This window comes from Mycetomoellerius zeteki, unplaced genomic scaffold (assembly GCF_001594055.1).
Source record: "Mycetomoellerius zeteki isolate Tzet28-1 unplaced genomic scaffold, Tzet1.0 scaffold471, whole genome shotgun sequence".
NCBI classification, from domain to species: Eukaryota; Metazoa; Arthropoda; class Insecta; order Hymenoptera; family Formicidae; genus Mycetomoellerius; species Mycetomoellerius zeteki.
The window spans coordinates 870,025-931,171 of NW_017257470.1; the positions used below are offsets into that span (position 1 = coordinate 870,025).

The 61,147-nt window shown below is 32.7% G+C and overlaps 3 protein-coding genes across 3 annotated transcripts in view; 2 read left to right on the plus strand and 1 right to left on the minus strand.

Moving 5' to 3' along the window:
* Positions 1-12,089, plus strand: part of 5-HT7 (5-hydroxytryptamine receptor 7) — a 21,430-nt gene extending 9,341 nt beyond the window's left edge. The window contains exons 2-5 of the mRNA XM_018455180.1: positions 135-427; positions 1,777-2,020; positions 9,386-9,598; positions 11,041-12,089. Of these exons, the coding sequence (XP_018310682.1) occupies positions 135-427; positions 1,777-2,020; positions 9,386-9,598; positions 11,041-11,850 (1,560 nt within the window). The 3' untranslated portion in view covers positions 11,851-12,089. The remainder of the gene's footprint in view (positions 1-134; positions 428-1,776; positions 2,021-9,385; positions 9,599-11,040) is intronic.
* Positions 12,090-25,602: 13,513 nt separating this feature from the next.
* LOC108727176 (photoreceptor-specific nuclear receptor) lies at positions 25,603-60,563 on the minus strand. Its single transcript, XM_018455167.1, is given in 10 exon segments — positions 25,603-26,566; positions 26,990-27,278; positions 27,678-27,889; positions 28,801-28,919; positions 35,365-35,479; positions 39,604-39,707; positions 50,649-50,921; positions 50,923-51,013; positions 59,686-59,839; positions 60,357-60,563. Coding segments are annotated over 9 exon segments (1,557 nt in total). The 5' UTR covers positions 59,801-59,839; positions 60,357-60,563; the 3' UTR covers positions 25,603-26,327.
* On the plus strand, positions 29,297-32,574 carry LOC108727175 (protein Cep78 homolog). The gene is made up of 3 exons (XM_018455166.1): positions 29,297-29,575; positions 29,686-30,016; positions 30,372-32,574. Exons 2-3 carry the CDS (start codon positions 29,811-29,813, stop codon positions 32,221-32,223), a joined length of 2,058 nt encoding a protein of 685 aa, XP_018310668.1. The 5' UTR covers positions 29,297-29,575; positions 29,686-29,810; the 3' UTR covers positions 32,224-32,574.
* Positions 60,564-61,147: the final 584 nt, after the last annotated feature.

Consider the following 61,147-nt stretch of genomic DNA (forward strand, 5'->3'; position numbering starts at 1 on the left):
AAGCAGTCAGAAAACTTATTATCAGAAAAGTAATCAATAAAGCAGACGACTTTAGGATCCCCTTAAGAACATCTACCATACGTTTACTATACGACAATGACATAGAAATTTTGTAAAAATGTATTTTTTCTTAGGCATTTTTTTTAACTGCGCTGCTCCTCTTCATCACTTTCCTGACGGTAGCAGGTAATGCTACCATCTTTTTCATCATCATATACTTCAAAAGATTTCGACGCTCCAACTACTTGGTGATCAGCTTGGCGGTGAGCGACTTGCTGGTCGGTTTAATAGTAATGCCACCAGCCATAATCTATCAAGTATCGGGTGATTGGTACTTTGGTTCTATCTCGTGTCACATTTGGCTCAGTGCCGACGTGCTCAACTGTACCGCCAGTATCTTCAATCTCTGCATGGTTTCCATAGACAGGTGAGTTAATCATCCAACGATCCTCCATCAATATTCGTGGAATTAGAAGAGAAATTGAACGGTCAGAAATCAAATTTTTACGAAAGTTGACGTCGTGCCGTCGGTTGATAACATTCCGTTGATTAACGTTCCCGTCGGATATGCACTTCAACATTGTAGAATATAATAGCGTTTTCGACTCAAGCGTTTACACCGATTTGGATTGGATAATGTTCTTCTATTGGTTGATGTTATCAATAGGAGAGCATGCAACGTCATTAATTCGTATAAAAAATGTGAGAAAGTTATAAAATTATATAGAAATTCTGAAAAATTATATGAACAATTCTGAGAAAAATTTTCACCAGGGTTTATAATAAAAAATGTATATACAGTATGTACATGTATGCGCGCGCGTATACATGTACGTATGTAATATGTATGTATGGCGGCTACTCCGCTATGGTTGGTATGGAGTACTCCATATACTGAATGATTCAATGTATGGAATTCCATACATTAAATTTCATATTTATGTGATATTTGGTCGAGATCGTTGTGGCAGACTTCTGCCCTGAACAGCCATATCGCACGTGACAAAAAGCAGAGCTCTTATTGGATATCGTTCATCGCGTACAAGAGACGTACACACATACAAAGCAACCAGAGTACACAAAATTTATTCGCGTTCTTTTAACGATTCCTACATCAATTTGTTCGAATGAAAGATCATTTTCTTATTTAAGACATTTAAAAAGTTATCTTCGATCGACAATGAAACAAAAACGTTTATATCATATTGCGACGTTGTACATTTATCGAGAAATGGTCGATAAGTTGAATATAGAGGAGCTCATTAATATTTTCATTAAGAAAAATAAAATCAGAGCAGCTACTTTTGCCCTGTAGAAAAAATATGTATGAGGAGATATATTTATCCCCCCTTTTACTCCCCCTCAACTTACTACCTATCCTCGGGAATTCCATACACTGAAAAATTTTACTTCGCCGCCCCTGTATGTATGTATAGTATTGTTTCGCCCATATTCTGACCATTCATGTGGCCGAATTAGAAAAAGAAGGGGCGTGAAGGAGAGTGAAAGTGAACGTTGGAACAGTCGCTCTGTCTCACAGGTACACGTACAAAGGTGAGACCTATGAGTCGAATACATCTTTTATCTGACTGATTTCTAGTATCGACATTTCTTAATGTCGCTCATCAATCTTCATAGAATTCAAGGATTATTATATCAATTTTTGTTAACTTTATTTCTATGTTAAATTAGTCGGCATATAAATACTGACTAATTATACATAAAGATATGCAAATATATATAGAGATTTTCTCACTTCTCTTTTTTTTGTTCAAGATTCTGGCTGATTATGAAACCGCTAAAATATGAAACGAAGAGGACGAAACTACGGATGTCGCTGTACATCATCCTCATTTGGTCACTAGCCATGTGTATTAGTCTGCCGCCTCTTTTAACCATGGGAAATGAATATGAAGAAGTACAAAATGGGCCCACTCTTTGCGCACTTTACCAGCATTTTGTCTACCAAATCTACGCGATTGTAGGAAGCTTCTATATTCCACTACTCGTCATTATTCCGGTAGTATATTAAATAAGTAAATTTAGACGACAAAATAGTTTAATGTAATTAATTCTATTTATATTATTTATACAAAGTATCCTAGAAAAAGTGTATGTCCTTTCATTGGCAGATTCTGTGGAACATTTTAAGACGAAAAGTCTTATACGAAAATGTCAAGGCTATAGTGCTTTTCAAATTATAAACGATTAAAGTTTGCCAATAGCGTCTGAAATTCGCGTGCTCAAACATAGTACATTGCGCGGTTGCGAAGATGCTCTTGTACATATATCGCTTTTTAAATATTGACAATAATTGATGCGTTTACTGCAAAAATGTCAACTGAAATTCGGTTTCCCATTTTAAAGCGTAAATAGTCATACAGATTAATATAACGCTTTAAAATAGGAATGCATTAATGATAATGTAGAGTCTACATTGATAATTCATGGAAAAAGATTGAATATACAAAATTGACAAAGTAGCAAATAATCAAAAATATCACAAATATTAATCCGATGTTAATGTATTTGTATATAATAAGTTGTTAACACATGTCTGTTTCGCAATTACGACGCAATATCAAAAAATAAGAGAAATAGTGTTAATTGAATAATATATAAAAAGAAATTGTGCTCTCGAAATGAGTACAGTAATAATTTAAATAACGGACGATTGAGAGCAATAATATCACAGTAATAAATGCGTGTTACAACTCACAACTTATTTCAAATTTCATTCTTAAGATAAAAATCGGACATTTCGGCTACATTCAAGCCATCATCAGCAAAGTCCAAACAATAACTTCTATTAATATGTACAAAGAGCAGTCGCAATAGCATCGGTTCCAGAGTGCAATAGAATGAGCCTTTTCAATTCCATGTTTAAAAGGTGTAACCGTCAATTAGTTATTCGACTAAATGAACGCCATTGCAAACTGTGATCGCATGTTGATTAATAAAATACGTATGTATCGCAACATTAATTTAAAGTTATAAATTACAGAATTCGCTGTATTGACCTGGACCCTTATTCTTGAAAAAAATCGTATACAAATAATTAGGTAAATACTATAGTATACGTAACGTGTATTATAGTATTTTTCTAGTTTTTCGTATACCATATTTCTTTTCAAGAATAGGGACCTTAATCGAGCAAGTTACAATAGAATGAATAAATTGTGTTGAAATGAACGTATACATTTCCAAAATTCATACAATTAGGTATACTATTTTTTTAGAAATAAAATATTTTTTATTTTTTAATATCGTATTTAGATAAAGAAGTACGTAGATAGCTAAATTTGCAAATTTTAAATGTTTTTCATATTCATACATGTTTTAATCCTAGCTCGCTATATCTATTTTTAGGGTTACTTCGACCAACTTCGATTAACTTTAATTGACGATTAGTTCGTTGGAATTAACCAATTATATTTGTCAATGACAAATGCGATTAGCCAATTCCAGTGTACTAACGGTCGATTAAAATTAATCAGAGTTGGTCAAAGTGGCCCTTAATTACCTTCCCACATCGAAGCCTGTGGAACTTTGTCACGCTATATCTTTGAATTGAAAGCATATTTTTTAGTTTAGCACATGCGGAATTGATACATCAAAAGTAAGACAGAGATATAAATAAGAATCAAATGAAATATTTCTTTTTCAAGTAATTATAACTAAATAAACAAATTTAAGTCAAGGAATTGAATCCTTTTAACCCGGGAACGAACCTGTGCGATCTTATGGGAAGTCAGGGACGAGATACGAAGCTAGATTTAAAAGAGATTATTCGAAATTTAAGATCTAATTTATTTTCAGAATTGAATTACAAAATATGATTGGTTACAAACATAAAACATATTTAAAGCTTTAAACTTTAATTAATATGGTAGATTTAAAATAGTAACTTTATTAATATTTTTTAAATTAAAGATGATAGACATTTTGTACTTAAAATTATAATCTTAAATGATAATATATGTATTTTACTTGATTTACTTAAGAAAATGATAAATGTGTTTTACTTAACTTAAAATTATAAAAATGACAAGCATATTTTATTTGGTTTAAAATTGAGAACTACGAATGTAATAAATATAACTCACTTAACTTAAAAATAAAAAAATGATAAATATGTCTTTCTTAAAAGTATAGCCTAATATATTAATTTAACGTGATAAAATGAAAATATTAAACATTTCACTTAAAAACTTACTTTTTGTATACTGAAGTTACAAATGTTTCTATTTTAATAAATTTTTCATTGGTCATTTGTAGACAAGTTCGCATGTATGTCAGCAGATTGAAATGAAGAAATTGCCTTTTCATGTTATAATTAATAATAGGCTATGTACAGACGGAGCGGAGGATGGATAAAGAATATAATATCTACGGCTCATTTATTTTCTTTTGAATCTTATTTCGGTGATTACAGCGAAAGAAGGAAGAAAGAAATTAAAGAAGAAATTAGCTAGGATTTTGTAATAATCAAGGGAATCGGGAAGAAGAGCAAAAAAAATCGACTTTAGAAATCACTAATCGAATTTCATCTAGATCATAATCAGAACATAGATTTTGATCACATAGGCTTTGTCGGGAAGGGGGGGTAGAAATTTGGGGAAACTGAAAGAATAATGCGTGAAAAGAGTTAAGATTGCCCTAGTGGTAATAATATTTAGAGTGAGGAGGAGGAAGCTCGTCGAGAAATTCTATCGAAGAAGAAGAGGACGCGGGAGAAGAGGGGCGAGGAGGTTCAGAAGTTGAAGATTGAGGGGTAGAGGGAGGTGAATCCGGGATTCTTTCCGTTAGGACTGATGAGGGTGAGTTTGGTTGATCTGGAGGTGAGAGAGGGGCATGAGGGAATAGGGGAAAAATTCGTTTAGGCTCGAAGGATGGTGGGACGCTGAGAAATAGAACTAACGGGGTCACAGAGAGAAGGGGAGAGAGGAGGAGAATAATAATTGGGTTAATAATCACTTAAATCTACGTTTGCTTGACTAGGTTTATTTTATTCGTCCTAAGCTCTCTCTCTCTTTATAGCTTACGCTTGGTTGCGGCGGTTCTTTATGTGTTTCTCGAATACCTTTGATTTACATTTGTACGGAGAACGAAATTTCGTAAATTAGTAAATAAATAAAATAAAAAAAAACGAATAAGCAAAAAGGGGAAATAACGCACTATCAATTTTCGCGGATCATGCAAATGCCACAGGTCTAAACGTCGATGTCGATCGGATAACTCCGAGTAGCAAGAATGATACGAATCAAATCGATCTTGATCGGGTAATTCGTAGTAGCTCTACGATAACGAAGGAACCGTAGCGCATGATGAAAATAATTCTAAGATTCTGGAGTGTACTTTTCGAATAAAAAAAAAAGTAAGGTTTAGACTTAACTGGTATAATTCAAGTATCTTGAAGGCGCACAGAACTCAAGAGCCGCAAGTTAATGAAAAACTTGACTGATTGAAAAAATCGTCTGGAGATAACTGACGAAACTGGACCGGTCACAGAATAAATGACGGATTGATAGAGTATCGATTGACTGAACGTCAACTCTGCGATTGCGAAGGATCCTCTTTATATTCGGAATCGGTTGTATGGGATGAAGGTATCGCATATAAGACGGTTCTATTTGAGATTAGGATTATAGGTACCAGGTGCGGATTAGGGTTTTGGTATCGCTTGTGTCCAACTGTTTAAGTAATTGACAAGATGTTTTCGTCATTACAATTTGTCGGGTGTAATAGATCCGGAGGAGGTGAGTCATCTATGACGATTAGTTAGCTTAAAGCATACTTCTCGACACTTCCTGTCAAAATAATAGAAGAGTAAAGAGAGCCTACGATCTGTGCCCTGTCGCTATCAATATTTCCTGTGGCATAAATGTTGGTCTACAGATGTTTTATAAACGGCTTTGGTAATGATGACGAATCTTCATAAAAAAAAGATCTGTGGAGTCTGGAACGTAATTTCGATTATTTTTTCCCTAATCTCTCCATCATTCCTTCTTCATACCTTCGCATTGAATTAGTTGATAAGAAAGCGCGCTTGACTACTTGTCTTACATTATTAAAAATATTATTAAATTGCATTCGTATCATTCTATTGCTAAATCGCATCATTAAAAAATCATAAAATAAATATCATAATTATTTAATAAAATATTTTTAACACGCGTGAAAAGAAGAAAAACGAGGGAGTTGGACAGAAAAAAACGCAACGGGAAGAAGAGAGAGCGCGAATAAGATGATGAGCAGGGAGGCCCACAACGGGAAAGAAAAAATAACATAGTAAGTAAGGGACCGCAACGGGAGGAAGAGAGAAAACTGCATACTATTACAAAAGGCGGGGGGAAAAAGAGGGCAATAATGGGTTGGAAAGAAAACGCAATGGGTGGGAGGGAGATAGCAAAACTTTTTCCGTAAACTCCTCACCTAACGACGCATTTCCTCTTTCCTTGCCCCTCAGACCCAATCCGGCTGTGACGCACTTTTTCCTTGACCTTACATATACACACACATACATACGCGCGTTCACACTGATATACATATACGCACACATAGTGGGTTAGAATTGGTGTAGCTTACCTACTTAAATACAATATATTATGTAATAATGCATTTTTACAACCTTTACATACGTGATGTCATAGTATAAATGATTTATAAACTTTTTAACCTTCTACTGCATAAATTAAGACTTAGTAAGGTAAATTTACTATAAAATTTAGATAAACTGATAACAGATGTCGGTTTTGATGCATTGAATCTCGCCTGATTCGCATGAGACACCGTGAGACTACTAGTTGAGTAGTTCTTGAATATCGAATTGACAAACAAGCGTGCGATTATACAGCTTAACGTAAGCGTATTAGGTTTACCACCCCGAAATCTTAAGTTCGAATGCCTGCGATGTGTTTTCGAAAATTATAAAATTGTAAAACGATTGCAATTGATAAAATATATATGAAACGTTGCTGTGACGTGACATATGTGAATTGTCGCTTAAAAAATATTAAATTTATTTTTTCTATTGAATATTTTCAGTATTATTTCGAAACATTTGCAATGCGTAGCACAGCATGGTTTGTTTGCATATTATCAGCTATCAGCATATGTAGTATTTATTATTTGACATATATTGCCGTCATGTTGCTGTATATGTGCTGTTAACTGCGAATAGCATGCAGACGATGACAAGTTGCCGGATTGCCATCGAATATAATCCAAGAATATAATGTGCCCCTAACTTAATTTTTATACAGAATAACAAAGAACTTTACTGTTAAAATAATCTCATTTAGGCCGTGTTTCGATATACAGTAATATTGAAAATCTACAGTATAATTTTTTTTGTGAATGTATACCGGAAACAATCGTCTTACATTTATCACTGAACCCTATTTTAGGGAATCTGTTTCAGAAAAATTATTTCAGGTAAAATCAACTGAAAATCATGAGTGAAAATTCTCATAATGCTGCAACTTTTATTTTATTCTGTCTGATTCTTACTTAGGAGAAATTTAACTTCTCCATCTATCGGCGGTGCCGCGATACTGCTCGCAATCATATAAGGCATTGTAATATTTGAACGATATTGCAGTGCGATGTACCACATAGTAATATTTGCGTGATATTGCAATTATGTAATATATCATATTATATCTCAGTAAAATTACTGTAATATGTAATATTTTACAATGTAATATCTCAATAATATTTCATAATATAATATTGCAAATTGTAATATTACTGCAATATTGTACTGTAATATTATTGCAATAGTTTTCCACAAATTTTAGGGATCTTTATTAAGACAAATTCAATATGATTTTATATCAAACCTAATATCAAATTTAATACCAAATTTGTAGCATTATTTTAAATAGTAATACTTATATGCTCTATAAATAGTATTCAGATTTTCAAGAAGGGATAATTACAGCTTACGTAACTTCGTATCCAAATAGTATAAAAGCTGCTACACATAGTAATTCTTAAAAAGAGCAGAACTTTGTTATAGAAGAACGCAAGCAATTTGAAATTTGAACATTTGCTTAAATAAGGGAGTTACAGTTTGTCTTTATATTGATGTCTCTACAGCACGAAATATTGCAACAATATTTTAATAGCGTTCAATATTACCAAAATTGTAGCAATATTGTTGTAATATTGAAATTTTAATATTTTGTAGGAAATATATTGCATTATATTGCTGCAATATTATAATTCAACACATAAGTACGCGGTGCCGCCACGAGATAGACACGCTTCTCATAAGAAGAAAACATCCAGGAGGTCTATAAGAAAGCGTATGCAAAACGAATTGGCGAGTCTTCTGGAGATTCCTAAGCTCTTTCGGGTGTAGGCTTTCTAAGCTCCTGAATGTTTTTTTATTATAACTTTATTGTGTGTATTTTGGAATGTCATTTTAGAAACAATAATATTTTAGTAATTAATAAAACTGAATTAATTATTGAAATATTGCATTACGTTGCAGCAATATATCTGCAATGTTACTTTCAAAATTGTAGCAATATTATAGAATATTCCAACAATATTTTATTGTTGCGGATATACACCGAAAAAATGTTACGGTTGCCACAACTGAAAATAATGATAATTTTCGCCCATCAATATATTTGTGATAACCATAAGATAAATATCTTTACAGCCATAACCGTTAAGATGATATGCCAATCTTACGGTTATCACAATCGTACTATAGTTCTTATAACCAAAACATGTATAGTTGATGAATGACTTTTGGTCGTGACAACCCGTACCCGTTTTCTCCGTGTAGAAATATTATTACAATATTGCAACAATATTTTATGAAATATTGCAATCTTTCAAAGTAATATTGCTGCAATATTGTAGTAATATTGATTGTCAATCTTAGTGTTTGAAATACAAAATACAAAATATTTTTATATGCTCCGATAAATACAAAATACGAAATACACAATTGTCTTACTGTTTTTCAAATAAAAGTATTTCAAATACGTGCACAGCCCTGCTTGTAACAAGCCTATCTGATGGCATATGCTAATATAAGCGACACTGTCCTCAGATATGGCGACTAATTCAATTTGTGATAACAAATATGTAAGATCAAATGGACATGTCTCGCAACTATATCGCTTAATGCTGTATTAATCGGCATTAATAGTTTAAAAAATAGTTACTCTTAGACGTTAATTGGAACGAAATTCTTTAACTTTCTAGAAAGAGACATGACCTTGCATCTCGCATGACTGCAATTCTAACTCTGACACACATTACAGTTTCCGCTACTAGTAGGGTGACTATAATTGTTACTCAGATAATAATTTCTCATCGAATGTATCATAAATGCGCGCATGTATTACTAATTATATTGCAGATAAACTACAAACTATTCAATGCCGCGCGCGATAAATCTGCCATGAATTATCAAGTGGGTCGATTTGACATGGAAATGGAGCCCGATGTTAATTCATCTTTCGATCACCATAGGATTATGTGTTCAACGAGTTGTCCACGACATTCCTACAAGAAGTGTGTAAAGCTGACCAGTCTGCAAAATACACATATAAAAAATACCATCGCATCTACAGTAAGTCATATATGTTATATATCTATTATAGATTTAGTTTTGATGTTGATTTTTATATATAAAAAATTGGAATAAATATTTATTTTACATACAATTAAAGATAAAAATCGAATTAACTTAGAAAATTATTTTTAATCATAAATGCAAATAATGTGATACATAATTTAAACATTTTTTTACATCATTTTTTTTAATAAAAAATTTTTTATTGTAAATTATAATATTCTAATTCTAATTTTTTCTTAGTTTATTAATGTTCAGTTAGACGCATTTTTTAAATAAATTTCAGCGACCCTATTTGTTATTTTAATGTCCTTAAAAATTTTAAGCAATATCATTTTTTATGTAAAATTTCTTGCTCTTTCAGAATCTGCTATTAGAATTTATAAAAAATAAAGTAAAAAGAAAAGGTAATTATTGAGAATAGGAGAGTGTTTTTAACGAATAACGAGCGATGGCTAAAACCTGTTGAACGTCACTCAGGGTCATGACCTTGACAACATATATCAAGGTCAAGGTCATCGGAGCTGACTTCCTTATTCTCAATAATTATAAAAAAAAATTATAATAAATTTTTCATTCTCAAATTTTTTAAATCTATATTTATGCATAGAAACGACATTAGGATAGTCTTGAAAGATCAAAATGTCACTTCCATGAATCCTAAACTTGAAAACAGAAACCCTAACTGTTATAATCAAACTTTGGGAGATACAAAACCTCCAAATGCCTCAGTTATTGCTTCAGGACCTTCGAGAGATCATCTTATACGAAAAAATAGTCAAGATGCATCATGGATATATACTGTATATATATATATATATATGTCACGGAAAAATCTGATATAATATCACGAAAAGAGTATCATATTTTTCAATATTTTGGAAAGTATTATTACGGTACAAAACGTTCTGAGAAAAAGACTTAATTTTATTTTGTAAAATTCGAAGAAGCATGGATTTCCAAAAAGGCAAGGAAACTCATAAAAATCAAGCACTCTGTTCGTGAATAGAATTAAATCAAGCATTTCAAAGGAATGAAACGCTCGTCACGTGTACGTCGTTCATTCCGGGTAATTCTGAGAACAGGTACAAAATTAAAATTATAAATATATCACTGATACATGTATGTACAAGTAGTTTTTTTACATGTAGTAAAAAAGATTTATTTCGATTTTTTGTACTTTCTCATATACAATATAAAGACTTTTTGAAAGTTCTAGAGCAAAAACTAAGACATTTGGAAACCCATGAAGAATTTTAATCAGTTTCAAATGAGGTACAAAATATTAAAATTTAAAGGAATCTGACCGAAACTCATTTTCCATAAGATTTGTGCGGGGTTCTTTGTTAAAATAATGCAATTTTTACTAAAATATATTTTCTTCTTTTTTTTCTATTTTATATGCAAATAACGTTATTTACTGAATTATTTTACTACAGAGCGAAGGTAGTCCAAGGCGTCACTTCAGCAGCGAACGCCGAGAGAGTCTTATGCGGAACATGTTACAAAAATCGATAAGAATACTGAGGACCGGTAACAGTCGGGCCTGCATTTGTAATAAACGTCAGCTAAGGAGAAGAAAAAGTGAACGAAAGGCGAGCACTACTTTGGGCATCATCGTTGGTGCCTTTATTGTTTGCTGGCTACCATTCTTTATGTTAGCACTAATTAGACCATTCTACAAACCTGATGCTATTCCGCACTCAGTATCATCTCTGTTCCTTTGGCTTGGTTATTGTAATAGTGCGTTGAATCCAATCATCTACGCGATTTTCAATAAGGAGATTCGCAAACCATTTATTTTAATAATGTGTTTACGCTGGCGTAACATCAATGAGTTAATGCGTGAGGAATATTACCAACGACAGTTTGGTGAACGAAGGACAAGGAATGATATTAACGGCGGTAATGACGGTACGGAGAATACCGAACGGGCGGATCTCGATGATAATAATCAAAACATCGGCCACAATAATCATGATATCGACAATAACAATCAGAACGTTAATAACAACCAGAACATTGACAATAATAATCAGGATGTCGACCATAACAATCCAGATATCAGCAATAATAATCAGGAAATCGATGGTAACAATCAAGACATCAACGATAATAACCAGGACATTGGTAATAACAAACAGGATGTCGATAATAAAAAACAAGAACCTGATGATAGCAAAGTTATAGTCAATAAAAATCAGATTATCATTGACATTGTTAAGGAGTCGGAGATATCCCGCTTCTGATCCAAGGCGTGTTCCTCTAATAACGAGGATTATGGTATTCAACGAAGATCATCATCGTACTGCATGGACATCTTTCAAGTTGTCGCTGAAGTTCATGCACCTTGTATAACAGAAACTCTTGTGTGATCGATCAAGATGGATACCAGACATGTTCCAAGAAGATTCAGTGGTGTTTGCTCCATATGATGTTTATACATTATCTAATTAATAATTTACTCTCTGTTTCTGCTGTTATTTCGTACCCCTTTTAGTACAGATATTTATATCATTATTTTTTTGTTAAAAATGGTTTATTTTTAATGTATTGTTCTACTTTTTATCGTCTTCTTAATTTTATTATGAATCTTGTTTCATCCTTTATTTTATTTTTTTTATATTGCTTTATTGCCAATAATTTGTTGTTGAGAATCCGAATTAATTAACTCAGTTAATTCCGCAGAAAGTAATTAAACAAATTATTTTCGAGGTTGATCAAGAATTTTTAAAATTATGTTATGAAACCATACGAGAACTAAAAGACTTACATAAATGTATTGTCAATCTGACCTGTGCAAGAACTATATGTTTAATCTTTTTTTAAAGATGTTATCCAAAAATAATTTTTTTATAACTCAAAATGTGATACATACAACTTTTTAATATTTAAAATTAATATATCAACTATGTGTTAATATACAGACTAATATTTTGTTTTTAAATCTATCTAATTTCTTATAAATACCTCTCTTTAAATTATTATTTTTAAGTCTTAAAAACATCTTTTGAAAATTACAATGTTGTAAATACATAAAATCTTTGATCAAGAGAGATTTCTTATCTTTATAGCACTTATTAAATATATTTTCAAAAGTATGTTTAAGACTTTAAAAATAATCTGTATAATTTTTTTATTCTTGGCGACAGCAAATCTTTACATTAGGGGACACCTCGCTGCTAATCTTGATCTTGACATATATTATAAAGGGGATCAACTTATAAATTAATCGATGGTTTCTTACAGTTGCTGAGTTAAAGTATAATTTATAATTTCAGTAGGAAATCTTTTTAGTAAATTTGCACTTACAAGGAAAGTTACCCAGATTTCTAATTAGTTTTGAAAAAAGTAACGGTTAGAAGTTATAGTCTACCTCTTGTTGACTGAAATAAGTGTCATTCGCTCGGAAAATTTATTAGAAGAACTCGCTATAAGCAACTCCAAAAATGCGTTTAAATGACATTTCTTAGTAATTTTTTTTATTTTTGGGTTTTCTACATACATGTGAGAAATATACGTAAGATATGATATCATAGATGTGACGGATTTTCTGAATAGTCGTCAACTTTAACGATTAATATCTCGGTTTACGGGGAAAACACTTTAGCCATATTCGTGCAAAATCTTTTTGCAACAACTTTTTGCAATTCTTGGCTATCGATATTGAGCCAATGTTGAACCAATTAAACAATGTTGGCAATTTCTACGTAGGTATACCGATACATAGTTTTTTTACGGTAAATGATACCAACCAAGTTTTGGTTGTCACAACCAGATCACGCGTAACTACATATTGATGTAATCGAAACATCAATATGGCATATCAAAGTAAATAGATCATATCAACCATACATATACTTCCCAGTAAATGAGAATGGATTGAAATGGATTGAAATGGATTCAGATTTTTCAGAATCCAGAAATATGAATTAACGAATGTTAAAATGAATGCTTTTCAATCTTGAATGTATTTTTATTCATTTATAGGAATTGTATGGAGCATATCTCTATGCCTTTCAATCTAAAAATAATATCAGCTTTTTCTGTGCATTATGAATACTGTTCAATTCAAAATTTTGAATAGGAAATGCAGTTTTTCAATCCAATTGCATCCAATTGAATCCAATTAAATAAAATTTTTTGATTGAATCTAATTGAATCCAATTGAATCCAATTAAATAAAAAAAAGTGTTCGCTATTTAAAATACGCATTCGGATAGAAAAAAAATTTCAATCCATTTTAATTCATTCTCTTTTACTGGGTTATCACACAAAGATAACTAGGATGATGTAACTATATTGCTCGCAACTAAATATTTCTGGTTTATGTGTAAACTGTATCTTTTTTTTTCGTGTAATCAGTGTAATTATATATAAAATATACATAATTATATATATGAGCAATATTTTTACATTTTTCCAAATTTGATTTTTTCTAAAACAAACAATGCGAAAATTATCGCTTTAATCATTTTTGATGTTTTCACTATTATATTATTACTATTATTTATATTACACTGAAAAGTAATTTTACAAAAGAAAGAAAGATATATGAACATGTATGGACATATTTCATATATAATTATGAATATTTAAACATGTTTATGTATATTTATATATGTATATATATTCATGCATGAAAAATTTTTTTATTGAAGATGTAGATCAAGTTCGGCCTTTGCTTTAGGATCCCATTAGACAGCACAAAATACTAAGAGATAACGAAATGATGTCTATTTTTAAGTTGTCTTTTCGACAAAGCGAAAATATGTTTGAAAATGAAAAGATATCATCTTTAGTTTTTTTTTGGCAAGACGAAAAAATGATGTCGAAGAGATAACTTAAAAAATACAATGTTTTCAATGGTTGTGTTTTTAGCAAATTGAAAAGTCGCCACTAAAAGATATCTCTTCATATTACTGAAAAGGCAATATGAAAAAAATATCTTTCCACTATTTTGATACTTTTCATCATTCATTCGCGAGCAATAATCGGGATCGCCACTAGACAGACATTGTGGAATTGTTTCTCGTGTTCGAAAATTATACAAGGTAGAATAAAATAAAAGGTGCAGCATTATGAGAAATTTATCCGTGTTCTATAATGAACACTCTAATATAATTTTTTGAAAGCGAATCCCCAAAGAGGATTTTGATGAAAGATAATGGCTCTTGCACATACGGTAAGCATCGCAAGATACATAAATGAGATGTGTACATACATATATTGACAGTTATACAATTTTGTTTAGTTTTGTATAAAAATTAATTCATGGATTTGATATCAAATGTTACATATGTGCCAAAATATAAAAACTAAAAAAAGGATTAAAGACGATTAAAAGATATCTGCAAAAATCATTTTTATTATATGGATAAAGGATAAAGCTATAAGATGATTAACATGTCGCCTTTAGTCATTTTTACAAAAATTCGTATACTGTACGATATCGATATTTCAATTTTTTGAAAGGAATAACAAACACAACAGGGGATTCTAAAGTGAAGATCGAACTCCGACGAGATCGCACGATTTTACCGATAAAATGTGACACATCGGCATATCTTCATATACTAGTATATCAATATCTCACGCATGCATATATGCACAAATTTTCGTAGAACAATAACATTTTAATTAGACATATAAGTCTAATTCTAAGAACTCCACGTTATTTGTTCGTATAAACTACTAGTCTGTGGACCACAATTTCATAAGTACAGATTCCAAAACTTTTATATTAAATATAAATGTTGTTATATATACAATATCGACAGCTCTAATGTCGAAAAGGAATTTTTATTCCGTGAAACCACTACGAAGAAATTCGACAGGAACAAAAACGTCAAAAATGCTAGTTTTATCGGTAATACAGACGGCTCCAGCATCCCCTTAACAAATGATAAAGAAGATTTCAATTTAAACAATTTTTTTCCTCGGCATAAGCTCCACCTCACCGACACGTATTAATATGTATTTTTTAATTTTGTAAAAGGATTTTCAAATCTGTAAAAGAGGAAAAAATAATTATACAAAAAAAGATTATTGCTTTCAGTCGGTAATATAAATGGCTTTAGGATCCCCGTAAAGAAAAAAAAATTCCGAACTTCGAATGAGAACCCGATTCTCAGAAGTGGTCCAATTTTTCGGATTTTTAAAAATTCATAACTTGAAAACAAAACTGCATGGTGATAAACATTTATGCGACACGAATATTTTTTGTCCCAAGAATCATAAAAATATTGGCATCGAAAGATATATTTGATCATTTCTGAACTTTCGTTTGTTAGTTGAATTTATTGTATAATGTATTGTCTATTGTTCATTATTTTATCATTTATAGACTTTTTATTTTCGTGGGTTTGCGCATTGTTCCGCGCTGCCTCTCAATCAGATCTCATGCTTTTATTGTAATTTATCAAAGTATGGTAAAAATCAAATTATAAGGTAATTTATCGAAGTATGGTAAAAGTCATAAAATGAATTCTTTCCGATAAATGCTTATGGGTTTCGACGGTTCCTTCATTATCAATTAAATATTGATCGAAATGCAAGTTATTTTATGAAAATGCGTTTTAATATATAGTATATATTAACTATTTTACATTAATTTTTAATGATAGTAAAATATCATAAAAGTTCTATCAATTTAGAAAATTATGAAAATTCTATTTTTTACTAATTAAAACTTTTTGCATTACTCTGCATGAATAAATGATTGATCTAATATTTTGCATTACTCTGCAGAAGTATATTTAAAAAACATAAACAGCTTGAAAATAAAAAAAAATAAATATTAACACAGATTTATTTTTAAAGATTTAATATGTGTAGTATCGTGATAAAAATTTTGTTAAGTTTTTATTAATCTATCAACATTAGTTATCTGTCTGAGATAACAACCAATAAATTATTTTCTTATATATCTTCCATTTTTTATTTCGAAACAAAAGAGAGGTATATTTTGCATTTTTGAAAATTAAATTTTTTTTTTCAAGGAATATTTTTATTCCTCCTTTTTCACACGTTTAAACCTCAGTAAGTCCGCATGTCTTTCCAAAAGAGGAACTTCCTCCCTTTGACATCGTATTTCACGCAACGCTAAGTTATACGAAGATGCTCTTTGTTTAAACGGATATAAGGTCTGTTATAAAAGGTCCTCGCCCTTGAAATTAATTCGCGAAGGAGACAAAGGCATTGCCCCCAGTTTACCGAACGAATCATGCGTGCGGCTTTACGGATGCATTAGCACACGACATGTAAACATTGTTTGAGTAGAATGAAAATAATTAGGTAGATAATTAGTAACGACGTTATTGCAACTGCAGCTGATGAAAGGATTATATTCCTATGAGAAAATTGCTTCTCTCTCAAATATTGGCCAGATTTAAATATATTTATAGCGAAATTGTTAAAGAGTGAATCATTTTTGCAAAAGAATTGGTGTTTCACAGATCATATAGGCGAACTGCGAGAATTGTTGAACGTATACTGCGATTGCGATTACTAAATCGTACACATTAATGTTTAATATTTTTATTTAATATAAACAACATTTAGTGACAAAAATATGAAATAAATAAGAAATGAGTACAAAATTTAAGTCTTTATACGTTTCGTTTTATGCATGCTACTCATACAACATGCATGTTGCATAAGATATCTAAAAGATGTCTTTTAAATGTGTTTCTAGATATCTTATGTAATAGATGAATTCTGCTATTATAATACTCAATTAATGTTAATTTTTTGTTAATTTATCTAAGCTAATAATAATATATTTATGCAAATTTATTCTGAATTTTTATATTTTCATAAAATAAGATTTATTATCAAATATTTTACATTTATGTATAAATACTTTGCAAAATACGTTGCAACAAATACATAATATGACGAACGGCGCGACGCGGCGACGTACCTATTGATTTTAGGAAAGAGGGAGAATGAGGGATAGAAACAGTAGGGATAAAAGTGGTCCGAGCGAGAGAGAGAGAGAGAAAGAGAGAGAGAGAGAGATATCATCTCTTCTGATGATTGCTTAATTCTCGAAACCTCTCCTTAAAAATGGATTATTTTATTTTTTTAATGTTAAATAAGAATTATCAAAGTTTAATAAGAAACATATGAAATGATATATCACATTTAAATTTCAGTATTTTCTATATATTCCATTTAGAAGATTAATAGATACTTTTAATTACATTATATATATTTTTAAGATTACATTTTTAAAAAATTCAAGATTAATTAAAGACTTAATTAAATAATGAAAAAAATCTATTTAAACATCTGTGTATTAAAAAATGGCTATTTTTAATTTGTAATTTTCGAACAGAATATTTTTGGATATTTGATGATGAGTTCTTTTTTCCGAAAGCATCAATTGATTTCAATAACGTCCAGCAAAGAATTAAACGACTTTTCAAATTGCTTCATGAATCTATGTATATCTCGTTTATCATGTAGTTTATTATTATTTACAGAGTATCTATCCTAAGCTATCCTAAGAAGATCTTGGCAAATTTTTCATCCAGGACCTGCGAGTCCTGGAGTTCTATTTAAGAAATCAGATTTCCACCTCACGTATTCCTCAGGATTACGATCTGTCTTCGTCCTTAACCAACGGCTACTTCATTTTCGAATATCCACCAACGGAAATAGGGTTTGTCCTTTCGATTTTTTATCTTTTTCTTGTTTTTCTTTTTTCTTTATAAGAACTTGTATTTTTTTGATCCATGATGACTTAATTATTTTTTATCCTTTAATATACATATAAGAGAATGGGAATAGTTAATACACGGGGCATGTTGATACATTTAAAATTACTGTAAAATAACAAACGATAATATTACATAAAAATATAGTATTTCCGCAAAAATATTACGGTCATGGTGCAATGAGTTATTTCAGACTGAAGAGCTGTTTTTCAGAAATAGAAAATATTTTCAATTTTGATAGATAAAAGTAAAACAACTCAGTGATATATTAAATGTTATATTTATCACTCTGGTTATTAAATCATAATTTCAATTATTTCTTTAGAATCTTTATTTTATTAGTATATAATTATACTTACAGTCATATTCATGTTTTGAAATTTTTTGCTTAAACAAGAATTAAAATATGTAAATGTGACAAGCCAGGGCTATAGTTGTGGTAAGATTTGTTGTTACAGCTATTTATCCGCCGTTATAAATTAATCTCGACATAATCTCAGTGCAACAGTTATTGCAACTGATATTGTGATCTTATATCAGATTTCATTGTTAACGTTTCTTATTAAATATTCAAATAACATAATTATACATATTTATAGTAATTACGTCCCAATGAGAAATGACAATGGAATCGGTATCGAATCGACGTCAATTCGACGTCAATTTGACGATTTCGATGTCGATTCCATTGTCATTTTCCACTGGGGTGTCTATTACACATATTGTTTGAAAATTATTAATAAAGTTATGTTATACACATTGTTCTTTTATGTTTCCTTTAATCATGCTGATTAATTACCACAATATTTATTCAATCAGATTATTTAATTTTCTGTAAACTTAATTATTCTTTCAAAAATTATACTACATATTTTTTGTTATTAATAATAGATACCATCTTTATTTCTATTTTTTTTTATAATAATAAGTCATAACTATTTTGATTCCCTAGCTTACGTTAAATATTCGTAAAAAATTCGATTCATATTCCTAATGTACCGAATATTCCGGCACAGTGAAAGAATCGTCACAGAATATACCAATGTCGGTGAAATGTTCAGAATATTGTATGAATACTTCTTAAATATATCACGAAAATCGTGAGCGAGCGAGCAGTACACATTTCCTCCGACAGAGGACAGTGGCGGAGAACATTTACTCGTTAACAAGAAATATCTGGGAGAAAATATAAGTAGTGCAGCATTTCGTCTGTAAAATAAGCCTTAAAATTGGACACCAAAAAATGAAAGTGTGAAGTGCGTTTTTCAAGGCAAAATTTTGTTTAAAAATTGATTTAGGGATGACCAGACCTGGAATTTCTGAAAAAATTAAATTTTACAGAACATATATGTAATTCTCGAAATATGTAACGATATATAAATGGAATTTTTAACCGATATTTGAATGTTCTCAAGTAGCACACAGCGCTTATAAAGTGTTAACAAAAGCGCTAAAGAAGCGCATATAAGCGTTTTTTTTAGCGCTTTGCAAGCGCTGCTGTGCTATTTGGGTTGCTTTTACATTCCGTAAATATTTCGGAATATTTCGGAATACTCTTGGAATGTTTTTTTAGGATTTTAGGAACCTTTTACGAATATTTCAGAAATATTTAGCGTTAGCTGGGTCATTACTACTAAAATAATTTGTTATTAAAAATAATGTCATATATTTTTTATAACCTTTTTTACTAGATTGCATAAAAGGTAATATAATAATTTATGATACGATACAATAAAGTCACGTAGCGACCAGGATCTGTGTATGTGTGTGTGTGTGTGTGTGTGTGTGTGTGTGTGTGTTTTATAGAAATTATTTTTTCAATTTTTTTCAAAAATTTATATTTTCGTTAACCTTACTTTGTCAAAACAAAAATTTTGGTTCGAGAAATTTATTTATCATTGCAGTGTCTGCAATTACGAAACATTGTTGTCTAAAGGATCATCAGCGCAAAGAAGAGATATTATCCACCGGCGAAATGTTTGTACGAAATTAAATCTGTTGCATATCCAGTGAAAAAGATATGTCTAACGAGATTGTAAAATCTGCTAGGATAATTGTATTCGCGCTCAATTTAAACTCGCGTTGATAATCGATGGTCGTTAAATCGTACAATGTTCTCTCTCTCTCTCTCTCTCTCTCTCTCTCTCTCTCTCTCTTGTCGCTTCCGGTTTTAATTCTACTTAACGAGCGGCTATACTCGTGCGGCGTGATTTAATACTCAAACAAAATACATAGCATCAAATTCCGTTTATGATATAATTGAAGCTGCGGTTTCGACAACACACGATTGCGTATTGTCACAACAGGCGGAATAGTCTGGTTGCGCATTCGCAAATTTTCCATATCAATTCTCGTCAAAAAAGCGCACGGAAAAATTTCAGATTGGCCACTGATTTAATTGAGTCAGTAGCTTGGATTTAATGAGAAGCTAATTGGTTAAAGCGTGAAACAACACTTGCATCGGCACATTGCGACATGAATTTTAAATACAAACTATAATGACCTCTCTGTATTAATTTACGCTACGACAGAAAGAAATTATAATATAATTTACATTTTTATTTTCATGATTAACATTTACAACAGGAAGCTATAAATAAAGATATTGATTTTTTGTTGTCACAATTCAATTCAAACTTTGCATATATCGTCTTGGATTTTTGTTGTTTAATGTTTTCTCTAAACGAATTTTGAAGCTTGATTTACAAAATAGGGTATATACTAAATATAATAATCTTATTAGAAACTACGAATGCATTTCTAATACATTCATTTACAATTAATTCATCAGAAATTCTTTCTACTATCATTATATGTATATTTATTATTTTATTAATATTACTTGTAAATATAAAGATAATCTCTCGAATGAAAAATTTTTCAGATATGTCATTATAACATCGTTCAATTAATCTTTTGACATTAATAACAATAAGAATACCTAATAAAAATAATTGCCTAATAAACTTTATATGTTTTTAAAAAGATATCCTTTTTTGAAGCATATAGAGGGAAGTCGCCTATATCGTACACTTTAACGTTTAAACAAAATTGTAATAAAAGCACTGAGAGAGAGAGAGAGAAGAGATTAGAATATTTTTGTACCTACACATCAAACTTTGATCTATTGATAATAAAAGAAAACGACATTTTTATGAAAATAAACATTGGATTATTGTCTAAATCAGATTCGATAAAGTATCTTTCGATATGATTTAGAGACTGAGCCATTAAATTGCACTATTGGGTTCCTAAATCGTATTTCTAATAAATAGTCATTAGTTTTTACAAAGAAAAATCTAAATTTTTTTATAATATCTATGAATAATTTTTAGTAACTTATCTTAAAAAGACTCAATACAAACATACTTTTTCTTATATAAATATCGAAATATAGTAATTATAAAGTATTACTCAAACTTAACATGCTATTTATCTTAAATATAGGTATAATATAAAGACTAGTGATAAGTATTATTTAATTACTCAATTTTAATAGCCTAGTTTACATCATGTACTTGTTACGGATATAACTAGTAACTTTCTATCAAATTATCTCAATTTCAGCAATGTATTTAAAGAGTGATGTACGAAATTGATACAATGTGCATCAAAATGATTAATTAAATACTCATATTATATATAGTATATGTTTACACTTATTGCTGAAATTAAGTTAACTAGTTAAATTAAGTTACTAGTTAGCACCCGTATCAAGTATACGATATAAACTAGGCCAATATGTTATTTTATCTTAAATGTAGGTGCAATATAAAGGTATCAGCGACAAGTTACGATTTACCCAACTATCTAAATTTTTCACAAATTTGCTAATAGCAACATAACTTACAAATATTTTGCTAATTTGATGCTGTACACAAAAGAAATTTAACTATTAAACACCGAACAAAATCAATTTTGAATATTACTAGTGAACGAATGGTTTGAAAACAAAAAATGACAATACTAACCATGTTATTAGCGTCACATTTGTGTCGTTACTTTTGAGAAAAATGTTTCATTTAAAAAACACAATGGAGGTTTAAATGTATCGGTACGACTTAACTAACTCCACCCTTTAGATACGTAAAGACAGCTTTGAGAAAGAAAACGTACATAATAATTAATTAATTTAATTATTCACTTTCTCTCTCTTTCTCTTTCTTTCATTCTTTCCGGTGTCTTTGAAATATAAAGAAATAATTGCCTTTATTCTTATAAAATGTTTCAATTTTATCTTACCAATCATATTTATGTATCATATTTATGTAATTTTATTTTATCATATATGAGAGCTTAGAGAACCTCAATTAGAAATTAAAATATCTAGATTTAAAAAACAAAAATATTTGTTGCTAAAAGAATGGAGCTAAAGCGAATGATATCGTCGGCAAAAGTCCAAAGTTATCACGGAACGATTTGAGAACCGTTGCTTTAAAATCCCACTTTTCGAGCGCCTAGTTGGTATGATAATGTAATAAAATAAATGGAGGTTGCTGCTTCCTGTCCCAAGCGATATAGTCTTTCACCCTCTCTTAGCCCCCTCCTCTCTCTCACTTTCTCTCTCTCCTCCCTTCCTTCCTCCTCTCTCTCTCTCTCTCTCCTCTCCTCTCCCTTCCTTCCTCCTCTCTCTCTCTCTCCTCTCTCTCTCTCTCTCTCTCTCTCTCTCTCTCTCTCTCTCTCTCTTCTCTCTCTCTCTCTTCTCTCTCTCCCTTCCTCTCTCCCTCCTGGTATTCCTCCTCATTCCTCTAGGACCCCACAATTCGCTGTGCAGCTCTCTTTTTTCTCACCGTTACCCACACCTTCCGCCACCATACCTATCCGGGCTTCGAGATCGGGGGAGCACGCGGGACAGGGATGGAATCGAGAAGGTAGAAGGGAATGGAGAGAGTTCACCTCGAAAGCGAAATACAACAAGTCCTGCCGCCATTGCTGGATCACCCTTCAGCGGGAGTTTTGTCGTCGCGTGGGTGGGGGGTTGACAGTGCGACGAGAGTCGGTCTCACTCTACCCGACCGACCCGCTCGAACCCGGCACGACCCCGGCTTCCCTGCTTCCTGGGGGCAGCGGAATGGAAGTAGGGGATACACGGAGAATGCCGAGGTAGATAGGTCGAAAACTCCGCCTCCGCACATCCGCGAAAGCGAGTCAATACTATCACTACCTTCCGCCTCCTCGTTCCGCCATGCCTATACTCGCCCTTTTTCGCTAGAGGGTATCGAAATTCGTTACCGGATCTGCGCAACCTCCACGGGACTTACGATTGTAAGGGCGGAAAAAGGGTTGATCATAAAGGAGTTTGAGATAGTCGGAGAAAGTGTCGATTTGTCGTCTCACTTCAACGATTGCGGTAAACAAGAAATGCTGTCTTAATCCTCAGTTTCGTGGTTGATGTATTCTGTATATTTAGTGTGAATTTAATCATGATAAAATTAATTTACTGAGAAATCTTCACAAGCTTCTTTTCCAATATCGATAAGGTAAGATAGATTTGTGAAACAAGCAATAATAATTTAATGTGTTTTCTCTGTCTGTTCTCATTTTTAATATCTAAATTCAGGAATAACAGTCTTCTGTTCTCAGGAATAACAGAAGTTATGACAATTCAATAACAGAAACAGATTATTGGAATTAGTAAACAGGTTCTTTTACAATTACGAATTTCTACACAATATTCAATAATTCAACAATTCAATAATTTAACAGTTCTATAAATCATTTCTTTTAAAACATTTGTATAGCAGGAGATACATCATGTATCATATAGAAGCAATTTATAGAAATAATTTGTCTTTGTATTTTTTGATATCTTATTACTAATAGTATCGTCATTAAATATTAAATATGTATATATTAAATATAAAGTGCAGGCACTTTTTTTTAGATAATTACTAACAAAGTGCACTCCCAACATAAATAACTATAAAAATAAAAAAGAGAATGTAATATGTAATATTAAAGATATACCAGCATGATGCAAGTTGGTCAAAGTTTGCCAGGTGCTTTTTCTTTTAAAAAAATTCAGAAGAATACTTAAGGTCTACCCGTTTCCCTCAATTATTTTCTGCGGTTCGCTGCCTGACTCGGCGCGTTTCATAGATCCGCTCGAAAAAGCATTAAGGTCGCTTACCCCCAGCGACGGGGCGTTTAACTCCCCGATTGCTTTGACAACTTAAGCAAACCCTTAAACCTCGCTCAAGCCCCGATGTAATTTATAAGCCGAGGGGATAACTCCGCCGGGGACCGTCAAACTGCCATGTGGCAAAATCCTCGTCGGCAGGGGAAGTCAGGGATTATGCAGTGATAAATAAATATATACATTATACAACATCCTCCATGACGAAGTTGTGTCGGTGCAAATATACGTTGTTACGTTGTAGCCACCAAAGTCAAATCGTGTCTTAAAAGGCTCGCAGGTCCCCTAAAAATTTACTCCTCCTCGCCAAATACACTGATAATCTTTGAGTTTTTGCTTTCCGTTTAGGGAATATGACTTATACTTTTGCTTCTAAATCTTATTTTTGCGATTAATTATATTATTAATTAATTTACTATAAAGTATTATTAAAGAGTGCATTATTAGATCCTATATTAGCAGTTCTTCCAGTCTATTGCTGCGTAACTCTTTTTTTTTACAATTTTATTTAAAAATATGTCTTTATCTTCTATATTGTAATTATTTCTCTAGTTTATTTTACCTTTATATGTAAAAATATAAATGGAACTTATGTTTGTACCATATTATTTTTAATGTTGTTACTTGGCATCTTCACACTATGAGTAAATTGAGATGTATTAAATATATTTATTCAAAATTGCGTTATAATTGATGCTTACCTAAAATTATATTTGATCGATATTGTAAAAGTTAATATAGTTTACATTAATGAACATGTAGTAACAAATAAGATAGTAGTAATAAGTCTATGAAAGAGTGAGTCAGTGATGATAACTTAGTTAATCGGATTTATTTTTATTACAAGTAATCGTTACAATATATATATATGTATGTATATATATATCACCGAGAATACGTTTTACAGCAAATAGTATCACAACACGAAATATACAGAGAAAGTGCGGACGCATTCATCGCCGAGAAAAATCAATTTCACACATCTTTATAAACAAAATTATTTTCATTATGGAAATAATTTGATTTTAATCGATGTTATGCAACATTAAATTTTATGAATTCATATTGCCGCTTCGGTTATTTCAAAATGTAATTTAATTTTGACTGTATATATCGTCATGATTTATTAATCGTATCTCTGATGCATAAATTTGTCTGTGAGCAAAAAAGAAAAAGAAATATTTTAATTGAGTTAATTTTTTAAATAAATCTTAATATGAATTTACAAATATATGTTTTGTAAAATAATCGATTTCCGTACTTGCGTTTTTGACGTTCACAAAAGCTGTAAAATTCGTGCCCACCCTATCACTTTTTTCTCTAATTCAATGATAAATTTAAAAGATAAAAAATGAAATTAGTAATGAGTATCCCCGCTTTTCGGATTAATTCATCGACTTCCTATGAAAAACAGAAAATGTGCTATCAACGTGTCGAGCCTAACGCCCGATAAATATATCTATAATAAATAAATACATGTATATATCTATATGTGTATATTTACGCCGCAATTGAGTGTCCCTCGGTCCACTTTAGTTGCCGTTTTATTCGTTAGCGATGCCATTCTTTTCAGTGCTTCGCGTTTGTACGATAGAGATATTCGCCAATCGAAATTCTCACGATCATCACAGAGGGACTTAGGACTTTGTCCTTAGGCCTGATCGTGTCGAAAAGAAGTTCGCGCGTTCTGCTCCTTGATCCTTTCATTTAAAAAAAGCTTCGTCTGTTAGTGTTTTTACTGTTTTTCTTCGATGACTGCAGATTTTGCCTTTCATAAATCTCGTCCTGCTTCTATTGAATTATTTGGCTTTTGGATCATGTTTTGTTATGTGATGTTCGTAGCAAAGTCCTTTGGTATTTAAAATGTTTAGTTTTTATACATGTCACAAAGGACCTTCTCCATCGGTGTGTTGCCGATAGTCCTATGAAAATAGATCAATTCCACTCTTGCAGCCGGAACTGTTCGCAGCAACGGCAACAACAACAACAATCTACCGAAGCGAGCTGGACTATTTGGTTGTTGAGCACGTGCGTGATGTCCGAGCATTAGCTGCGCCTGATCCTGCAAGTTCTCAATCTGGCTCGAATCCTTTAAACCGCGAGTTTCTGTAAATTTGGAAAAATCTGGTTTCTGAGAGTGCGTGTCGCAAGTGTACAAAATTAAATAATCATTTCGGCGCGCTGTTTAAATAACTAAATATGTAGTATTAAATTCATTGAATTATCTAAGCAACCAAGATCCAATTTAATCGTTAAAGGTTTTATTCTTTATTTGTTGTGTAATCATATTTAGGGTCTTAAGCAATTCTTTGAAGTTAAATTAAACTAACTTATATAAATGTGTATATTCGTAACTGCACTCTTATTGAAATCAAGCAGATTAATTTTCGTATAAAAAACGACGCGAAGATGAAGAATACAGTTTATATTAAATGCTGAGAAAAATAAATTAAAAAGTGGAACGTTAAAAATAAACCGCAAAATCAGCGTTGTGCAAAACGAGATAAATTAAAGACAAGAATTACTAACCTGGGCGAAAGAGAACGATGGCCTTCATACAAGCGAATTCCGCAGGATCGACCATGACCGCCTTGTATCTCTGCAGGGTGTCGTGTAAGTGTCTAACATCCGCCGCCACTTGGCTGGGCTTCCCCGTAGTGGTTTGCAGATGCAACCCCGAATGCGGATGCGGGTGAGGCGAGAGGGTCAGAGCAGTAAGCTCAGCGGCGCTAAAGAGAGGCGAAGATTCAAGTGGCAGACACCATTGAACCGCATTTAGTAGGAACAGCTCCGACCAAACTTCTTCCAGTAAAATTACCTACGCAGTAAATACAGTAGATTTGCGGTTTATTTAACAGTGTCATTACATCTGGTTAGAACACTATTATAAATATGTATGAATTTTCCTCCAATGTATCTGATAATTGTTATAAGATTTAAAATAATAATTAAACCTTCGCCCACTATACCGGCATCCTATTCTTTATCTGTCGCATTGATACAAAGATACGTAGATATGTATTTGCTGACCTAACTAATTTTTTATTTCTACTGTTACGATTACTGTTCATGTACATCGTAATAAATCATCAAATAAAATCATGTTAAAATATATAAGGATATATTAAATTAATAATAAATGCATTAGATTATTAATAATAATAGTATTAGAATACAAATAAATTGTTATCGACGAATTTGGTTGGAAAATTGTTACCTGATCTCTGAATGGCAGACCAGCGAAGGAGGGAAGATTCTTCGCCCATTTGACTGCCATGAAGAGCAATCTCGCGCTGGTCTCGTAAACCGTTTCAGCACTTGCTGGTGAGTATAAGGACGGCAGCACCGGTGGAAGCTGGGTGCATCCGCTTCGTTGAGGCGTCAACGGCTCCTCGTTTGTTACATCTATACTGTCCTCGGAAGCGTTTCCTGTTTAGATGCAAAGCTTCTTCTTCATTCAAATATAAAATTTCCATAACTGAAATAACTTGAAATAATAAAAATAACTTGAAATTCACATTAAATACAAAGATTTTTAACAAATAAATATTTTCAAATAAGAATTAAGATCAAACCGTGTAAATGTACAACATACATACGTTTGAGAGCGCAATAATCGGTCAAAGTTAGATGTTATGAATATAATATATATTCTTAATTAAAAAAATTTTAATTATCTTATGATGTGACTGAGCGCCGAAACATTCGGACATTAACCACAATCGATCTGTCACATCTGAGATAATTAAAATTTAAAAAATTAAAAATATATATTATATTCATAATATCTCTCTCTCTAACTTTGACTGATTATTGGCGCTCTCAAACGTATGTAAATAAATATTTTGTTTATACACTGGACAATTAATTTTTGCATCGTAATGTAAGTTTACATAAATAATCTTGAATACGTAAAGTACAATACTTATATTAAAAAATTGAGATTTTTTTCATTTATTTCGTAATACATTTCCATATGTTTCTATTAAAGCACAGATTTAAAAAATACTATCTTTATTGAAATAACTTATGATACAAATGTTAAACTGTCGCTCTCTCTCTCTCTCTCTCTCCCCCTCCTCCCTCTCTCTCTTTTATTGTATTACTTTTAAATGCGATTTAGAATAATTTGTGAATTTTAAATAATTTTTTCATTATTTTGAAATATCTATTAAACATTCTTAAGACGAATAAAACAGACAAAAGGAATATTTATTATACATATTTCTTACTGATTTTTTACTCAGCTCTACTAGTGTTATTTTTTTATTATTATCTTAAAAAATGTGAATAACTTTTTATAAGCGTAACAATTGTATTTAAATGCGAAACTTGCATACCGTCCTCGTTTTCTTGTCGAGGTGGTGTTGTTGCGTTGTTTGCGGAATTTGTCGTCGGTGCGACTGTAGGCAGAGGTAGTGGCGTAGTATATCTCGCCATGGCCAAGGATACAGGCGGTCTGAGAAATGATTCATGATATAAAAGATAACAATATCTGAATAATAAAAAATAATTATGTATTAATAAAATTAATAATTTCTACCATGTTCAATGTCCTGTTATAAATCTGCTAAAATTTAATTTCAATGTATAAGAGCCTAAAGAAATTTGATGTGCAAATATGCATGATTTGTACTTAAAAAATATTTTAATTATATACAATATTATTATAATCTTCCTTGAATACCATACAAGACACGGAGGGAATTTTGTTTCATCTTGTTTGTCTGCTTCAAAAAATTACCAGAATTATATTATTACAATTTTTCAAATGCAAACTCGATCTGGCAATAAGTTAAAAGTATGTATTGTATATATGTATGCAACGATCTCAAGCGACGATATCTTCAGTCTGTTCGTGCGCGTGTTTCGTTTATAGATTCGTCTTGTTCTATGCAGGGATATTTTTCATCGGTTTTAGATAGGTTGGCCAGCAAATAATCATCGTAATCCCCAAGAAAACGATCAAGGAGAAAACGCCATCGATGCTTTCATAATAATATACTTTTTAACGAATCCGATTCTCGCAATTATTTCCATTGCAAATCTGATAGTGCAAATGACGTTTCGAGGTGAGATCCCGGTTGATCCTCAAGCAAAGCAGCAACAGCAAAGGTAAATTTCTTGTTTCTCGACAGAGAAACTGAGTTTTAAATATATTTTGGCATTTAAGCCAAGTATGTGTCTAGAAATATGATTTGTTGCTATATTATATCGATTTACAGCAACGGACGGGGTAGTTCGTAATTCTGGAGGTGAGATTATCGGCACCATTACGACGCTCGAGGGAGAAATTCCGTCGCGACACCGACGGAAGATCGATGCGGTCGGACCGGGTTCGCCACGAAGAATGGCGATTCCGGCCGGCAGAAACTTTGCCAGTTGCTATATGGAATTGTGTAAGCAGCAACGATTACGACCGTTGCCGGTGATATGTGTGACCTTGCCACATAATCTGGACTTTACTACCGATCGTATCAAAATGGACGACTGGAGACCGATCTTGAACTCACTTTCCCTCGATCGCTCGCTCAAATCGATCAGCGTGCATAGCAGGTTGCAAATTGAATTGACTTTAATACTTTTTATATCATCTTTTATTGTTAATGTTCCTTAATTGACCCTTACGTACTGATTTTTCAAATTTGACGGTGTTATTTTAGGTGCTTGTGATTAAAAATTTGCGTATACATTTAAGAGTTATGTTTCTTTTTATATATGCTAAATTTGGTTTAAATTTTTTAAAATTATTTCTTTTTTATCTTAATTTTTTAATCTTTCATTTAAAAATACATTTTAAACTTACAAAAAAATATTTTAAAGATATCAGCAAAGTATAATTTCGTTCTTAAATTTGTCATAATCTCGATATAAAGAATTATATATACTTATGCTATAAAGTTTCTATCAGGTATCAATGTCGCAAACCATTAGAAGAGATTAATTCCGAGGACAAAGCGCGAGCAATGGGTAAAGCTCCGGTGGTTCTCACACGTTATTTGTTGGAGTGGCTGTCACAAAGTATCGGCCAATGTGTAAGGAATTCACCCAATCTCACGCACTTAGAACTCGAAGGTATCCCATTTCCACCGGATTGCATTGCGGTGCTCTGCGTTGGCCTGTCGGGAACACAGACTTTACATCATTTATCTCTTCGACGTTGTTACATCGGGGACAACAGCTGCGAATTGATCTGCCGAACGATAGCGGATATTCGCAGCGTGAGGTCATTGAATCTCAGTTACTGTGATCTCACACCGAGCAGCGGCAGCGCATTAGCATCCGCACTCTCAAGACAGAAATTGGCATTGTACCACGATACCTGGAAACAATCGCTGAGGTATCGCGAGCCCAATTTCGAGACGATGCCTGGGCTACGTCGGCTGACTTTGAACGATAATCCACATCTGGGGAATTGCGCCGTTATGGAAATGATTGAAGCAATACGCGATAGTTTGTGGATGAAAGCGCTGGATCTTCAGCATTGTGGCTTGACGGATCAAATCGGCGCGGATTTACTGAACTTACTTGATCAGAATAGCACGCTGACAGTGCTCGACGTGAGGAAGAACGTGAATCTAAACGACGAGCTCGCGACGGAGGTGATGAGAAGATTAGTGAAGAATGATGTTGAGGGAAAATCGGAATATAAGTGGATGGGATTAACGCCAAAGGATAAGAAAATCGCATCGACCGATACTCGAAGAGGTAGGGAGAACGAGGACACTGCGAAGCTTTTGAGAGCGCGAAGTGTCTTTACTAAATACACAAAGCGACCATGTCAGATAATTCCACCAAGAAGGACAGTTCCAATATCGCTTCTGTCGACAAAAATGAAGATTCGACCTTTACAGCCAGACTTTCGCGATATAACTCAACAACGTGATTCAATTCATTCGCAGATTATCAACAATGTACGAACGATACCCAAGGTTTCTCTTCATTTAGATCTTCAGTCTCGTATCCAGCCCGTAGTGAATCACGTCGATTGCGATGTCGGAGCACAATCGAAACACAAAGATATCGTGCAATGTGCCGACGAGACAAGTTTAAAGAGTTTTGATTCTACTAAGGTAGATGTTGGTATGCAAAGTGTGGACCAGCAGAGTGATTCAGAAGAAATTCAATGTATTCTCAAGCAATTGACGGAAGCTCAAGCAGAACACGATCGTCTTCTGAAAGAGACCAAACGAACCGATCTTTTACTTGTTGAAGAACGAGCACGCCGCGAAGCCGCCGAAGTGAATCTGCGATCGGCACAAGACAATTTGGTCAAACTGGAATGTGCTCTGCAGAAGAAAGAAAACGAGACTAGAGGTTACCTGCTAGTCAGCCAGCAGTCCTTGGATGAGATATGCTTATCTTTTGATCGGCTTCTAGAGCTATTGGAGAACGTTGCCGGCAAATATCCGTACGATGGGACATTGGAATCGCAACAAATCGTAAGCGCAGACATTAAGCGATGCATAACATCCGTCATTAGGCAGACTAAATCAGAGAACCTCAAACGGGGCTACAAGGTGGATATTGAATTGCCGCAATACATCGTGGACGGTGCGCAAAAGTTTGTCAAATCTGAGAGCGACGTAAGATCGATGATGCCGATCCCGGTAACATATCTTGAGAGGAAGATTGGCGAGTGTCCGGAGAATAATGAACTGCACCATCGGTGTCGCGACGTCGATAAGCCGATGTCGTCCGTTGATCGAGCCCGAGCGATCTTCGCAAGTATCATTAGCGGCGAGGCTATTGACTTATGCTAGCCGTGATCGAGCGGCTGAATTCGTCGATTGTACAAAGACAATCTAGTCTACAATACAATATAGTAAAGTCTCTATTTGGAAGTTTCACACATGAGACGTATAATATATACACACACACATATTTTGTACACGTATATTATACATGAATATACTGTGTGCAGAGAGCACACACGTAGAGATGCTGCGTTTTTAACCCTTCTATTACTTAAGGGATACTCCATTTTCGTGCAATTTCTTTGCTATTAGTTTCGATTTGAATATCATAAACTTCTAAGTGAAGTGTCGTAAAAACACGTAAGAGGCTCTTCTTTAGATATTTATTAATAGACGTCTTTACTTTGGTGTGCTATTTGAGAAGTAAATAATTTTTGTTTCCATTTCGTTTCCATACATATACATATTTCCGGGCTCGCAAAATTGGTAACTATGAAAAACATTAAGACTACAATTTACTTTTATACACTAAAAGATCTGTAATTATTTAATCATCTTAATACGTAATTACACGGTGGTGATTTGAAAATCATAAGAAAAAACATTTATGAAGTACATTCATCTCTGTTATATCGTATTCAATCGTCAGGTATTTTTCAGAGCAAAATGAAAGTACCAAATAATGCAACGTGTCAAAAAATTAATTGTTTATTCAAATAGTTAACAAATGATCAAGATAATTACTGGGTTAAGAATATCAGTTAATACTTCTAAATAAACTTTGACGAAATGCGTAATCTACGGTCCGAAAGTGATGCTGTTAATTGGGAAGATCGATTACTCGCATGACGAAAAGCGTGTAATGTTCAAATCCATTTATAGCCACATTTTTTTTAGCTCTTTATTGTACATGGAATAAATATTGCTTATTAAAACTTTGTTTAAGTATTTCTTGCAGTGAGAAAGTAAAATAATTCTTCCTGATTATAATTCACTTAATATCTTGTCATTCTCGGTCTTTTCAATGAAGCAGATATAGTCAGCTCATAGCTGTAACAATAACCTCGAGTCGACATTAATTTATGTGTAATTATAGATTCTGGGGTTATTGACGATTATACGCTTGTCTGCTCCAGTGCAAGTTTCAAAGCTTCATGTTACGCGATCGAATGGTTGATTTTAATAGAAACGATCTCTCTCTTCTCGCATGATTCGTATCAATTGTTCTGTAGAACCAAATGGTCGGAGTGTCGTTTCATAACAATACACAGATTATACATCCAATTACGTAAATTTCAAACCGTAGCATTAACACAAATACGCATCCGATTGTCAAAGATGCTCTATCCCAACTTATTTGATTCTTTGTTTCACAATTTTTTGAAATGTCTCAGTCGACACCAAAAGTAAAACAACACTAAAGTGACACTAAAGACACTAAAAGTAAAATAATATCAGTACTATGTTATTTTTAATTGGCATCGACTGGAATAGTTTGTTGAATCTTAAGTATATGAAAGATGCTTTTGGAATTATTATGTATGCGAGATCAAATTTGAAGAATTAAAATGACAGATTCAATATAACAGCCAAATTGAAAAAAAGTCAAACTATGTTACTTATGTTCTCAAACATAATTAAAATTTTTTATACTTAACAATTTCTCAAATTTTTAATTTCAAATCCGCAGATCAAACTTGAAAATTCATAACAGATCTCATATTGAAGAATTATTTGCTATTTTTTTAAATCTCGCTATTAACATAATCTAAAATTAACAACGAGGATGTGTGGTGAGAAATTTTAAATATATCGCAAATATAATGTTTTCGGCTAAATATAATTTTCCAAAATTTTCAATTATTTTAGCTACCAATTGGATCTGACATTTTCAATTTTTAAATTTTGAGTGCAGATTTGAAATTAATGATCTCAAAAATTATAATGTAAAGATTTTCAGAACATATTTATTATCTTTTTTTCCAGCATAAATTTTAAAAAGTGCTCATTTTAATTCATATTTTGTTTATAGTTTATTATTGATAAAAAATAATTATATATTTATGTTATTCATGTATATATAGATAGAACATGAAAAAAGGTACTAAATGCGTTACATAAACCAATTATGAAATATACGAAAACACGGAAAAATTACAAAAAGATAGGTGCCCCATGCGAGGGCACTGTATATATGTAGCAAAGACTTAATTTCTTAAGCTCGTCAAATTTTTTAAATCAATTGAATCGTACGTCAATCACACAACTATAGAAAAAAAGTAATCTTTTACGTATTTTTTTATATTAAAATATGAAATTTCCTCTTGCAAATTTGTAACAATTAGGTGATTTGATACATATATATAACTTAAATTATTAATCAAAAACTTTTTCTGGATATCACTTTTGACTCTCAATCCTTTAAATTTTTTAATGTTCAGGAATGTAACAAATTAATTTAAGAATAAGCTTATATCATGGAAAGATTGGTCGCTTGTGTAACACGCACGGTATAATAACTCGCCGAGAATGACGCGCTGCGCCGCATCAGGACGCCAATCGTCGCTTTTAACATTCACCCCTTGGCGCTCTATGGATTTTCCATTAGTTCCAACCTGGACAACCGGTTACCTGAAAAACGCTATGCCTCGGGCTGCTAGTCAAAGGTAATTTTTCATGATAGATCACGCTCGGCGTGTCGCTCATAACGGCGAAAGGTAAGCCTGGTGCGCAGCAGAAGATCAAACGTGCCAACAACGTCGTCGGCTCTCGTTGCTCTTGTCGTTGCATCCGTCGACAAGTGACTATCGATCGTTGTCTCCATCACCTACCGTTCTCTAATCGACTGTGTATAAATTGAAATTTCGTACAGCCTTTAAGACGCGATTCGCAAGTATTCTAATATTCAATACCTACTCTTGCCTTTTCGAAATAATTGCATTTCAAGAGCTTCAGGTACATTCTTAAGATAACATCGCTACCGATTTGTGTGATGTCTTAGTTACTGTTAACGGCGATACTTTTTGGTGACATTTTATTCAATCTCGTTTATTTCAGCCTTTGTTTCTTTCCGCTTTTTTTTAAATCATTGATTTCTAATGTTTAATGATTTATTTTTAAAAATGTAACGACACAGCAATAAGATTAGATTAAGAGATAAATTAGAGTAACTAAGAATTAACAAAAGAAACACAAATAATTACTTACCCAAAGACACCTACGGCGACGGCAGCTTCGCGTAAGGCTCGTTCTTGATCCATCTCTACGAGAGCTTCCGGTCTGATAGTGGCAGTATTCCTTGGTTGACGTTCATTCTGAACAGCTACAATTTGTTATTTTTTCATGTTTATCAATATAATATATGTATATACATATACATAAACACAAATATAAAAATATATACACATATGTAACATGTATACACAGTACGTATATGTATGTATGTACACGGGATATTTTCATTTTAATTATTTATTTTAAACTTTTGCAAAAATATTTAAAATATTTAAATGATATATTGGCTGCGTTTGTGGAGCGCGCTGTCAGCGCTGCGGCATTATTATACTTTTAGATCTGTTTTTTTATGCATATAATACACTAATTCATATATAAGTGAAGTGAAACAAATGTAGGATCCCTACGGGTTATTATGACAGAAAATACAACGTTAAACTTAAATCTTCCGTAACTTTGTAACTATTTAATTCATTTGAAAATTTCTTTTTTGAAATGTTATATGTATAAATCTCATATTTTAAATATATGCAAAATAATCAGGTAATACATTCAATTTTAATCAAATATGAAAAAAGTTGTTAACTTATATTCTTTGTCATGATTACCTTATAATACAGGGTCATTTGTGATAATATAAGGGAAAATTGTAATATTGAACAAATAAAGCTATATTACGAATAATAGTATCAGTGTTCTATTAAAAAATGATAAATAAACATTTCAAAGTGTTCGAAAATATCAATTTTCTTTAAAATAATATTATTTGTCGAATGCTATTACATAAGAAAAGAACTACCGTTATGTTGTGCAATATTTAGTACAATTGTTTTGCGATTTAGCATAATTGTGAAAGCGATAACTATATTTTCTATACATGTACATATATCAACCATTACATAATAATAGGGATGAGATAGTAAATAAAACCAGCGTGGTATTTGCAAAACTGGTATTTCGTTAAAAATCGAATCGTTTTTCCGATTGATTGCTAACGAAACATATCGTAACATAGCGCGGTGAAATTTTTACGATAGATATTCATCACGTCGCATTTTTTCAATTTTTTCTTTTTTGTTCATTTTCGGAAAAACTGGCAACCTCGAACGAAAACATATTGTAAACGGCGATACGTTCGACGAACAATAAGAGCATTGTGCCGCTCTTCAAATTCGTGAATGATTGAAACATTATTGAAATATTAGTTGAACGGATTCACGGGAATGGGGAACGACGGGGGTTTGCGGTTGTCTGCCGCCCTCTCGTCAAACTCACGTAATGCCATGTTATATCACGCTGGCGGTCTGCATCTGACACGCGTGAATCCAACAAGGCACGCAGCAAACTAGCAACGCTTATTGTTTGTAATATGTAACGCAGTACGACCACCTAAAAGTTTTATTTACCAATCATCCATGAGAGAACGAAAATATATTCTGATAATGATGATGATAATAATTTCTACTGCAGATGAGTATAATTGATAAATAATAAATATATAAGTTTTTCAAAATTGAGATATCAGTATCAATACATTTTTCAAAGGCAATGGTTCGAAAGAGAGAGAGAGAGGGGGGGGGAGAGAGAGAAAGAGATTCTATGATAACGAATTTCATAGATACGCGATATAATTTTCGCAATTCCTTCGTATTTTTTATATAACGTATAAAAACATCTACTGGTTTTTCATTTTGATTAAAGGAAATCTAAAGCATTCTTTATCAAAAAAAGTATCACTCTATATGAAAAAAAGTATCACTTGGGATAGTCGTGATATCTTGTACGTGTTTCTTTTTTCTAAAATATTCCGTAAATAACTTGCAGAAATAAACGATTGGGATCGCCAGGGTTAATGCGAAAGCGCCGTCGTTTTTATTCACGTTAGCCAATCAAGCGCATTTGCAAGCTCATTCTCGTGAGGTTCGCCGCAGCGAAGTGTTCTCTCGTTGCCGCCGTAAACATTGCGGTCGTTAGCGACAGTCGCGTGGCCTTCGACGAATCTCGAAGGGTTAATTGGAGGAAATAAACGTATGCAACGTGCAGCCGACCATCTATTGCGCACGCGGAGACTCGTTCGCACCCTTCGGCGCTTCCCGTTCGCGACTTCGCCGATGGAGATAACCAGAAAGGACTAAGGACGAGCGGGACAACGTCGGGCAAAGGGTGCTCTCCTGCGGTGCGGCGACAATGCAAATGAGAGAAATAATCTGCACGAGGGCGTTCGCGCGTTCTAGTTTGAGAATCCGCAAAAAAGATTACGGGGGATGACAATAAAACTATACTTGTAGATATGAGTAATAATATTACGTTTTTAATGATTGTTACTTAGTTTTAGTTAATAATCAACTTTCATAATCCATATGTGATCTAATTACTAATATCGAACTACAGAAAAATAATATTGTTTTTTAATCGTTTTACGTTATATGTATTGTATATATATGTATATATATTATATATGTATATATATTATATATATATATATATGAGATTTCATATACTGTAACGCATTATTTTCTTATTAATTTATCTATTATATAATATTTACACAATAGTTAATGAAAACAAATTTAAAAAATCGATAGTATTTTTTAAAAGATATTCTTAGAGAAGATAGAATTGTGAAGAGAATTTATTATCCGCGTTAAGAATGAAAATAATAAAAATAATGATGAAGAATTCTATACATAGTAGTGACCAAAGGGATTGTCAATTAAAAAAGCGAAGAAGTTGAGAAAAGGGGTGGTCAGAAAGCAGGACGGCCTCTCGCAGCGAAGTGAATGCAAATTAAATGGAAACAGAGCGTACGGGGCGTTTATCTTTTCTGGTGTGAAACATGTCGCGAGGATAGTGAGAGCGGCAAGGATAGAGAGAGAGAGAGAGAGAGAGAGAGAGAGAGAAGAAACGGAGGTCTGACGAAACAAGAGGACCCCATTAAGCCGCTCAGCAGGTTGCACGCCGGAGGTAAAGCGAGCCGACACGCTTTTTATTATTACGAAATTACTGCGCGCTCGTTGCCGAGCCGCTGCTAAAAGGGAACCCGGGAAAAATTGCGCCAGGCTCGCCGACAATAAGTGCCCTAATCGCGCGACCATTAAAGTACGGCGGACGCCACGAGTCTCCTTTTTGGTGCTTGTGACACAAGAGTGTCTTTCACCCGCACTAATATGGCTTGTCGTAATTATTCCGCTCACCTTCCCCACGTAAATCTGAAGAGCCAATGGGTAGATCTGTGACAATTGTAAGAATTTCATTATTAAGCACTTTCACGATTTCACAGTTTCTGATGTATTATACTTGGGTATCTCATTGAGTTCTATTGATTTAATACATTTGTGTGTTTATCTTGTTGTTTTTAATTGTCTTATAAGTCATTTTTAGATTCAAAGTATTGAATGCTTTATCACTTGTCGCATTTTCTGATATTTATTGTTAGGAATATTATAGACAAAGTTCAAATTTCTTTTGCCCTCTCTCTTTTTTTAAGAAGACATTGTTCAAAAAGAAAGAATTGATCAATCAACAGATCAGAATGATACATTATTAGTATCGTCTTGCGTCGATCGCCCTTGCAAAGATATTGGGATCTCATTGCGAGTTCTCGAGACATTGTCACCGAATAGGAGTTATGGATCCGCCGGATTATCCATTTTCGTGGATAATACCGGAATCAATCAGCAGTAGGAAAGTGGAATTCGGCGGACCCTTTATGTTCGCGACATAAATAACTGGATAAAGGCGGGGTAAGCTTGTACAAGCGGAAGTCTGGCTGCGCCGAACATCTTCCGATTCAATTTCTAATGCCTCCCGGCGAGACACGGGCGCGCACCTGTCTCATCGTCTTTCTCTTATTCTTCCCTTCCTGCATTCTCGTTTCGGCCTTCAACGTCGTCCCGTTGATAACTTTCTTATTGCCGAACTTGATGTCGCAAAGGGAGATCTTTTCGATTGAATTTGATCGCGTCGCAGCAACACGTCGATTTTTATCCGGGAAATCGCATACGTCTATTTGAAATTTATCGTACGGCAAGAAACTTTATTCTTAATAACATTCGCGCGCGCGAATGTATATACAACGCTATATTTATAGATTTATTTGATTCTCTACACCTACTTCTTTCTTTCTCCCATTATTATAATTGTTTTTGAACATTATTTTAAATTTTGAGTTTCTTGCTTAAATTAATTGAAAAGACATATGTTGTCACTCACCATCTTTATTCATTCCCATTTGCATACATTTTTTCAAACGACAAGCCTGACATTGATTTCGATGCGCTTTGTCCACAACGCATCTTCCGGTACCAGCTTGACATCTGCATAAAAAATATATAACATTTGTTTAATTTATTGTAATATATTATATGTGCTAATAGATTCCTGCTACAAAAATTTTTAACATATGTATAAATTTGGGAAAAAAGTTCTATATATAATCATATTTAAATATATATATAAGATACTATATATAAATATATATGAAATATGCCCGTATATAATTAGATGACATAATAATTTACACAATTATATGTAATTATACATATACAGGATGTTCCATTTTAAAAGGAAAATCCGGTGCTAGTCTGTAGGAACCGGCGCCGCGGCGCGGCACGGCGTGGTGTTTACTGATCGTGAGTTTAATAAAAGCATTAAAGTAGAAATATTAAAAAACTAATTCAAAGTAATTTATACTTTACTTTGGTACATGTTGACATAAAATGTTAAATGTTTCGTGAACTATTGATTCTTTATAATAGTTCTTTATTAATTTTATACATAGAATAATAAGATAAATTAATTGGTATAAAGAAAACACATAGTTGCTCATTTAAAAAAGTATCCATTTTGCCTACTCATATTTTTTTAAAGCAACTATATGTTTTCTTTACACCAATTGGTTTATCTCATTATTCTGTTCATAAATGTATTAAGTACGATTATAAAAAAATTAACAGTTTACGAGACATTTAACATTTTATGTCAACATGTGGCAGAATAAAGTATAAGGTATATAATATCTTGTAAATTATTGATTTTTTATATTCTATTTTAATACTTTTATACATATGCAAAATAATTAGAGGAATCATATTGTGTAAAAGAATCGTATAATTCCGTTAAAAAAAATAGAGGTTACATTCATATCTTTTTTGCACCTCCACTTAGAAGAAAAACGATATGACCAAAATACTTCTGCCTCGAAACCGCGTTTTACCTTTATCTGAAATTTATTTTTTTCTAAAACTTTGTGATTCCCAGAAATTGGCTGTTTTAACTAAAATGAGATGCCATACATGAATATTGAAAATTAAAATTATTATTAATCTAGTTTTATTGTTAAAATAAGTTTTATTGTTAATAATTTTATTAATTATAATTTTAAGATTCTCACATTAACATTAGATTATTATTCTTATAATAATCTAATATTAATGTGAGATAATATTCTTATAAAGATGTTTATCAGCATAAAAAGTTCTTGGACTGCTTAATAATTTAGTATGCGATATTATTACTTTAATATGGTTCATGATCGCGTTTCAAAATCCATCAAAATCTTTTTCACTGAAAAAGATTTTGATGCGCAGTTTGCAGAATCAGATGTGTAATATAAATTCACATAGAAATATTTAAGTACTGAGATCTGCTTTAACCCAAGAATAGGATTTCTCTTATAATTGGATTTATTCTCATCGGTCTGCTTCAAATCATAAACACATTTACAAAAAAAAATCGGTATTTTGTTACTACTTATTGGTTATTGCAATGAATATTATCGAAACCTTGATGATTGAATAATGAAGATGTCCACACGGAATACGGGATATCCGGGAAAAGGATTTTGGTGCTCGGTTTGCAGAATCGGATGTGTATATCAGAGCTGTCCAGGGTCTGTACTCTGTAACTCGTTATGCTCGTTATATGTTCATAACGATTGCATAACGAGTTACAGAATACAGGAGTAGGACCGGGTACTTTTGGCTTGAAATTGAAATGAGTCGGTATTCATGCTTATTACCATTTCTACTCCTCACTTCATCCCTTCTCAGGAACGATACTAGTCTAAAATCGTTAAAAGTTTGTGTCATTCATCATGTTTAAAAATATTTTGTTACTAATATTATAAGATACTATTGTAATTTTATAGTGTAATTATAGTGTAATTTTATATGTATATTTCAAATATACATATAAATTTAGAAGGTTGGCAAACGTTACTTTTCAGTTAGTTTTCAGTTGTTACTTTTTACAGTAAACAATTTGATGACAATGTTGCAATTTTTTATGACGGTAACACTAACTAATTAAACGCTAAGGCTGTACTAAGGTTAGAAAAGTCACTTTGAAAAGTAATTTGTCACTATTACGTGTTACACTGAAAAAGTTATAAGTATAACGAGTAACGCGTAACGTTACTCGTTACTAAGAAGTAACGCGTTATAAATTAGGAGTTATATTTTTCAGTAACAAATGACTTTTTCAATCCATTACAAGTAACGATTGACTTTTCTAACTCTGATGTTACCATTACCATCATAAAAAATTCACAATGTCATTACCAAATCGTTATTATAATAAAATAACGATCAACAAAGTAACAGCGTTACAAGTATATATAACGCGTTTCTTGCCAACCTTGCTGTAACATGTATACATTACTAAAACTTGGCACTATGTGACGACATCAACGCATTCCCAAAAACAAAATGAACCAGAGATTCGACGCTGACTGTAAAAGATTCGATATTTTTATGTTATAATATAATGTCTAATCATTAATTTGAATCCTTTAAAAAATTTCTCACACATCGAATCCGTCAGCTAATTTTCAAGGATAGCAAAAAAAAAACACGTTTTTTAAGCATTCCAATTTCACTTTTCCCAAAAGCCTGACGTGATAGAAGTTTCACTTACAGTTTTGGATTTAGAGTATCAAAAATTATAGGAAACTACATTTTTTCCAAACAGCATAAGAAAATCAAATTTCACAACCTATGTTATGATTTTAGTTCGATTGTGTTACATTACCGAAAAAAAAATTAGCGCGCAGTCATCTAAGATAAAAATTATTTAAATACATAATGACGTATATTATTCCAACATCTAACTTTGACCGCAACTGGAGTTTTTCGTACTTAGTTGATTTATTCATATAAAAATCCTGTGTTTCTATCTTAACATTGTACTAAACAATTATACGTATTCATATATGATTACATATACGCATAGGTTATTTCTTCCCAGAAATTTATCTTAATAAAATTGAAATTTAAAATCTTTTATCTCGCAGATAGTTAAGAAAAAAAAGGATCATGATGTTAGGGATTTAACCTGGATTGCGTAAAGATTTTTCGGTTTTAAATCACAGAGATTTCATGCTGTGTATAACAAGGGAAGGAAAATAGGACTCCTTTAAGGTTTGATAACGAAATGGCAGGGACTGTCGCTGAATTGGACGAGATTAAGAGGGATAAGAAGAAGGTACGTGACCCCGGACAGTCGCCTCTTTACGTTAGTCAGCTCGGAGGGATAACTGAGTTATCTCAACAATGAAAGTAATCGAATTTAGCACCACGTCCCGAAGAGTGCGCACCCCGGATTTCCGACAAGTGCGCCCGAATTTCTTCAACTTTCCGCGAGGGACAAAAGCTACGGAGTTACGACGATTGTTGATGAAACGTTGTCGTCAAGGATTGAATGATCCTGCGAAGGATGACAGATTTATTAGAATTCGACGCCATGCAAGCTTAGAATCATTTTTATCAGCAAAAACACGAATTTAAACGAGGGAAGAAGAATTTTACGAATTCATCAAATATAAAATATTCCATATAATTATTTTTCAAGATTAGTAATAAGTAGTATAAAGTAACATAACTCTGTACTTTTCGGGACAGATTAAATAAAAAATTATTAATTTTCATTTTTATGTTCTTTAGTAGTAATAAACTTCTTTGCATTAATTATTTATAATCTTTTTCAATGTATTATACAGTCCCCGTATAAATAACTCTTTTTATCTCACAAACTAACAGAGATAGACTTGATAAATATGGTCTCAAATTAAACGACTTTAAACTTTATTGTAAGCACAAAATGACCACTGAAAAAATTATTTATGTTATAGAATGGAGAGATTTATAACAATTTTTACACGATAAAGTAAATACTTGATATAATAAAGTTGTATAGTATCTGTTTTAACGAATACAACAATGTGTGATAACAAAACTATATTTTACAAATTATATAAGATATTTTGGGTTAAAATTTTGAGGGCGATTACTATCTTTCAGTTTCAACCCTGATGATAACAAATGTTATATCCCTGAGGATAACATTTGTTCGCGTCGCATACTCCAATATGCTCCAAAAGCTCCTGTCATAGCTCCTACTTTCTTCAATGCACTCGTTGAAGTGAGCTATGATAAGAATATGTTGGATCGAGTTGAAGGATGCGACGCGAACAAATCTCATGTTATCATGGCAATCATAATGCGAGAGTCAGAAGTTGGCCACACCGCAGGGTCGAAAAAAGGTAGTAGTTGCCCGCAAAACTTTAAATCAAAATAACTTATATAATTTATAAAATAATTTTGTATATCATATATCATTATAACGAACGCTATAACTTTTATTATATCGAAATATTTATTTATTGTACAAAAATTATGCATATCTCTCCGTTCTCTAATATAAATAATTTTTCAATGACCACTGTACTTACAATAAAATTTAATTAAAACCGATTCATTTGAGAACATATTTATTAAGTCTATCTCTGTTACAAGATAAAAAGGTGGCCATTTATACGAGGACATCCTGTATAGTCGTTTAATCGTCGTTTATCTCCTCTTAGTATTCATAACAGCATGTTACATCAGGAAGATAGTTTAATGGAGGCTTATTAGTTAAAGGGTTATAACGAGTCTGTCGCTTTACTGACGGTATTAGCAATAAACAATGCATATCCAGCGCATCCACGACGTGCATCCGACAACACGAAACAGGACGATCGACGGGCGTGATAACCGGCAGCACATGCTTCCGGTAATTCAATGAGGCGAACAATGCCAGCTGCTCGTAGAACAGAGAAATGCGTAAATAAATGTATGATGTGCTTCTGAAGGATGAATACAGGAGAGGGGTCCTCGCAAGAGGGTACTAGTCTCGTGCCCTGCGGATCCACTGGGGTGTGAACGCAAATCAATTTGCACGGTGAACCCCCCGCTGACGTGACGGCACCACGCTAAGAGACCGGTTCTGTTGGCGGACCCTTCGCGTTACACCGCCTCAGGACAAGATAGCGTTCGATTTCTTGTGACTGACGTTTGTTAAAATCGTGCTAACAGTGATTTAGCGATAACCGCTGGTAGAAAGCTTCATTAATTCTCTCGTACGCGGCGAGTATATACTTTACGGAAAGGACAAGCATAACAAGTGCGATTAAGCCGATGCCTGACAAATAATATGTCGTTATACGCTATTGTTAAAAAATTCGTAAAATGCAAAAGATATGAACTATGAATGCATTTAAAGTTGATCTTTCATGTAAATTGAACCTATATTAAAATTATGATAGATAAAAAAATTTTTTGTTGCTTGTTTTTTATTTTAAACAAAAACAATGTTTTTTGTCAAATTAAGAAAGAGAAATCCTATTTTGGTTAAAGTAAATCTTAGTGCTTAAATATATCGATATGAATTTACATACATATTCAGTTCTGCAAATAGCGCGCCGAAATCATTTTTAGTCTTGAAACGCAATTATGAACAGAACATATAATACACAATAGTATAAACAGAATAGTAATACATATTAACTAAGTAATACATATTGTTAAGCAATTTAATAATTCTTGTTAATGAGCATTGCAATCTTTAAAAATACTAATAATTTGATGTTAATAAGACTCTTAAAAACTGCAAATAATTTTATTGCGAAAAATATTACCTCAGTCGTAATTCCCACCGGATTTCCTGTATTCCGTGCAGGCATCCTCCCAATTCGATCACCGAGGCTTCAGTAATATTCTTCGCAATAAGTTATTGAAGAATCTTACCGAAGCCTCGATGATCGAATTGGGAGGACGCTTGCACGATAGATCCGGGTTGGATTCTCGACTAAGATAATATTTTTCTAAAAAATTATTCGTAGCTTTAAGGCCCTATTGCACCATTGTCTTTTTGACTTTCAGCAAGACATAAAACTCTGTCTGTCTCATTTTAAAGCCGAAAAAAAGAATTTTAAGCCTTGCTTAAAGTCAAAGTAACGTTGATACAATCAGGCCTTAGATCTTATTATTTATTAATATCAAATTATTAATATCCTCATTAAAATAATATGCATATTAGCATAAAGAATTATTAAATTGGCTCGCCAATTTAATGTGTGATGTTATTATTCTAATTCTGTTCTTGATTGCGCTTCGAGATTGTAAAAGATTTCAATGCACGGTTTGCAGAATATGTATATATAAATTTATATCGCGAACCGCAAAATATTTATAAGCTATTAAGATCCGCTCTGACTGAAAATAGAATTTTTTTTCTTAATTTGATTTATTCTCATAAATTTCATCTTGAATTATAACATTTTCTGTTTTATTTGTGTTTTATAACTAACAAAAAGGACAATAAGCAAAAAAACATTTGATAGCTTTGATCTGTATGAATATCTGAATTTTTTGCTAGCGTTAAATTAAAACTTGAAGATACTAGAAACTAAATAAGTGACGTGAGAAAAAATTTTAAAAGTTTTCTCATAATATATCTTTTTTTCTTGGTTGTGATCCTTCCACTTTAGGTCAAATTTTTTTTATTGTTTGTGTTTACGTAAAAAAAGGGTACGCAATGTTTAATTCTGTCCCTTTTACCTCATATGATAAAGTAAAGGAACAAATAATTATTTTGTTTGTAATTCACTGAACTCTTCAACAAGATCAAAATGAGGCACTAAAATGCGTTTCTGAAACGCATTTTTTATTAGTATTTATATTCTATAAACATGACTATCTTGTAATATATAACAATAATAAATAAAAGTAGCCACGAACGAGCAGTAATTATTTATTAGCTTTATTAGAAAAGAGAGAGTAAATATATCATTTAAATTATGCTTCGTTCGTGATATTCAAAAGGAATTTCACTCATTTTATACATAGATTTGGATCCATCGCGTACAGAGAGAATAGCACGTCAAATTATAGAGTACAAAAAGTAAATTAAAGCTGCACAAGTACCAATTGCTACAACAGCTGCATCAGTGTTACGACTTTATCAATGTATACATGAGGTATATTAATTTTGCTATCACTTACCCAGATAACAAAATGCCTGGCACAGTAACTGCACTTTGTACTTATGATTTGTATTTACTCATAGTACTTTAAATACTCTGAGAATTCATGAGAAATTACAAGTATGAGCGTATGAGCGAGATGACGCGAATATTCAAATTATTCACGAGCAGCCATGACAGTTACGTGTATTATAATTGTCAAATAAACAGCGCATTAAGTATGCAATATTATCCCTTCACATTAATGATATGATAAGGAAAGTAAATCCACATTTCATTGAATGTTAAGTACGTATGATTGAACACTGTATTTATTTATTATATAAATTTTTACAAACTGTTATTAAATAATCTCAAAATAATCGCATGTTACAGGATTCTTTATTTTCATTGTTATTACATTCACGTTAAGAGATTACGTTAATTCAATAAAATTTCTTTTGTGAACAACTTTTTAATAATAATTAAATAAATAATGAACGCAACGGTCTTAATTTTTAATTTGAATTGTTATGATAGTTATTGTGTTTGACAATCAATATTATTTTCTAATTAATATAGACAATTCTTAAAATAACATTCAAAATATCAATTCAATAATTTTTTAATTCATTAAAAAATGGTTTAATTATTCGCAATAAATGTTACATAAATATATAAAATATTATATACAAGATGTTCAATAACTATTACCACCTGAAATATTTTCGAATATATAAGGTCTAGAGAAACATTTACAACCAAAATTGCACGATATGAAGGGAGCTAGTATAAGGCGATAATAATTTTTTCCCAAGTGGAGGCGCTTAGAAGATTTGAAGATCAACTTAATTTTTTTAAGTGGAATTATATAAATTTTTTTACATATGATTTCCCTAATTATTCTTCATATAAAAGTATTAAGATAATAGCATCGAAAAATCGATGCAATAGTTTACGAGATATTTTATATTTTATTCTGGCACATATTGACATAAAATGTTAAATAACTCCTAAATTAATAATTTTTTGATAATTGTACTTTAATACTTTTATGAACAGAATAATGAGGTTAAGTCGTAGAAAATTGACCAATCAATTATTCTTCTCATATTCAACTGTAATTGTTAATTTTCTACGACTTAAGACCTTATGACTTCTATTGTAGACCCCGCGTAAAATCTAGCGTGAAAAATATGACACTCGGATCATTTTGATTCGTGGTGACCTTGAAGGGATATAGGGTGACCCAGACCACCCGCAAGAGCCGGCATGTACATATTCCTCATGAAAAAGTGAGTTGAAAATGTCAATAGCAAAATGTTAATAGTTTAGTAATATCAATAGTTCTTAAACAGTGAGCCTTTAAAAATGTTTAGCAACAGGGCATAAAGTTCGCGCTGTTAGGTGCGGCGTAACTAAGCGGCCGGCTGCGCAAACGCTTTGACAAATACCGCTAAACGGCACGATACCGAACAAGTATTGCAAAGGTGAAATCTCTACTAACATCTACTGCAGTATTCTTAAATTGAGTCAATCGCTTGGTAATATTGAATTTTCAAAAAACGAAATGTTATTCGATTCAAACTGTGTGTTAAATAAAACCAATTTTTTCAAATACATATCAAATTGGAAATTTTTCTTGTGAAATTTTTCTTTTCACCCAAGCAATTTATGGAATAAACTAGAACGTTATTAGTGCATTATGTACATGAAAATCTGTACCTTATTAATGTTGTTTCAACAAACATAATATTGTGTACACAAAACGTGTGTTAAATTGTTAAACTCTGTGCTAGTACTTTTAAATTATTTGTTTAATAAACAAACAATTATTATATATCATGTAATAGATGTTTGGGATAATATATCATGTAATTGAAAAATTGAAATCGAACTTTGATTTTTGGTCAGCTTTTTCAAATTTTACACTACTGTGCGACGTTTAATTTTGTCGTTTGCAAAGATAGAAGGACAAGAGGATGCCGTTTCGCTTTCGTCGGGCAGTTATAACGCAGTAAAGACTGAAGAGCCTCCGCACAGATAACCAATTATCCGCAGAGAGGGGACCGAAATACGACAGATGCGTCCCGACGCGATTCGCCGTGATGGCGCGCCGTCACAATCGTCGGATTAGCGCAAATCCTCATGGATCGGTTAGATGCAATTAAGTGCATCGTGCGTGGACAAGAACGAAATGTTCGCACAGGCTCCCGCGGGGCTTGTACTTGAACTCTCGCACGCAAATGTTGCTACTCCAACAACAAAGGCTGTATCTTCCTTTGTGTTCAAAAATGAAAATTTTGAGAGCTGAAGTTAATATATTTGTTTTTCACTAAACATTATTTCTTTCATTATTTTATAATGTGTTTCATTCCCTTAATATATTCGTCAGTCAAATATGCACATTACGATTCAACAAACGCAAGTAGACATTTTTGTTACTTTGACGTCAAAATGGCAAGAAATGTTAGTTTGTTTGGGAAATAGAGGGTGGAGAGGAAGAGTAAGAAAAAGAGAAAGGAAAAAGAGAGAGAAGGGGAGGAAGAGAAGGAGAGGAAAAGAAAGGAGGAGGATCGAGAAGGAGAGAGAGGAAGAGAAAAAGGAAGGGAGGAAGAAAAGAGAATCATATACAATGTCGAAATTAAAGAGAAATTATCGGTAGCGCGAATCATCCGGGGTTAATATCGAGTTAAACATTGAGCCATGTGGGCAAAGTTGAGTAAACTCATCCTATAATGCTGAGCCACAACGTAGAATGGTGTAATGTCGAATCCGCCGGGGGCCCATCGAGAGCTAACCGAAGAACCGCCGCTACGGCCGCCGTTGCCGCATCGGCGACGAGTTATATCCGGATATCTGAACCGGTGGTAAAGCCGGTGGCGCTCGTACGAGGAACTATTACTGTCCCTTGGGAACAACCATCCATCTCCATCGGATCCTTCTCATGCGCGAGTCGGAATCGGCCGCTTCGGTCTCGCTTGTCCCACTCCATGTTAGGAATACGCAGGCGCATGCAACACTCGATATGCTAGCTATTAACCCTCCGTGCGTGCGTGCTTTTTGAAAAATGAACAAGCTCGGCTTCGTGACTGAAATGTAAAGTGGCGTCGTGCCCGACGGTCCTCGAAAGCCGAAACCGATGATATCCGCGATATACAATTCTTTTCCCATCACGGATTGAGTTGCCAGACTGTTAACGAGTGCGTCGATGAACTATTGTGCGCGAAGGATATTTGACCATAACGAATATTGTTATCTCTTCAATGCTCTTGTGTATCATATAATCTCCCGTATCGTAGAAAATGAAATCGCATTTATGCCCAACTTGTTTGATTAAAATTCTACTCATTAAAGTTCTACTCGAATAAATTATTTTGATACGAAGACCTCGAAACAGGAGCAGCAATCAGTACATTTAGGAGACCACATTATCAAAATGCCATACTATCGCTTTAACTTTGCATAATTCAAAATGTATACAAAAAAAAATTATGTTAAACAACATATTAAAATATACATACTATATTTGTGTAACAATATACGCTTAAGTTTAAGAAAGATGAGGTAGCATGTGTAATTATATAAATGCTAAAGTATACCTTAAAAACGTTTCGAAACGTTTGAAAGTAAAAATGCTTTGTAATAAATACTGACTATTGTGTATTGATATAATAACGTCATCCCAAATAGAAATAGCACAGCAGCGCTTCCAAAGCGCTAAAAAAGCGATTATATGTGCTACTTGGGATGGTATAACTACGACTTACAATTAGTGAACAAATAATTTCATAAATAACCACTAGAATTCGCTACCTAACAGCGGAGATATTAAGCAGATCCATGACATCTACACTGACATAATACTACTAATTCCTACCACCTTCTTCTCTAAAAAATCTCGAATAGTTCATCCTATATGTTCAATTCATACGAATATAAATAATACATTTCGATCATTAAAACTTCGACTCACCTGTATATCAGCTTTCGTCTAACACTCCTCTTGAAAAAACCACTGCAGCCATTGCAGGCGAGTATTCCATAATGTTTACCGGAACTAGTGTCGCCGCAGACCACGCATATAAGGCCGAGACTACGTGGTGGTTTGCTGCCATGCTGTGGTTGCTGCGGCTGCTGTTGTTGTTGCTGTTGCTGATGCTGTACCTGACCCAGCAAGTGCGGATGACCGTTCCCAAGCGCAGTTAGGTATGGTGATCGGGCTAGAGGAAAGTCCGTCGGCAAAGGCATAAGGATCGTGGCTTGACGTAGAGCCCGTCGCTCCCAACGGACTGTAACGTTCCGGCAAACCTGGGGAAATGACGCTGCTCTCTCCGGAGTCTGGAATGCGAATTTATTTACATAATTTTTGCAATAATTAAGATCTGATAAAAAGGAGAAAAAGAAATACTACAATTAATGTAACAGTTAAATAATGTAATTTTGTCTGTTTACTTAATTATTTTAAAGCATAATATGTTTACTTAATCATTTATTCTATCATTAATTATTATATAGCAAAGATTTCTCGCTTTAAATATGAATAAATAATATATGTGTAATCTCCCGGAAAAAAAATGGCCATATGTGATCATGTATAAGTTATCCTTGGTGGAAAAATTTCACTGAAACCATGTTGAAACATTTTTCAGCGAAATTTCAGCAAAATTTTAGCATTTCAGAAAAATTTTAGTTTAACTTCAGAGACTTTTAACTAAAAAATTCATTTTCAGCAAAATTTTAGCAGTTCATAAAAATTTCAGTTTATTTTCAGCGATTTTTCAGTATGTTAATTGAAAATGTGAAATTTCAGCAAATTTTCAGCAATTTCGCTGAAATTGTATTATTTTCAACGAAATTTTAGTAAAATTTTTCCACCAGAGTTTTGACCTGACATAGTCATGTACGATCATATACGATCACACATGGTTATGTGCGCCATATTCACCCGTACTTGGTCAAACATGATTATTAGGGTGGCCCTTATACTTGGTGAAAAAAAAAATTTCACGTATTTGTTTGCCGATCTCCCCAGAACAATACCAAATATTAAAAAATCATTATAGAAAATAATCTCTGTAAAAAAATTTTTTATTGCAATTGGATAAAAGGAACATATGCCGACGGACATATACCTTGTAACATAAAATTTGACATTAGAATGTCAATATTAATAATAGTCCTATTTCAACGAAGAAAACTTGCAATAATTGCAAAATGGCTTTATTAGTAGATATGAATAGCCAGATGCTAAAAATTTATGTATGAATGTATACGACTATGTACTATGTAAATAATCATGTATCGTGCAAAGAGTTCAGTATGCTACTGTATGGAATTACTGTATATATATGATCATGGATAATCGTATGATAACTCACATACGTTCATGTATGGTTCCATACAAATCGTACGTGAATGTATATAACCATGCACGAATATATGCACTCAACCATTCATGATTATATATTAGCATTCAAAATTGTACATTATTTAATGCATGATTTTGTATGTCCATGTATAATCATGTACAATCATACATGGACCATTTTTTTCCGGGATTATTTTAAACGTATTTTAAGATACAAGAAGAGAAAATGTATATACTACTTTTAAGATTTGTAAGACGATACGAAAGCGACTTAAAAAGTATTTGTTTAATGAAAATATCCTATTTGTTTAATGAAAATATAGAGGCCAAAATTATAATGTCTGTACTTTTTTTTAGTAGTTTAAAATTCAATCGAATTCATGTATATTGTTGGATTGTTGCACTGTTGTGCCGTTGCGCCTAAAGGCTCTTTCATCAACTTCTGGTTAAATTAATCGACGATCAACTCGCAGAAGTGCAACAGTAATTTAAAGTATCAGGACATCTCCTCTCTCTTTCTCTTCTGACACAAACTGTATTTAGTTCTCTCGTTGGCAATCATGATGATTGCATCTATCGATTAGTGTTAAGGAGATCTTAAAGTCGTTCATATTATTACCGACTAAACACAATAATTTTTATATAAAAATTACTTATTTTTTTCTCTTTTACAGATTTGAAAATCTTTTTCCAAGATTAAAATATACGCATTAATACGTGTCTGTGAGGTAGAGTTCATGCCAAGAACGAAAAAAATTGTTAAATCGAGATCTTTATCATTTCTTACTCCAATATGACGTAGATCATTATCGTAGCATTTGCTTGATATAAAAGTTTTGCAATCTTGCGAAATTGTAGTCCACAGACTAATAGTTTACATGCACAAACAACACAAATTTTCTTCTTAAAGGTATTCAAAATGCGTGTCTAAACTAAAGGATAGTCAATATTTTCAATACTTAAAAAATATATGAAAAGGTCTTTTTTATTTTTTACTGATTGAAGACATGCAAATTAGAAAAAAATATTACTTTTTTTTTGTTAAATACATACAATATGAATTTGTTTTTACGGATACGTGACAGTATATTAATTTCTTATTACTTATAAGTTACAACCTGTCTAAATTAACGAGTTTGGTATCAAAAGGGTATTGAGTTCAAAGAACATGTTAATTATACAAATTATAACTGTAAACGATCTGTATCAATAACAAAAGGATCCAATACGAGTAGAGAATTATAAGTTAATGTATATTGTTTCCATATAGGCGTCGCCACGTCGAAATTTTTTAAAAAGAACTCCTAAAAAGAAAAATTATATCGAGATAATTCGCAATCGGCAAATTATTATTGTTGCATTCTTCAATATTAACACTCAAATTTATAGTTTTGTAGCAAACTTAATGCAGTTGCAGAGACCACAATTCAACGACAGTGTCTTTGAATTTTTTCGGGGAATGTGCGATCACTAAAAATAGTGAAACAATTTTTGTAATTCGACAATCACTTCATATTTCTTCATTTCAGATCGAAACATCGAATAATTTCGTACTTTTATTAAACGCATTTGTAGAGGTATTTGCACGCAAATTACAAATATAAAATAAAATTGGAATTGTTAATAATATTAGTTTGATCCTTGCGCAATTTAATTGAAAATATCGTTCGATTGTTAAATTACCTCGCGCTTACTTGTGATTATAACTTTAATTACAGTTTTAATTATAACGAGCTCCAATTTAGCTGAATTACTTATGGCATTTACATATTTCTATTAATTTAATTCATTACATTTTCAATGAGACAAAAAGGCAACAGTTTTTAACATTATAACTTTTTACAACTTTGCGCATAATATAAAAATTAGTTTTATTTACTATATATTAAATAATTACTTTATTTTAAACGAAAATCAATATAATTCTTTGTGTATCGCCATATCGCGACCAAGCGGGAAAAAATAAAATTAGATCATTTCCTCAACTGCAGTTATAGGTATCTGTGGCAATTCATTATCTTTTTCGGTTGCAGAACCACTTCTTGGCGATACGATGAAAGGTTCGAGATTTATGATCAAAATATCATTTTTCCACAATCAGTTCGGCGTTTTCATTTCGAGCAATCGACCGTTACTTTCGGCTTAATCCCAGAAATCCCTTTCGCAGTTTCGGGCGACCAACCCTAGCCAGGGCAGATCGTAAAATCCCTGCCACATCCTTGATTGATTTCGAGGAACAAGGGTCGTCAAATACCCGATCGCACATCAAATTGCGCATACCATCTAACGTCTACTAAAAAACAAAAATATGTTCTACTGACAAGCGGCGAAATTCTCTTAACATTTCTTCTAAGCGAAAAATCTTACATGAAGTATATATTTGTATTTATAATACGTATTCATTTATAAAAAAGTAAAGTTATGATCACGAGTACATTTCTTTATAGGAAATTCCACTACAGTAACTTGAATAGCCTTTTAAAATAAAATGATACGTTAAGAGATAAGTATGCGGCTTCACCACGAGATGGACGTGCTATTCGTAAGAAGAAAACATTAAGGAGTTCTATAAGAAGATGTATCTACGGAAATCGAGTTGGAGTCTTTTGCATAAAAAAAAAATATTTTATTCTTTTGTGATATCCTCTTAATGTTAGAGAATTTTCCTGATATATGGCCTCAAAAGGATACTCTAAAAAATAGAAAACTATCATGTAACTACAAAATGCAAGGTAAATTAGATTTAAGATTGCACTAGATTTAAGATTCTTTTTAATGCTAGAAGAATCTTCTAGCTGAAAGAATCTGTAAATTATAGATATCTAAATTAAAAGTTTTCTCATAACTTTCTCGATAAAGGAGATCCTGACGGATTCTTCCCTTTTCCATTCGGAATACAAGACACCTTGTGTTTAGCGGTTGTGTAACAGATGTGTAACAGCAGTTAAACATCATATGTAGGTGTATCTTTAAGATCATTTAAATATTTAATTTCAATTAAAGAAAATTGAAATTAATAACAGTAAAAAATATTAAAAATAATTAACTGCTGTTAACATAAATGCGTGACTTAATTATAACGATGAATTATAAAATTTATATTTAAGTAACTAAAACGCAATGAAATTCGCAGACGTTATCTTGGCATCATCCTGTCAATCCATATGATAAATCTTAAACGGATTTTATCTGACCTCGCGGTATTAACGAGGCCGAAACAAATTTTCAATCGAGTTTGTGGTCGGTTGACAAATATGATTCCGGTGAGATCTCGTATTTTACTGAAGACACCGACGCGGCGGCGGCGGCGTGACTAATAAAGTCGAGGCGTCGCGTTGCGTCGGCTGGCTTCGCGGTTGGTCCATAGACTCACAATCCGCGAATCCGAGTTCGATTCTGCTCCTTACACACACGGTTTTCCACGTTAAAAATTAGTTTTGTGTCTTGATTAAGGGGCAACATAATTATTCCATCCGATGTCGACAACCTGCTTAAAGATTTCGTGACGAGTTTCATCTTAAAACGATACTAAGAATTGATGTGAGTCTGAACTGAGTATTTGCTAAGTATGGCTTCTGTCACCGAAGTGGCATAACTAGGTGGCACACTAAATCATTTAATCCTCCTTATCGCATAGTCATCAATTCAACTATCTCGTCGTATTCTTCGCTATAAATTTTCAAGGATTGTAATTACGTTTTGTAAAGTAACTTTAATTGAAACGAACGTGCTATTAGACGCGAATAAAAATAGAGCAAAATGTTGTGACATAGCAATCTAAGTATTTATTTACGCCAAATGAAAATGTTTGAAAAATGTATTTGATGCAGTTAAATAAATATTCCCAATTGATATTCGTTTACATTATAGAAATATCTATATTTACGGAGAAAAAATTGTGATAGGTTCCGAAAATTTTGATTGAAGTAATTCTGCAGGTTGATGACGCGTGTTGCCCTACGCGTGTTACACAGGAATCGTCCCGGTCCCTTCATTCATTTGATATAAATATTTATATTCGAGCGCTCTTACTTCCTGAGCTTTTTCCAAACTCATTTCTCGATGTAAATATTGTTTGCCTTCGCAATCCATCGGTAAGCCTTCGGGGACGCAAAGGAGGAACAAAGATTTCCGTAGGGTGCCTGTGAAGCTATCAAATACAGTAACTTTGCGGTCAGAGAAAGAGATACTCTACCAAAATTTCTCTTCTTTTCAACATCTTGAAAACCCAAACCTTATTAGTATTTTCGAACACGTTTGCTACTCAAATAATCTGACTGTCGAAATGTTTTTGATCATTATCAAATCACGTCAGACGGTCGATGTTAATCTTATTGTAATTTAACTCACGTGACTTTGTATAAGCGTACGAGCTTTTCGATCTCGTTAACATACCCCCTAATCCCGATTACTAGAATATATTCCAAAGTGCTGATTCAATCTTTAGATAAAGGATTTGTTCGATGATAAGATCCTTTTTTCGGTAAATAAGATGTTGAGATACAATCGATTTATGATAACTATCTTTTCATTCATAAATCGGTGACAGTCGATCATCGATTAATATTTTTATATTTAGCATTACATAACTAGAGTATTATAGACAATTGTAAAATTATATTTCATTTTAAAATTAGTTTTATATATAGTATGTATATATATTTAAAAAATATATACATATATCTAAGAACGCGCATACATACACATACACGCTATTGCAAATTATGGCATTAAGCTAATCAAATCTCATTCCAGCGCAATCTGTCGATCGCGCGGGGTTAACTGAAAGGAGAAAAATGATGGCCCAATATAAAATACACACCCACTGTAAGCCACCCGCGCCGAGAGTAACGCACGCGAAAGCAGGGGCATCAAATTTCATTAGCATATCAATGCTGGTGGATGGCAAGGCGCCACCTGCGCCCTCGTATTATAGGATCATCGGGAAAAGCTAGAGGGAGTCATTGTGAATGGGGCCAGGGATTGCACTAGTTAGAAAGATAAAAAAAATTTGTTCCTCGTTTTCGATACATTTTTGCTAATTTCAACAATGCATCGCGAATGCAATAATAGTGAGCATTTCTTACGCTTTTACTATTTTTATTAAAAGAAACACGTTACTTATAAATGTTATTACATAATTGCCCTTATTAAAAAATAAAAAAACAACTACGTTGCAAAAGTGTATGTGTATTCATTTTCCAAAAGCCAGAAAGAAAGAACAAATCTTTCATTTGTTATCAAAGCTAACAAAGTAGTTACCGAAACGATAATATTTGATGTTGACAAATGTAATATTAACATAGCTATTTACCAAGTATTTATATATATATAATAATAAATAAATACAAGTTAATACTACAACTATACAGAGAAACATATTGGGTGTGTTCAGCAGAACGCAACTGTTGCTCAACTGATAAGTTGTAACATTGAGTGTTCTGTTGAATGCTCTTATAATATTAACTATTGCGTGCGTGATAAAAGAATCTAATTTTTACGATATGCAGAAAATATTTTTTACTTATAAAATAATATTTGAACTATTATTTATACACATTTTTAATTTTCCATTGACAGTGATAGACAGCAGAAATTTTTTATGTGCATTAAAAATATCTGTATCACATTGTAAATTACATTGCCATATGTATATTATGTACTTCAAAGAATGATACATTGGAAACAGCCATTTTGCTCAATACGTTTTGATTGAAATTCAGCGTACTTAAAGTATACGCTGAGTTTCAATTTGCTGGAAATCATGGCAATCGCTGAGTAAACACGTTGAGACGTTGAGTGCGTTTAGAAGACTGTTCAGCAGATAATCATAAAATGATTGCAAAGCTGTTGCGTTCTACTGAATGCACCCAATGTGTTAATTATACAAAAATACGAAACAATAGAAGCAAAATACACGCACGCACACACATTATATATACATATAATAGATAAAAATTAATTATACTTTAAATAAAGTTTATTTAGATTTTACTTTAGATTAGATAAGATATTTAATGTCAGAGATAAAAAACCAGAATTGTAGTAAGAAGATGTATATTATATACATATATATGTTTTAGATCATTGACAATTTATACACTGTAAAAAATGTAATGCGATGTAAACTTAACACCATACAGTGTCTATATAATTCTCATCATGTTGGTGTCAAATTAACACCAACATAGTGTGGATTTAACACATGGATTTTAAATCTATATACCCATGGTGTTAAATCCACATCATGAATGTTGATATAAATACCAGAGGTTTTTAATTCACAAAAACCAGAGGTGTTAAATCGACACCAACGTTTTTTAAAATGTAATAAACTGAAAAATATCATAATTATTGAAGAAAAAATTAGTGAAAAGATTAGTGAAATGGGCAAAGAGAACCATTTCGCTAAGAAACGACGGATTGCGAAGCAATGGGTAGAATGCACACAGATTCACCCCCGCGATGGACTTTTATACGAGTTACAGTCGTGGGGTGGGATATAAATGGAAAAAGAGGGTAACACGTAGGCAACGCCATTATACCATTAGAATAATCAAATCTTGGATGACCCGACGCGAGCGGAAGGAGAAGAATCGTGCTTTGAAGCAAGTTTACGCATTACATTACGCAATACATTATGTATTACATTATGCCGTAAAAGAAATGTCGCGACAACATTAAGAAAATTAGAGTATGAAATATATATCTAAACATCTTCAATCATTTATAGCAAAAATTGCAATATATATGTGTATACATATATATTTATCACTGCCTCTTTTCCGACTAACAAATCTTTTTCATTTCATTTTTTGGATCTTGTCTAAATAAATCAATGTTATTGTTTTATTATCATTTATTGATAATTATCCTTATTTTTAGTTTCCATGTGTTAAAAGTGTTAAGATGCGTTACGATATATTATAACGCATACATCTATGTATTCCGCCTATCAAATACATGCTTTCTTTTTAATCCTTTCGACATGCATGATAACGCTTCGTATATCATAGCTCACCATATCCATCATCAAGGTTAAATAAAAAAACGCAACAAAAAATAATAATATTAATACTTTACATATATAAACAATAAAGAGCTAAACAAATTAATAATAAATTCAGTTAATCATCGCAAAATTTTTATTATACTTAAATATTATGTTTATATTGGTAGTTAAAATCATAAGAGTTTTATATCTGTACAATATGCTACATATACATATGAAAATGTTATGTACGCTAACACGCGTGTTTGACATATGCTATAAATAAATCTTAAATTATAATAAATTGTTCAACGTTAATAATTCATTAAAAATTAAATAAAAACTATTATCCTTCCTTAAAAACATTATCCAATTAATTAAAATACACCTTTTTTCTGTTCATTTATTACGCTCCGTGTACATATATTAATTATTGACAAATATAAACAAATATAAATAAAACACGGAAATGTATGCATGGAAATTATAGATCAATGTACCATCTAGAGGTTAAAACGTTATAAACCTGAGTTAATTTGACTTCCATGCACAATATAAAAGCTTTGAAAATTTATTAAATGTTCATACGTATGTATGTAATCTTGTTATTATATCTTTAACATTTAAATATACTTTTTGTGTTATCCTCACCGTGTCTAGCACTCAGTGGACTGGCGGGACTCCGTGGATGTTCCGAAGTCGTTTCATTCTGTGTTTGCTGATGTTGATGATCTTCAGTGGCCGTGACTGTCGCTGCCCCGTTCATAGTGCCTCCTCAAGCATTCGTTATCAGATGTCAAACGCACTAAAATCGTTATACAACTTCTTTATACCGTGACTTAACGATTTCAATATAAAATATAAAATATATAAACGCGCCGTTTAAATATGTTTCTCTTGCAACCTAGCAAAACTAACTTGTTTTAATACGAAATATCTATGAAATTAGTCCATAATTTCAATGAAGATTAAATTTAAGCAATTTTAACAAAAATATCACAATAAATTTAATGTATTTATTTTTGTAATTTAAAAAATCCTATTTCTAAGATTTTTAACTGATTTTAATACTTAAGTTAAAAAAAGATGATTGCAAATATTTTTTATAAACATTCTTTTCTAAAGTAAACATCAATTAAACAGTAATTTTTTTTAGTCTTCTTTAGCAATGTAACCATCTTATTAATATAGTTTTTATTTCTACCAAAAAGTTTTTCGTTCTTCTTAGTGACGAGAAACTTGATCCAGATTTTATTAAAAATCGTGATTTCAAAGTAAAGCTTTAATATGCTCATGGCCATTTAAAGATTATGCAGACTCACGCAGAGCAATTTAAGATTCAAAATCTACACTGTAAAACGTAGGTCACTTCTTTTGATCACTGATTTTTCACCCTCTTTATTCTATCACCAACTTCTTTAACCGCCCGACCCGATTCGATCTATAGTCCAGTTCTCCAATCCAATAATCACCGGTATCAGCGAATGGAACACTTTGGCAATCCTAAAAAAAGCCGAAAATTACGAGGCGCGATTACGTGACGTTGAACGTGAGGTGAGAAAAGATGTTTTGATACCGCGATTAGGATCAAGCCGGGGGTAAACGTTTACGCGCTATTGCGATCGACGTTCCGCTTTGAGATTGACGCGTAAGCGGAACGATCCTTCGTTGATGTTAGATTGGCGTATGATGTTTGCGGCATCCCTATCCGGGATCTGTCGGGCGAGTTGCTGTTACCCGTGGATGACGTTGGCGTCGCCGCCGACGTCGTCGTGGCGCTTGCCGTGCCGTCGGAGGCAGCGGGCAAGCAGCGCCCGACGCCGATTGGTCCGCCGGCACTTTTGAAGGCGGGATCAGGAGGCAATGCCGGAAAAACGACAAAAACGAGGAGCGGGAGGATTTAACCTATAAGCCTCCACGTTTGACGCGTGCCTCGCCACGACGCCCGTCGTCGGGCTGAAGCGCCTGCGCCGACCCCTTCGATCCTCTCTGATGACGCCTGGTCTCTCCCACCCCCGACGACCCGGACTAAACTACCCCCTACCGAAGCGAGACGCTGTCACGGGAAACGACGCCTACCTGAGCGACGGTGCAATTGTTGATCGTTGGCTAC

Bases quoted from the DNA above. Each gene is read 5' to 3' on its own strand.
- LOC108727175 (XM_018455166.1), top strand. From the start codon at position 29,811: ATGGCGATTCCGGCCGGCAGAAACTTTGCCAGTTGCTATATGGAATTG. The intron at 30,017-30,371 runs GTTGCAAATTGA...AGTTTCTATCAG, and splicing joins TCGATCAGCGTGCATAGCAG to GTATCAATGTCGCAAACCAT.